Consider the following 72089-nt stretch of genomic DNA (forward strand, 5'->3'; position numbering starts at 1 on the left):
CCAAGAAGTAAAATAACAACAAAAATCTAAGCTGCACACTGGACCAGTCCAAAGGATCCCGACATGTATAATACAAAGATCCAGTAAATTCTTCATCATTGGGTTTAAACTTACTGCATATCATTTTGGGTCGAAAATTAGCTGACGTTGCTGAAAATATCAAATTTATTCACTCCCTAACAGGCCAGAGAAAAATATGTTCCATTTATTTTGACTTATAACATTTTCAGTCATACTTTTTCCCCTGTGCAGCTTACAGTGAATAGTAAAAACACGATCCAAATTTTAAAAAAGAAGAAAATGGAATAACCACAAGGACATGGTCAAATAAGACATAAAATACATAAGAGCGCACATCTGACAGCAAAAAGGTGTTCTCTGTCATCTGAACTCAACCGTGGCTTTTTTAATTCCTCCTGATGTTGTGTCGGCTTTGCGAACAATTTTTCTTATTAGTGCTTGTGCCTTGAGAATTGTGTGTTAATTGAGTTCAGGTAGCGGTGCTGTGAGGTAATTACAATGAATGCCAGCGTTTTCTAAATGAGCATCTGTTGCAACCTGCAAACTGAGCTTTCCACAAAAGGTCTCACAAAAATGCAGCACATGTAATAATAGGTAAAAAGGTGTTTTAAGCCAAGGGAAATAAGACTTGTTTGGCTGGATGGATTATTAGGAAGACAGCTTAATATTCAAACTGAAACAAAAATTAAGAAGTAAGGAAAAGAGACAGCAAAAGAGAGCAACGGAAGAATAAGAATATGAGTGTTTACATGCTAACACTGCAAACTAATGGTATAACCAGTGTGTGGCATCAGTGCCTGACTGTGTGTGTATGCGTGCCATTTTGTGTGAGAACGAGATAGAGAGATACAGACAGAGAGACAGCGTGTGTGCATGAGCTTTCAGAGCTCAAAATGTCAACATCATGGCATGAGGGCAGAGACACCCAAAGCTGTTTCTCTAATGCCAGCGAGATAATGCTAAGCCACAGGCTGTGTGTGCATGTGAAAGAGGTAAAACAGCTGTTTGAAAGGTCAGAATTTCTACAGAGAGACAGGCTACAAAGATGGGAGCAGATGGCCAGATGATGGAAGGAGTGAGGGAGTTAAAAAGGGAAGGACCAAGGCATAGTTGGATCAGTCTGTGCATGAAAGGGGAAGAGAAACGAAAATGTGGATCAAATGATGAGCAAGCTTTTATTTTCCCTAAATAGAAGCTTTCATTCTTTCATGTAACTTTCAGCACAAAACAGGTTCTTAAACTCTGTAAAACATTCATTGTTTTTTTTTTCTTCTTCTTCTTTTTTAACTAGAATCCAGTTTGAAGGAAAGTAAATCATTTCTATCTTATATCATACCCCACCCCTGGATTTGATGTTGCTTCTTGGTTTAGTGTGAATGAAATTTGAATCTGGCATTCAGCATAAGTATATACCCTTTTAATTAGCTGATGCATTAAAGTATCTTAAATGTCTTTATATTACCTGTATAGCTATTTTTATTTATTTATTTTTTAGAAAGAGGGGCAATACATATTAATGAACATTTTAACAAATGTAAATATCCCAGATTTTATAGCCTTGGGCTAATTTCAATCTGCAGACTCTCTGGCAGGTTGGTGTTAAACACAAGTTAGTAAAAACATACAGAGACACTATTTACAGGTCATGTGACAAGGACAAAAACAGTGATCACATTATACTAGAACAAACAATGACAAGGAGAGTGGACACAGAGGACAGTATAGATAACAATAACGGAAACACATCAATTATATTGCACAAACCCCAGTATTGTACATGCCCTGACCATCGTGATATTGCGTTCACCCATTGCACTAACAGTTGTTTCCCTTTTTGTAATACACTAACTCTTTTTCCCGTCCAATATAAAACATGATTATTAAACATGATTACATGTTTGTGTATCCCTCAGCCACCCTTTTAAGTGACTCTTAAAGATGGGTAGACTTGTACTTTCCCTCACTGACAGTGGAAGACTATTCCAGAAGCTCACTCCCTGATATGACAGAGCATTCTGTGAAAAGGTGGTCCGCCTGAGTGCCAGTTCACAATCACCTCTAACAGTGGCTCGAGTCAGTCGAGACCCGGCAACACTGCTAGACTTTTGTTTAATAAAATCACTCATTGGTGGAGGCGCCAGACCATGTATAACTTTGTATATTAGACAGGCAGATTTAAATAATTTGAAATTAGTAAAATTTAAAAAATTGTATTTTTCTAAAATTTGACAATGGTGATATGAAAAAGGTTTTTTATCTAATATTTTCAATGCTCTTTTCTTGCATACATCAATTGGCCCAATAGCAGCAGAGCTCGTATAGGACCAACTTGTAATACAATATTCAATATGAGCCAGTATCATAGAATGCAGGAATGTAATCGCTGCTGTGTCTGTTAATGATGTGAGGATATGTCTAAAGTTCTGTATATTAACATTTACAGTTTTCACTATTTTTTTTAATGTGTTTTTTAAAGGATAATTTAGAGTCTAGTAGCACTCCCAAATACTTAAATTCCTCAACATTAATTAATTCTTGTGCACCCAAGCAGACTTTTACTGCAGCCACGGTTGTTTTAGGTTTACTAAAAAACATTGATACGGTCTTTTTAAAATTAAGGCACAAGCATGAGTCATTCAGCCATTTTTGTAAATCATGTAATGCCAGTGAAAGCTGATGGGCTGCATCATCAGCAGTTTTGGCTTGCGTAAAAGTTACCGTATCATCCGCATGCATAATCGTGTCCACATTTTTGCACACATTAGGCAAGTCATTTACATAAAGTGAAAATAACAGGGGGCCTAGAATTGAACCCTGGGGGACACCTTGCGTACAGTAAAGATAGGGTGACTTGCTATTCTTTATTTGCACGCATTGTTTTCTATCTGATAGATAAGACTGTATCCATTTAATAGTGTGACTACTAAAGTTAAATGTCGACAGTCTAGACAAGAGCTTAAGATGATTCACAGTGTCAAACGCACGCTTGAAATCAAGAAAAACAGCCGCAACATAACTGCTCTTGTCTAAGTAAGATTTCACTCTCTCAACAAAAACACAAACAGCCATTTCAGTTGAATGAAGAGTGCGAAATCCGAATTGTATAGGGTGCAAACCCGGATTGGAGTCATTAAGATGTTTGATGATAGAGTTAGCAACCCACTTTTCTGCTATCTTTGAAAAGATAGGGAGTATGCTAATAGGTGGATAATTAGCAGGGTCTGTTTTATCACCCGATTTATAAATTGGTGTAACTTTTGCCACCTTCCAACTCAGAGGAACGATATTTCTTATATATTTCTTATATATTTTAAAAACTCATCTATTCAAAATAAGCAACACATGCATTCTTACTGTGCATGATTGTGATAGTCTAAAGTCTAAATTAAAAAACTTCCAAAACCAAATATGCTTTTATTTCGGATATTAGGAAAGAACTTATTTGCAGGAAAGGAATATCATTTTGCAACTCTCTGGGCTGCTTACTAAAACTCTTGATTTTCCTCAGTCACACCATATTGTGTGGCCGCCAAGACTCCACACCACCTCAGGTGTCGTCTGGCCTTTCATAATCCCACAGAGGGCAGAGCGACAATTTGGACGAAACTGTGTGACGGACAGCCAAAACCAGACACTCCCAAATGTGTGACTCCCACGAAAACTTTGAATGGATCAGCTTTGCTGTTTGCCTAACATGCGTGGGATATAAGGGTGGTAAAGTGTTTCCTCATGCTTCTGTTTAAAAAAAAAAAAAAAAGGATAGGGAGTAAAATCGGTACCTAGGAAGTTTCTAAGGTGGGTGCGAATCTGTGTTAAATGAAGCGAAGGGTAAAATAACTGAAATCTGTCCATGACCTTTTCAGGGGAGATAAACTCTTGACAAATGCCACCCTGAGTCCAGCATACTAGTGTGTCTGTTTACACGCTTGCATAACTTGTGTGTTCTTCTGTCCGTGCACAGCCAAACTCTAATCCCTAATGTCCTGGACATTGCATCATTAACAGCAGGTGCTCTTAATTATATTTTCATGATTGCCGGCCCATTTGTAAACCCCTGTCTTACTCTAATGTATTAGAAAAATGACCTCATAAACAATTAGTGAGAGTAATGAGATTACATAACCAGCTCCACTGAGGTCTCTGTGCTATATTCAGCACAATGCCACAGAAAGAGTGACTATTTGGCCACAGATTCTGGGAAATAATCCAATCAGTGTAGCTTTTTCACCTTGACACACACGTGCATGCTATGGGAATGAATGGAAAACAATTTTATTGAATCTGATATAGTGTCTCTTCATCTGTGATCAGAGATAATATAAAACTCATGACAATATTGCAACAAATTGCCAAACATCCCTGCAAGTTAATTATTAGTGTGTTGTAGCTGTATGTTTCTTGTAGGTTTAATCTCATGTTTTCATAACCTGTCTTTCTTATGATGCTTATTTCACCTTTTTATTCTAGGAGGCTTAAATGTTCTACTGCAGGGATCTTAGAGAGATAGAGGGGAGGCCACAGCAGCTACCTGGCCCTGCTTAAACACAATGTATGAGACGGTTAGTAGGATGCCTTCTATTGTGCCTCATGTGCTAATGGACTCACGCAGTGGAGAAAACCAGGCCCCGCTGGATGCTATGGCCTCTGAAGGCTGTGGTTCAACAGCCTCTACATCTACGGTAGCTACCTGCTGACCAGCAAGTGAGGAGGAGAATGAGGAAAAGTCAACAGCAGAGGTGGAGATAAGTGTGAAACAGGGGGGATGGTGAATCTGGATTTTAGCCTCTGCCTAACCTTCAAAAATATGGAAAACAGAGTTTTGCAGAAGCTACAGCAGGAGGCAGAAAAGGAAGGTAAGCACTTTGTGCAGCCCTACAGAGACTTTCTGCACCTTCTTCACAAGAGTTAACTTTAAATTAGATTCATTAATTAATCCTCCATTTTTCTTTCAGCAGATATCAGCTAAAGCTTCAATTTATTACACTGTATGAAGTCTCATAACAGGGCTGGTAATGAAGTTATTTGGGGTAATCCCTGTTAATATTTTCATCAGAAATAAATGCTGAACAAATTAATTAATGTCTGTGTTCCTATCTCTGAGTCTGTAAGATTGCAGTTTACAAACTGTCCCACTAGAAGCGATTTCCTTGAAGTGGCTTTTTGTGCCTAAAAAACAAAAACAAACATTCACAAACACCAGGCTCCACTAAAAACCATTCCACTGATAAATAAGCTTGATAAACACTATAAGAAGATTACACACATCAAATAAATACATCTGCACAAAAAAAGGAAAAAAACTAAAAAATGATGCATAAATACTGTAATACCGTACTACAAGTCAAACGTTTTGACACAGGAGTGGGCTTTGACACAGTGCTAATCAAATCTGCTTCAACCTCCTAAGACCCAAACTCTTTCATGGCATGCATTTTTCAATTTCTCTTTGCTATTTGGGCTCATTGGGACCTGATGAATGTAAAAACAAAGAACTATGTGATTTATTTTTTTGACCTGATTTTTGTTTCAGAGAAAAACGAGGTCCACATATGAGGACATTCGCTTTAAATTTTGATAGAACAGTGGCAGTATAATGTCCTCGTAAGTGGATATCAGGCCTTTGTAGAGAAAACTTAGTATTTTGGTCTAGACAACCCTAAAATGTGATGTCCACATATGTGGACACCAGGTCCTAGGAGGTTAATAAAAAAAACTACAGTCCAAACGGGCATTGGGGCAACAGGGGCAGATACCTGAATTAGGAAATATCTATGTAACAAAGCTTTAAGTTCATTAACGTCAATATGTGAGTGTCTAGAAGCAACAGAGGTAGGCAACAATATTTCTTTGTGTTACATGCATATTTAATCAGGCTGGCTGATTCCAATCAGCAATTCCAATATACTCACTACAGATCACAATGTTGTCTGCAATCATCGTAGTCCACAGAGCCTCCTGCCTAACTTCATCTGTCAACCTGTTCATTCACCGAAATGGGAGATGGGGTTCAGAGCCACTCCCTGATGTAATATCACCCCCACCTTGACCCCATCTGTCAGCCCTACTACACAATTCACCACTGTCTTGCTACCCTCATACGCGTCCTCCACCAACCTCACATACTTCTCTGCCACTCCTGTTTCCTCATGCACTACAACAGTTCCTCTCTTGGCATCCTGTAACACGCTATCCCTAGATCCAGCAAGGCATAGCCCAGCTCCTTCTGACATTCTCTATACTTCTCCATCAACACTCTCAAAGCAGGAAACGCAATTGTCTATAACTGTATGAAGCTGCTGTTCACCTGAATGGTGTATAAAATATTTTACCAATAGATATCTTGCAGATTGCAGTCACCTGAGGTCTGTTTTCTTACCAAGTGTGAAATCCTCGCTACGATGGCTGCTATAGGACAAGCATGTTTTAGTCAGCCAAAAAATTAAAAAAACAACAAAATTAGACTTTACCCCATAACACCCATGGCCAGACATCTCAGCTGTTAATGCCAGGTAAGAAGCATCCACCTTAGAAGAGGCTTTAAAATTTCGTAAAAGAAGTGTGATCCAGGTCAATGAGTCAGAGTTTTTGAGGAAATACACTCAGTGAATAAACTCTCATAATATGAGAATCTAATCAAACTGTTTGGCATGGCAGATTCCACAAACCAAAAATACATTAATTATTCATTTATGAGAATGCATAAATTTTATTCAATGTTTATTTATGAGTTTAGTATCTTTTTTTCTATCATTAACCTCACAAACTTACTGATTGTACCTTTAACGTAGCTTCAACAACTCTTTCCCATATTTTCATGGCATTTCTCTTTAACTTTATTCATCTATAGTTACTACAACTCTGCACATTACCCTTGTTCCTAAAAATTGGTATCAGTACACATCTTCTCCATTCCTCAGGCATTCTCCCACTCTCCAAGATTGTGTTTTACTTTCTGGTTAAAAGTTCACTGTCTTCTTAAACATCTCCATACCTCCACAGGTATGTCATCTTGGCAAACTGCCTTTCAGGGTTAAAGCTATGAATTTTAATATGTTACCAAGAACACATCAGCAGTATCATGTGGTGATAACAACAGAAAGGCTGTCAGTTGAGGATAAATAAAAACTTTGAGAGTACACAAGTGCAACAAGTGAATGATGATGAAAAACAGCAAAATAAACTTGAAATGTCAAGGTGTCCCTTTAGGGGAATACTGGTTTTTGATTATTTGAATGTCTCATTAATCATACAGCATATGGCTATCAGCACCTTTTGTTTTCATTGCAGAATCTTAACCAGTGCAACCAAGCCTGTGTAGAAACTTTTTATTCCCACACATGAAAAATGGCCAGAGACAAATTGTAAGCAGAGTGAAATGCAAAATGTCAATCGTCCCTCCCAGGAAAATACTGCACTGTATTCATTTGAAGGACTCATCACTCAAAATGAAGCATTCTGAGGAGCTGTACAGTTCCCTGTATGTCTTTTTTTGGCATTTACAGTCAATCTGGTGACATTTAGAATTTGAACTTTTAAAAAAAGTTTGCGACCATGTGATGCTTCTTTTGTTAAAATTTCTTTGACAATCAGTTCAGTGCTTTGCCAAACCCAGATGTTCATACGCTGCTCTTGCCTTGAGTCACAGGGCATAAAATACTATTAAAAGACAGACAGAGAGGAACCACAAAAATGGGCACCTGTTAAATGATGGTTGATCTAATACATTTTTGGTTCAATTGCATCATCATTAATAACTGCAACCCAGTATCATGGCAAAACATGCAATAGACCACTGTGACCATTTCACATTTCACTAAAGCAGAAATGGCAATACCAGTAGGAGGAGATAATATATTCCAAGTGACCAAGGAAGGTATGAAGTAGCTTCCAGGGTCCTTCGATGGTAGAAAGGATTTAGCCTGGTAGTTAAAATGCATTTACATGTAAATGTGTTATTAAACTCTTTCCCATGATTATTTTCATGTTGGCTTGAAATGAAATCTCTCTCTCTCTCTGCTGTTATTGCAGTTTCTGCATGCATGTTCATTTCACATTTTGCAGAGGCAAAGCTGCAGAAGAGGAGAGAATCACATGCCACAGTATGGTTGCAAATGTTTCAATAAATTCCTCCACCATTTTTGAGTTTTCCTGGCAAAAACTAAAAACTAAAAACTTAAGGAGTTTTTATTGTTTACTACAGTCAAGCGCCACAATTCTGGGCATCTTTGGGTCGCAGTAGCTTGAAGATGTTGCAGCTGAATCCACATCGTCACAGAGGCACAGATAATACTGGGCCAGTGTGAATAATCCCTTAGAGGACTGCTAGTCCCTGCAGTGTGCTTTCCCATCACATCAGAGATCTCTCGAATACTCAGATGGCATCGGAGTGACAAGTGTTAGCGGGGTGTTTGACGTTTGTCTCGATGTTTCATGTCAGCTTTGAGACAGAGCAGTTCAAGGGTGCCACGTCAAAACGCAACCGTCACTTCAGGTTAAAATGTTTAGCCATTTGCAGTTCTTCAAAATGCCCGTGAAATACCACCAAACACAGGATGCTCAACATACTTATTTGTGTGCGTAGGTGTGTGTGCGTGCGTGCGTGTGTGTTAACAGGTCTCTACTGAATCGTTTGTAGATTATCTGGTGCTAATCTGTATGTTGATTTGTTTCTTGACTGATCCATCAATAAAGTCTGACTGATTGCACTGTTAATCCACATCACACACACACACACACACACACACACACACACACACACACACACACACACACACCCTTCTCCAGACTGATATCGCTGATAAAAAAAAAAAAAAAACAGCTTAACACCTGATTAAACTCTACTACGCAAAGACCTGCACACACTGACACACATACACGATCATTTGCATCAGGGTGACACGCAGAGACAATAGGTGACTCCTGGTTACTATAGCAACAGGCAGGTGATAATTCCCTTGAAGGTTTGTTTTGGGTTTTTTTCCTCTTCTCATTAATTCTTACTGCTTTTCATCTTTCTTATCCTTTCACTCTCATTTCTTCTTCTGGTCACTTTCCTTTAGCTCCTCTTTCCCTTTCGTGTCCTCTCTTTCTTCTTCTCTTCTTTTGCTATTCATCTCTCATCTGAGATGTAGTCTTCTTTGCCTTCTCATCACATTATTTTACCTGTTTTCTTCAGCCCCTTACTCATCACTGCACCTCCCTTTTCTTTTCTTCCTCCATGCTTCTTCATTCTGTCCTTACCTTATTTTCTCCTCCTCTAATTCGCTCTCACCTGTTTTGCCCTTACCCCCCACCTTTCCTTTGCTTCTCCTCTCCTTCACCTTACCATTTTCTATTGCTATGATTATCATCTTCCTCTTATGCTATTATTTTTCTTCTCCTCTCCTCTCCTCAGCAATAACCTAGCATAGTTGTGTTTTCCCATTCCAAATACTGTCACCTTGCATTACCACAGAGGTTCTCCTCACCATCCCTGCGGATTATTTATGTGCACTGGCCCCTATATGTGTGTGCTCCTTCCTCCCTCCACCACCACATGCTCCATACAGCTGCAAAGAGCTCAGGCATTGATATTCAGGCCCTCCAGGCATTTGGTGCAGAAGATATTTGGTGGAATATTGTGTTTAACGTTTATTTTCTATCTGTATTTATTTATTCTTTAGGTGATGGGATTCAGCAGAAATTCATTCAGCGGTAATATTTACGCCCTGAGGCATTCTTAAGAGTTGTTCTCAGATACTGGAGCAATATTGTGGCCTTTTTTCTTTGTTTGGGACAGTGCTCATCTGGCATCCTGCCTTCAAGCCCTTGTATAATCAAATAACTGTAGCGAAAGTAAATATGGCCTGTCGTATACGCAGTGGCTGCTGCTTCACTTTCAAATAGCCTTTCTGGCCTTGTGTTTATGTACGCTTTATATTATACTCAACTAGTGTTTGTAGTTTTTATTTCACCAGAGTTATTGTCCCATTTTGTGTGGTCTTGTGAGGTTAGAAAGATTTATCTGACCTATACTGCCCTCCCACCCCCAGGCAACTATTGTCCAGTCAAAATCACCCACATCTGATGTGAATAAAATTCTTAATGAGTGTATCAGATGTAAAAGAAAGCAATCTGGGGCAGAGTGGGAGTAAATGAATCAGAAGGTCTGGGAAATCTACAATTAAAGCTGACTCAGAGTGCGATCACAAATGTTTCCATTTTTAGCTTTTTTGAAATTACTGTATTTTCACTGGGTGTATCTGGAGCTTGCTACACAGCTTCTGAAGCCACCCTGCCGAGGTTTCCTGTAGCAGCAATACCTCTGGGTTATTCAAATTCATTCCCAGGGCATCAAATACTAATGCACATACAGTGAGTTGAGATTGAGAATGCCTGAACACCTTCATGAACTGAAGCAAAGCTGTATTCTTGGATTTTACTCAATCAATGATCATTTTAAATAAGATAAGGCTGTGTGCTTTTTGTCAGCATTTTGTCTTTGTTCTCAAGGTCTTCAAGCACATTTTTGACTGCTATAAGTTCATAAGTCCAATAAACTGTTTTAGTGCCTCTGCTGTAACTGCAGATCGTACAGATCAGTATTTCTGTTTGATTTTTCTCCATGCTCTCACAAATGCATGCTCAGTTTTTTATATTAGTCATCTTAATCAGGTTTGAAATTATAATGATGTCAAATATATCACATTATCACTGAAATTAATTTTATTTACAAGCAAAATGCATCAAGAGCACTTTATACAGTGCAGCCACAGACTTTTTATAAAATATATACATAGCCACCTTGATATCATCATTGCTTAGTGGGCTGATTTTGTTTGTTTGTTTGTTTGTTCGTTCGTTCGTTCGTTCGTTCGTTCATTGGCTCCACATCAACTTTATTGATGACACACTGTTTTTTGCTAGATTTAGGTAAGTTAGCCAATTAGTGCTTTGCAGATTTTGGATCAATCCTATTACGCTAGTATTGATCCAATTCCAATACCAGGCTAGGTATCAATACTATTAATATTTAGATCAATCCGTCCACCTCTAGAGCCCGTATTTAGACCAAGTTGGTACAACAACAACAACAACAACAACAACAAGAAACTTTATTTATATAGCACATTTAAAAACCAGTGGTGTACCAAAGTGCTTAACATGCAAGAGGGTAAGATGAAGTAACAGGGAAGGGTGGGCTATGGCAAGGTACCAAAACGTGCTAGCAGGTTGAGTGGCGTTAAAACACACGAAGGCAAAAGAATTGCATATAAAAGCATAAAAGAAGGCGAAGTGTAGAGGATAAAAATTTTTAAAAAAAAATTAAAAATGAATTAAAAGCCATAGATAAGAATAAGCGTTAAGCTAACTATCAAGCAAGCGTTAACTGGTAGAAAAGGCGAGGCTAAATAAGTGAGTTTTTAACCGCGATTTGAAGGAATGGATGGAATCAGACTCGCATATAGCGATGGGGAGGTTATTCCATAAATCGGGTGCAGCCATGGCAAACGCGCGGTCACCTCTAGTCTTCAGCCGAGATCTCGGCAGTACCAAGAGTGACTGGGAAGATGATCTTAATGCTCTAGTAGGGGTATATGATCTAAGTAGCTCAATGAGGTAGCTTGACGCTATATTGTTAATAATTCGGAAGGTAAGCAGCAGGATTTTGAATTGAATGCGTACTTAACGGGAAGCCAATGCAGATCAGCAAGGACAGGGGTAATAGAGACACGCCGCCCACTACCAGTAAGGAGACGAGCAGCTGCGTTCTGAACAGCAGCTGCGTTCTGGTAAAGCGCTAAGGTATCGGACAAAAGCTTGGTCACTTTAAACCAGTGGAAAACTAACTGCAACTTTTGCACTTTACAAGCCGGGAAGTTCTCCCTTGGGTTTGAGGAGCAAATAAGGCTGTTAGAAATTTTACTATGTCTAGTTAAACCTGTTTGATGTGTTGCTTATGACTGCTCATGTGTCTGTTTTTCTCACTTAAATTGTTGTTGTTGTAAGAGGAAATAGTTTGTAATAATATGTAGAAATGGTTCTGCTTCTTTTGTTGTACTTCAGCATTTTTATATTTTGTTTTATTGATGAACATTAATCTTTTTCTTCTAAAAATCATGGGGTTGTAAAAGTGTTTTCTTGGATGTTAAAACCTTATTCTAATATTGGTCTTGACTTTGCCCACAAGGAGAACAGTGAATATTTCAGAAGTGATAACATTCATCGATTGCAGGGCTCCTACTGTGACCTCAATATTGATCATTTTAATATGAGAGAAAATGATGTTTCTAGCCTTGTACGGAGGTCTATGTCTTATGTTTTGCTTTGTTTGGAAACGTGTAATATTTTATGGCATGGTATGGATGCAGCTGTCATGTTTTATAGAGGTGTTTTACAACCAGTGTCAAATATGAAATATAGCCGCATGCAGAATTAGTCTAGGGAATACAAAGGCAGTGAAGATGGAGGAATGATGTTATGTAAGTGGAAGAAGAAAAATTCTATTTACAGTTCTATCTTTCCCCAGATGAACATCCAACGTTACCCTTTTCAACAAATTTGATCAGAATCAATCATTTGTTTCCTTACCCCAATTTGACGACTCAGAGCAAGCAAGAGTGCAGTACGTATTATTCATCTGCCTGTAGTCACATTACACATCAATATGCAATCGTCGTCTGGTGCCCGAGGAGGCTGACTTTTGCATCTTGTGGTTATTTTACCATTTCTTTCAGCTTTGGTGCTTCTTTGGATATGGCCCGGATGTTATCTAAGAAGCTGCTGACAAAAGTCAGCAAGGACAAACCCGACATTAAACTTTCAGCAGAGGAGAGAAAACACTTCGGCAGTGATTCAGTTTAATGTTGTTCTGTTCGAGCTCTCCTCCAGACATATTTCAGTTAAATTATTCTGTAATAATGTCACACACACACACACACTGATTCATTGATTATATCATGTCTCCTGCAGTCATGTTTCAGTCAAATGTTCACTCTCTAATAGTGTAGCTGGCCTACTTATGGTCTGATTGAAACCTAATGAAATCTTTTAATGAGCAGTCTCTGTGTGACAGCCTCTGGAGGGCGAGGCTGAATCCACACACCACTTTGGTTGTGTGTCTGTGCATGTAACTCGAGCATACTGCCAGAAGTGAAGTTATTTGTGCAGTGATATGCTGTGCATATATGAGCCCCTGAGTGTATGTACGAGTCTGCGTGTGTGTGTGCGTGTGTGTGTGTGTGTCTAGTTGTATGAGCATCTAGTTTCTTTAAAAGGCCTGTTTTCTGTCACTGAAGCCTGGTAGGGATTCGGAGCAGAGCCAAGAGCCCCACAACACCCAAGACAGGATTAGTTCAACTTGAAGAGAATAATTAAAATATATATTTTTTGTCAATTTTAATCTGTTTCTCTCCATCAGCCCTGTTCTCTGCTTTGCATGCGACTCGAGTTTAAGATGTTTCTTCCCTGCCCCCATCCACCTCCCCGCCTTTCCTCCTCCCCGCTTCCCTGCATGTAATTTTAGTTTTTTAAAATGTTTTCTCTGTCTCCACTTTCCCGTGGAGAGCAGGAGCACATAAGTAAAGAAGCTCTTATCCTCGCGCCGACGAGTAGATAAGAATAGGAATTACAGAGGCATTCACCAGAGAGAGAGAGAGAAATGGAGGAGGGAGGTAGTAGAAAGAGAGGGATTGAGTGATCCAGACAGGAGGTAGGGAGGGTAAGAGAAGGTGAGATGGAAAGAGAAGGAGAGGTGGAGAGGGGGGGACAACAGAGGAGAATACACAGAGCTGCACACAAAGACAGCGACACACGAGCTATGGCGCTTTGGGCTCGCTTGTGAATTTACTGAATTTCTTGTGTCTTTTTTTTTTTTTTACCCTGTTCTGTCTCTCTGCTGGAAGTTTATAGAAGCATGACTGATAACAGGGAACTTCTTAGATGGTTCATTCAAGGACAGGGCCAAGTTTTCATATAGGCACTGAATACACAGGATGTGATGAAACTTTCCCTCATGCAATAACAAGCAAATGTCAGAGACAGAAATAAAAACAAAGCCAATCATCTCTGAGGTCCCTGCAGACTCTAATGATGAAACTGGGTAATGTAACAACTTCGGCATCATAAAATGTGGCTGCAGATGGGGGGAAAATGCTAATTAATTGAATTTGTTTCAATTTAATTCAATAATCTTATTGTCCCGGAAGGGAAATTTGATGGTTCCTGCCAGTGAATGTGTTTTAGATGTAGCCTCTAGACTCTGCATCTGATTGTAGTTGCTACACATGAACTACCACCCTTTGCAATATGTAATGCTTTTGCTAACCTTAAGGACAAGGAAAGCTCCCTGTGTAACAGAATTCATTATTGTGCTTAGAGTGAAACAAAAGAACGAATGCAACAAATGAAAGCTGCCATTTATTTTCTTTATAGTCAAGCCATACTAGCAATGGTGTCACGGCTCAACGGCACGAGGGAACAGGGATGGACACAGGCGCAGAAACCAACCCGGAAGCGAGGTGACAGAAAACAAATGATTTATTTCCGCCCACAGGGAAAACAAAGGTGAAACACAAAGCGACGCCACCACACTAGTGGCGCGTAGGATTCGTCTGTGAAAATGAGGGCGACCTAGACACCTCTAGGAGACGGCTGAACAGCGGGGACAGCGGGGAGGTAGAAACAGGGCTAGGTAGGGGCCGGGGCACTGGAACAAGAGGAGATCACGATCAGAGGGATCCAGCAGACAACCAATAATCCTCCGCAGTTGAATTGAATTGCCTTACTTGGTTTCAGATGGAGGGGACAGGTGGAGCGGAAAACCCGGAAGCGGTCGAGGCGTGGGGAGGCAGGCAGGTGAGCAGTGGGTCGGCAGGCCACGTTGTGTGAGCAGCTGGCGGCCCAGGTCCAGGAGGACGGGAGCGAGGGGAACAAGATCTCCAGTCCGGGTGCTATCGCTGAGGACAAGAAAAGACAGGTCAGTCATCACACGGCGTTAAGACAAGGTTTTAGGATGCTCCACTGAACTAACATGGGAATAGCAGATACTCAGGCGATGAGTGGTTGAGAGCGCAGGTCTGATATACCGCTGGCACGATTGCTCACAGGTGGTCAGCCAGGGAGGGGCAACCGGACTCCGCCTAAAGGAGGAGGAGCCGCTGTCTGAGACCTGCAGGTGCCCAACCAGACCATGACAAATGGTGTGAAGAGTACTCAAATGCAAAGCACGGAAGCAGCATGAAAAGTCAACATGATTTACTGGCTCCTGCAAGTCCAAACATTAAGTCAAAAAAGAAACATGAGAGAAATTCAGAAACACCATAACGTGTGGAGAAGAGGGGCTTAAACAGAAGGCTGTACACTCAGTGATTAACAGCAGGTGAAATTAAATCAGACAGACAAAACAGAAATAAAAGACAGTTCTAGAATCTTTTTTCCTAATCACTTTTCCTTAACCTCTATGGAAAACATGAGGTCAAGGAAAGATGTAAAGGGGACTTAGGAAGAGAGAGGTGCGCTGTAAAGAGAATCCGGCAGCACTGAGTCTAGGGACTGCAGATGTCTGCCATATTTAAACTACAATGTCCACAAAATGAAGTACAAAATGCAGTTCTTAATCACTGCATGCATGTTTTTATAGTCTATGATCTTTCTTAATCCCAAAAGTACATAGGTTGGCATTTTAAAGAAAAGGGACTATTTTATTTTTTATCTATATGTTTCAGTTGAGTCAGGTCATTTGTATATAGACTATTAAATTGTCCTGGTATACAGACAATGCACAAATATATATGTGTGTCACACTGACTATAATCTCCAATATTATAGCTTGTGTCTCTGATATGAAATGCTGAGTGTCAAAAATTTCCTTTGGCTCGTTTAACTCAAATCTGAGCTCCTGTTATTCAATTTGACTATTTGATTTGTTTATTGATATACACATAATGTAATATAGTCAGAAGTTTTCAAGATAAGCATTGCAGTTAAAATCAACAAACAACAATTGTGGTAATAATGTAAATTTTTTGTTTTGATTTTTTTAGCTGGATAAAAAAGCAAAACGCCAAAAAAGGTGACTGAGAGAGACAGATCACAATCGTAATATTTAGAAAGCACATCACTGACAACAACAATGTTTGTTAAACTATTATAATTGTGAGTTTTAATTAAGTCACTAGTCTCTATTGCCAACTCCTAAAAAGCTCATGTTACAGGAAGCAGTTTTTGTTACTAAAGGCAGCCATATATATGGCAAAGACAGCACATTAAAGATGGATGTAGCCAACGTGGCATCACCTCCTGGTTTTTCAAAGTTCAGGATTTGTTGCAGTCTTAGTTTTTTGAGTGACAGTACAGGTGAGGATCCAACTAGGAAATCGAGGATACTGCACTGGAGCTACTCGTCTCTCACGCGGTAGCTATACTGTAAAAGCATAACCTTCCTTATTTTTTTTTTCCTTCTCTGCCATACTACACACTCAAAATCATTGTATATGTAAATCTGGCTCCTTGCTGGTCATTAGATGCAGGTTTAATGCACTTCATTTCACATGTTTCATATAAACTCACAAAAGTAATTTTAGGATGTGCTTCAGATCCAGTTAAGAGTCGTGTGGGCCTGCAGACTATCATACCGCAAAATGCAGGGAACACCTCAGACTGTTGCAGGTAATAGGGTCTTTATGCTTGCTGTTTGCCAAATGGAAAAAATGAGGTCACATTCACTGGCACAAGCCACCCATTTCCTGTTGTTTCAGCATATCATGCACCTCTCACCTTTCAAGTGTGCAATGATATATCAGTGAAGAAGCTTGGAGATTCACAGATTATACAGAGGGAGATGTTGCAACAGTATGAGAGATGAGATTTTAATGGAAAAAACACAATTTATTTGCGTCTTTTTTAACTTCTCCTCCTATACGAGCACTGATGTGGAGGTCTTGTCTGAATGGTGACATCTATCATTTAGGAGAAAACTGCTGCAGGTACTGATGACCAATGAGCTTGAATAAATGGTACAAAACTGTAATGATGTCACTGTCGGCACACGAAATGATCAGTGTGGCACCCAACCATTTAAGAAAGTTTTTTACTACACTCCTGTTGATTTTCGTGAGTGGTTCAGTCCTTGGGTTTCATAGAGGTGGCACAACAATGCAACTAAACTGAGTTATCATGGCAACATACCTGGAAGTTTTATCTGTAATTGCAACAACAATGCTCCACGGCAGTCGACCCGACATTGCATCATTATGTACATCTATAAATAGGAATGTTTTTACATACTTTAATTAAAATTCGTTAAGAAAATAACATCTGTGACTGTAACAACAAATTTGCACCTACTTCTTAATGTGACATCAGTGCCTGTAAATGGAATTTCAATCTGATGATCATATGCAAAAGCAGACACACGGCATGAAGAATCAACCTCCGAACCTGGATATTAATAGGACTATCACCACATGTTCCGCTTGTTATCTCCAAGGCACCAGAGAAGCCAGATAAGCCACACAGGTGCATCCGTATTGTTCATAATTTCAGCAGATTTGTAGATTAGACCATTTGTATGCTGCTTGGTAGTCCTATAATTTCTATCCTGTTCCCATCGGAGCATTTTATCTCTAAATCAGACAATCCTAGGACATACATGGGTTAGACATCATAACTGATACCATGTCTATCATGACCTGGGGCAGTTTGCATGCTAGATAAGCCCATAAGTCTGATCTGCCTCTGAAAAAAGAATTTGTTATCCGCGCCTGGAGTCCCTTCAATTACTATAGAAGCAGATACAGGATAGTGGTTCTTGCACAATATAATGCCACGTGAGTACTGTGAATACTGCTTGTGTGTGTGCGCGCGCGTGTGTGTGTTACTATGATCCATGCTAGCTTTAGTATTATTTTCTAGCAATAAAAAAAAAATAGCATTTGCCAACTGCTTCAATATTGCATCAGGTATACTATCATCTCTCTCCATTTCTCTGTTCATCTCTTCACTGCTATATTGATGGGAGGACAATATTAGAGGCACTTCACTAAAGAAGACAAATCTCGCTGTTTAATCTCGAAGCAGCCCGGATAGCACAACAACAGCACAATGAAATAGATGAAGCACATGAAGTATGTGATTTGGGGGAGATTGTTTTCGTGTCCTTCCCACCATCTCACACTGTAAAACCACATGTTTACATGGTTTGATCGGGTGTGGATCACAACACTTAGCGTATGTCCCCATAGCACTGGGATGAATAATGACCTGCTAAAGCCATTCACCTACAGAGCTATGTGTGTATTCATAAAGCTCAGGACTATGGCATCTGTACATGATAATACATAATGACACACACATTACCTCCTAAAATGTAGGATAATTGTGTTTACCACCTGATAGGTTTCTGTTTGTGAATAAATATAATGCATATAATGAACTGATCTGATGGCTCAAGGAAAACAGGCATAAATAATACGCATTAACACATGCTGTACACACACCAAATGTTTAAAGATGTCCTTATAACCATGTACTGTATATACCTGAATATGCACACACACAATCCCGTTCAAACATTAGTCTTCTTATGTTTGCATTTCTGTATGCACATTAATCTTGTGCCTGGGTCCAGGCAATATCTTTGGTATGCATGAACTGTGAAAAGGCTGCTTATCAGCCTGTTCTTTCTTTTTCATGCAGAGACTCAAGCTACAAAGTGATTAAAAATACATTTTAAGTATATTTGGGGTGTATTTCTAAATGGACTACAGCAATGTTCATACAGAACACACCATGCAGTGTGTCATCTCAACAATCATGTATATGCATTATTAAGTAAAATTTCCACTTAAAATTACAATAATTCCCCAAAAAATGGCTCTTCAATAATATAAATTCTTATCTCACAAATATTGTGCATAGCTCTTTGTTTTCTGAGTCTTTCTTCTTTCTTGTTCAAGAACTATTTACACTTCATTCTTAATTGATAATCAAATATTTGACAGAGTTTTGAAAAACTCAGATCACAAAGGATGACGACAAACAAATTGTATGTAAGTAAGCGAATAAAATCAGAATGTGGGTCTATAATTGACAACTAGGTGTAAAATATGAAGTATAGTATCAGGTCAGTCCTGCACACATTGGTTAATATTTCAGTCTTGGGCTGATCTTCTAAATTACTTTGCAAAGTACCTTCCATATTTTAACAAACACACCTGTGATTCTACATCTTTACTTTAAAAGGTCTGGACAACTCTGAGTACTCTTAGCAAGTTAGTCCAGCACTACTTCTGTTCCTTGAATACATCTGATACAGCTAAGTTTGAATAAGATAATGGTCTAGTATATCATTATTATTATAAATGAGAATGTTAATGGCAGATGAAATGTGGGTTAAATGTGTCTGTTGAGCAGTTTCATACAAAGATTAAATTGTTAACCTGACAGCGGATACTTAAAAAGCAGAGCATTAATTTGACTGTCCAGGTTTTGTCTCCTCTATGCAGCCTGCCACATACACGAAGCTTTAATTATGATTCACAAAAACAGTGAAAAGACAAGAAGTGACATTTTTGTTTGGAACATGTACTATTCCTCGTTCAGTGTGTATCACTCATTTAAACCCGTAGAGACAGACTGCACAGCGTTGGATGGTCACGAACAAAGACTTCTGATTAATTCAAGACTTCTACCAAGTGATGGCAGTTACGCAACAAAACACTGATGTAGGGGGGGTTAAAGGCTTCTCAGAGCTTTTCTGGATTTTATGAGGTGTACTCCACAAAGGAGAAGGAAACACTGCTAGTCTAGCGAGCAAATTCTTTAAAACAATACAATTGACACTTGAGGAACAAAGCAATTACTGGTTTGCCTGGGATTTGAAATTCCACTGCTGACAGTGAATTGTATTTTAAGACATTATTCTTTTGTTTTCCAACAAGTATTGGTGGCAATCTTTTGAAACCAATAAGTATGAAAAGGGAAAAAATAAAAAGTTAAGGAAGGTTTCAAAGTGATAAGTTATGCAGATAAGTCCCGAATGTGACAATCTGCAAGCAGCCAAATAATCGCAAGAGGATTTCACCCAACATGCCAGGTTGCACATTTTTCCCTGACAAGCAGAGGTTGCCAGAGGGTTGGAGGGGGGTTTGGGGTTTTGTTTGTTTGTTTTGCCATTTTCAGATATTTCCATGCTATATGCTATATTCTGTATCTCATTGTACAACTGTATAGTGACAATAAAGTGACAATTCTATTCTATTCTATATTCTATATTTAAAAATATGTATGTATACCCATATGGAAAAGAAATAGAAAAAACTTATAAAAGACTTGCATAAGATGTGGCCTACTTCATATAGTGAATCATATAAGGCTTATACAATTTACTCATGAAAGTGGCCACTTTCTCATTACTTTCATATATTGTTTTAGTAAGTTTCCAAAACATACAAGTTTCATTTATATAATTTTCCAAGGGATCTTATACCTGTTTTCACTCTAGTATGCTTTTCATACAAGTTTCACACAAGACAGATACAAACTTTATAAGATTTATATATATATTTTCCATATGGGTATATATTGTGACTGTTATAAAAATGTTAATAAACATCACACTGTGGTGCCTGAACTGCCCGAATTAAACTAGTTTTTGATATTGTCCTGCTTAAATTTGTAGATTTTCGCTTTTGTACCCTACAAATCGTACTTATGCATCTCCCCTAAGACTCGTTTAGTGCCTGAGTGTATTGCCCAATTATCCATAGATGAGGACAAAAGCATATCTGGAAAAGATTCGAATGGTCTCTTTTTGCAGCTACAGCTCAATATGCTTTAATAACTATTTATACTTTTCCACCTAAATGTTAACTTAGGATATGCAGTAATTGAGAAACTACACCTGTTTTTATAAACAGTGTCGGTAACCATCTGATGTAGCTGTATGGCCCAGGTTGTACATGTGGTTGTATAATACAATGGGGAAAAATTCAAAGGAAAAATTTATATTTACTTGTAAAAAATGATTGTTTAGTCCTCGGATAGTAAATGGAGCTGTTGGTTGATCGTGAGGTGAAAATCAATAATGTGTACTTGGTCAGAGTTTTATTGCTGTCACTTGGAAAATGGAGAGTCAGAGGAGTTGAGAAAGGCATAAACCAACACAGAGAAGCCTGAGGCGAGGTTTCAGTTCATGTCTCTGGAGTCTGTTTCCCGTCTCCCTCCTGCCCACTTCTTACCTGCCCATCACTGTTGAGCTGGGACTGCGTATGACACATGGCCTCCATGTAGACACCCATGATCACATTTACTGAGACTTTTGCACTTTGTTTCAGATATATTCTGTGCCTGAAGGCATTGCTGATCAAACAGGAGATTAAGTCTGCAACAGCACACTGCTCAAGGGCACAGGATTAGGTGGAGAAAATAGGGATATGCCCCTATCGATGCCCAGTCGCTAATGAATTAACCTTAGTGAAAATTTTGTTTGAGAAAAAGGCGACCACTGTTTTCCATTAGTGTCTAGCCCAGAAGTGTCAAACTCATTGCAGTTCATGGACTACATTCAGTCCAACTTGATCTCAAGTGGAATGGACTGGTTGGACCACTGAATAATAACCTGCATGAGGTGAAAACACCCCCAACATTTCCCTTTCATATTTGATCAACCACTGATTTTAACAGTCTGTATTTCCTCAGCCAGCCAGCCTACTGTGTTTGCAACAGTTCCTTAGTGTAACCATCATGCTTGAGTTGGGAATGGCAACCCATGTGTTAAGTATTTGTCAGCAAGTAGGCTGTAAAACTGACAATGGCTCAGACCTCTGCTCCTGGCCCTTTTGACAGCCATTCATGATGTCTTTTGTTGAGCAAAATACAGTGAAAAATCCAAAAACTATTCTCAGAAATTTTCACACTGTGCAAAGCCACAGGTGATCTTTTGTAAGCATCTTTTCTGCAGCACCTACAGCAGTATTCACAAATTGCAACCATTGTCTTACAGAAGTTTTTTCTGTGAATTTTTCTCCAAATGTTTTGCAGTTTCATTCACAAATATCGTTTACCCATTCCACCATTAGTGCAATGACTAGATCTTTTATTCAAACAGAGCTAGACACTATTTTTTAGTTACCTTTCTTACCTCAGCACATAAAATTCAATTCAGTTCAATTCAATTTTATTTATATAGCGCCAAATCACAACAAAAGTCGCCTCAAGGCGCTTCATAGATGCAGAGAAAAACCCAACAATTATATGACAGCAACAAGCACTTTGGCGACAGTGGGAAGGAAAAACTCCCTTTTAACAGGAAGAAACCTCCGGCAGAACCAGGCTCAGGGAGGGGCGGGGCCATCTGCTGCGATCGGTTGGGGTGAGAGAAGACAGGATAAACGCCCGATGTTAATGTGACTAAATTATGTGTAGTGTATTATTTGCTGTGAAAAATCAGGTAAACTGTCTGTTGACAGTTTTAGGCTAGGTTCCATAGCATCAGGTTGCTTACGGATGCTTTTGCTGGAGCTCTTCAGTTCTCACTCTTGCCTGGTGAGTTTATTGAATTTTATTCCATCAGTATTTCAGCAGTCCAAGGCTGTTCATTTGGTTCCTACAGAGCTTGGAAACGGAAATTGAGTACTTTCAGGTGGAAATTTAAAAAGAAAAAAAAGACTAGGACTTTAAATCTATACTAGATGTTCTTTAAATATTTATGTGAATCTTTATGTAAATACTTTATCTTTGATCACATAACCAGAGTAGTTAAGGTTCTGGCATCTTCCTCACAAGACCTGTCTCAGCCTTGCTGTGATCATCCACCTGTTGTGATGCTCTGGGTTATTTCATTTCCTCAAACTCAAACTCCTTAAGCCCTTAAACCATGGCTATATTCCTTTACATTTTCAGCTGTATAAAACATTCCCATAGTCAGTAGCTTAGTCAGTAGCAGCTCCTCACTTGTGAGGCAAAAATAAGCAACCTTGGATTCTATGAACGAGAGGTAGCAGTGGAAATTCAAAATTCAATAAAGCTCCCTTCGTCAGGCCATAGTGCAACTTAGAAAACAGGTGGAATAAGTAACTTTACTTCTGTCTGATCAAAACTTTATTGCCTGTCAATGAGTAAATAAACATATGATAATGTGTCAAAGTTGTTACTGAACTGGTCTCAGCTGTGCCACGCCTGGTGACAACCTAAAAATTGCCTCAGGCTGTGAGGTGTCTTTATAATAGACCCTGCTGTTGATTTATGAAGCCTCGAATTCAGTATTTCGGCTGTTTCCCTCTTCGTATTTTGAAACCAGACAACCAGAGGCCACAGTGCATTGCCATTCAGTAGCCTAATAGCAGAAACAGAAATAAAAACTGAAATACGTTTTTTTAAAAATTGAAGTTAGAAATACCATTGTTTTCCACAGAATGCATGCCTACAATATTCAAGTTATTAAAACATGTTCAGGGTGAAAATGCCTAAATAATGTGTAATAGTAATGAGAGAATAATGCTGTTTATGAGAGTATCCTCAGCTATCCCTTAGCAATAAATTAAACAAATGCATTCCAGATATGTGTAAAACGATAATAATGACTCAACTGAATAGAAATGGTAAAGAAAAATAACAAAAAACAAGATACATTTTTCATTCCACTTAAGGTGACCTGAGCCAGGATATACACTTATATTGTAAGTTTGTTCTCATTTTGTGCTTAGATACTGGCAATTTCCTCAACAAGTGTGGAAATTATTAGTTAAAGGATCTATTTGTATCATATACTCTTTAACCCTATAAGACCCAACCCATCAAAAAATAGCCAGAAAATGTATTTTTTTATTCTGATTTGTTGGAAATGTGATGTCTAATAAACCTTATAACAAAATCCACAAAAAAAATGCTATATCGTATGTGTATCATATGTGTATCATTATATATTTTTTGTATTGCATTTGATACATTGGAGTTTTTGGCAACTTTTTGTTCACAACAATGTTTTGTCCATAACATTTTGAAATTATGGCAAGTATTGATCATGTTGATGAGATAGAGGTCTCAGAAACTCATGTATCAAATATGATACAAAGGGCATATAGGGTGAAATCTGTAGTTTTTAGGATGGATGTCAATTCATTACCTTGTGCAGTAAAGCCATGTGTCATAAAAAGTCTGCTGTTTTAGTAAAGCACAACAGCACGGTGGCATTGGCAATGGACTTTAACTAAAAAGCTAACAAGCCATATATGTCATGGTTTCCTTTTGTTCCACCCCTCTTGTCTCTGTGTCACATTCATACAGTATGTGTTAGTCTGTCTTAGAGCTAGAGCTTAAGTATAGCCAGGACTGAGGCTATACTGAGTTATTCAAAACATTCATGAATAACTGAAAATCGAAAGTTAACAAAGAAAACTAAGAACAAAGGAACCCTAAAGCAACCAATCCGAGAGTGCCTAAAAATTAAATAATTTTAAAAATTTTAAAAACCACGATCACTCACATCACACTGTTAAACTCTGATCGTCCCCTTCTTGGTGAAGCTATTGCATTTATTTGATGTAACAAAAAGGAAAGGCAACAGTTTCAAATGTTCTCTAACAACAAATCCAACTGGCTTGAAGTCAGACTTAGAGAAATATTTGTAAATAATATAGTTGAATATTAAGAGGTGCTGGTTTGAAGGTAAATGCAAAGAAAAACAGTAATTTGTGCCTCAGCTTGTCAGCACTTAATAATGCTCCTGTCAGCTCTTGAAGTTCGAGTTTTGTCAGATTCAAAGAATGTTGAGCCTAAGCACGAAACACTGTAATTAACAAATAAAAAAATGTCCTTGGGAAGAAAACACTTTATCTAACAAGAAATAAGAAAAGAAGATGCAAAACTAACCACTTGAACTACAAGATTGCAAGATTGCATGGCGGTTTACGTTTTTGGTTCCTCTTGTGAACCTTTATAATTTAGCCCTTCTTTAACCATGCTCTTCAAAGGTTACGTCTATCCCTGGAATGGTTTTAAAGTGCTATCAGCTGCTGTGAGGACTTTTTCGACTTCAGCCATGATTGTAGTCTCACTCCACAAAAAGTAATTTGTAAGTTATTGCTCTATCTGGCAGCACTGATTCATCTCACAGTGCATTACATTTTTCCATTTCACCACCAAAATGGACAAGGATTGGCTCTTCTACAGCAGATTTTCTGCCCTGACTTGAGCTTCCAGACAACCTTCTCTAGGTGGATACAAATCCCACCTCCTCCTCCTGGAATATAAATCTGAACTGTCTTTATGTGTTATGAAGAGTCTTTTAGTTTTATATTTAATGTACTTTCAGAATGACAGTGGAAGGTCCATACTAAATAAAGGGATGGGGGGACTAATAATAAGTCAACACTGTGACTGAGGATCAGTTTCAAGTTGAAGCCTTAAAAGCCTTGTCACTATAGGATTGGTACTTTGGCCTAATTTCCTAACAGTTCTACAAAGAAAGGAAGATAATTTTCTTGTGAAGATATCTGACTGGACATACATGGAGTGGCAAGATTTAAACTCCTGTTCATTCGGATTAGATTTTTGTCTTTGTAAAATATATTTTACCTGTTTGTCTGACATTAAAAGTGGAATGGCGTTAATCTTCTCAATAACGTGTGAAAGAGGTAGGTTCACAGCGTTCTGTGGCTTTTTAAAGTATCTTTCTGAGTACAGCAGACATAATAAACACGTTACATAACTGCTCTAAGAAAGAGAATAACATTCTGGCTTATTTTAAAAACAACTCAAACTTCAAATGTTAGCAGAAATATTATTAGGTTCAACTTAAGAGATGGGCATACTCTATCGGCTTTAAATGGAAAGCTTCAGAAACCCTCACTCTCCAACACCGTTCTTTTGAGGGCTAGGATGGATTAGGGAGATCCGTGTCTGAGCATTTCTGTAACTTTCCAAAGACGACAGTGTGACATTCACACTCACTTCACACTGTGACTGCCTTACTATGTGTCGGCAAGAAGGTGGTTTAAAACTTCTCTCCCTCTGGCTCTTTTAAGGCATTTCTGTAACACCAATTTGTGGCTTTTCATGTGCACCGCTGTCATTTCGTCCAAGGGGAAAATTTCTCTTAATGTGCACAATTATTGTTCAATTACATACCCTGCCTCTCTTTGAAAGTTAGCTTTTTGTTACATTTTGAAGTGTGTACTTTCAGAAGTGACTTTACAGACATTTCTGGCATGGTTTCACAGCACATTTGTACCACCTGTGTCAATCTGTATTAATCAAACACAACCAAATATACTTTTGTGTGCCGGTCATTATTAGTTGCCCATGGTTGTTACTTTTTGTCTAAAAGTCTTGAGATACCCCTCATTTCTTATTATTTTAAAGTTTTTTTAGCAATTGTTTTTCAGGATTTCTGAAGGTCACAAACACTAATCCAGATCAATTTGAAAACGGTGTTTTCGTCTAAAAACGCTCCGCGTCCACACTATCGTTTTCAAGCATTTGTTCATCCACACTGAAACAATCGAAAATGCTACGTTACTGGATTGCTCATGGGTGACACGTAAGACAATTCAACCTGCATCATTTCTGTCTGCCGTTTATTTGAAACATCGCGGCAAAATGTCGAGGAAAAGCACCGAGTTTTTTAAATGGACTGACAATGAGGTGGAGTTGTTGCTACGATTAACACAAAAGTACAAAGTTGCAAAAGCGAATGAGAATTACAGAGTTTGAAGAAAAGCTATCTGGAGCAAGTACAAACTGATATTAATCTTTAGTAGGGCTGTCAAAATTGAGAGCAAACAAAACGACTGCTCTATAATGCCCTGCGTAATCTTAGTTTAATTGGTCACATGACTAAAATACGTCATCGTTTTCGAAAAGGCCCAAGGTTCTCGGTCCACACTGAGACGCGAAAACAGCGTTTTCAAATGTATCCGCTTTGGAGAGCGTTTTCAAAAAGCTCAGTTTTCCTTGACCAAAGACGCTGTCTCAGTTTGGACGGAAGGTCAAAACAGAGAGAAAAAGATGCATTTTCAATTATTATTATTGTGGACATGGCCAGAGATGCGTCTGGTCTCATCAGAAATGGTCTCAGTTCAAGGGTGTCAAAACGCCATACTTAAGGTAGGGAAACAGGGAGAATAGGCAGAGGTATGCCAAATTGCAAAAGAACTGGACTGACAATCAGTGGTGTTATTAATCCAAATGTGTTATTTTTGGTTCAATTCATTGTCAATATATAGAGTTGGGCAGGAGAGAGATACAACAATGGATGTCTAAAGCTCTGACATGGTTTGGGGTTTTATTTTAACCACAGGTGCTGGAGATCTTGGTAAAATTGATGGACTTTTGAACACTGAAAAGCACATTAAGATTTGATCCACCATACAATAACTTCTGGAAAGCATGTGATTGGAAACTGCTTAATTTTTCAGCATGATAATGATCTCAAACACTAAGAACACGAGCCTAAGAGAGCCAACAACTTCCAATACTACACACCAGGCTGTGTTGCAGCATAAAGGTGGACATAGAAAATACTCATTTCAAAGTCATTAGAATTGTACAAGCTCTGGTTATGCCTTATACAGGGAGTGCAGAATTATTAGGCAAATGAGTATTTTGTCCACATCATCCTCTTCATGCATGTTGTCTTACTCCAAGCTGTATAGGCTCGAAAGCCTACTACCAACTAAGCATATTAGGTGATGTGCATCTCTGTAATGAGAAGGGGTGTGGTCTAATGACATCAACACCCTATATCAGCTGTGCATAATTATTAGGCAACGTCCTTTCCTTTGGCAAAATGGGTCAAAAGAAGGACTTGACAGGCTCAGAAAAGTCAAAAACAGTGAGCTATCTTGCAGAGGGATGCAGCAGTCTCAAATCTGCAAAGCTTCTGAAGCGTGATCATCGAACAATCAAGCGTTTCATCCAAAATAGTCAACAGGGTCGCAAGAAGCGTGTGGAAAAACCAAGGCGCAAAATAACTGCCCATGAACTGAGAAAAGTCAAGCGTGCAGCTGCCAAGATGCCACATGCCACCAGTTTGGCCATATTTCAGAGCTGCAACATCACTGGAGTGCCCAAAAGCACAAGGTGTGCAATACTCAGAGACATGGCCAAGGTAAGAAAGGCTGAAAGACGACCACCACTGAACAAGACACACAAGCTGAAACGTCAAGACTGGGCCAAGAAATATCTCAAGACTGGTTTTTCTACGGTTTTATGGACTGATGAAATGAGAGTGAGTCTTGATGGGTCAGATGGATGGGCCCGTGGCTGGATTGGTAAAGGGCAGAGAGCTCCAGTCCGACTCAGACGCCAGCAAGGTGGAGGTGGAGTACTGGTTTGGGCTGGTATCATCAAAGATGAGCTTGTGGGGCCTTTTCGGGTTGAGGATGGAGTCAAGCTCTACTCCCAGTCCTACTGCCAGTTTCTGGAAGACACCTTCTTCAAGCAGTGGTACAGGAAGAAGTCTGCATCCTTCAAGAAAAACATGATTTCCATGCAGGACAATGCTCCATCACACACGTCCAAGTACTCCACAGCGTGGCTGGCAAGAAAGGGCATAAAAGAAGAAAAACTAATGACATGGCCTCCTTGTTCACCTGATCTGAACCCCATTGAGAACCTGTGGTCCATCATCAAATGTGAGATTTACAAGGAGGGAAAACAGTACACCTCTCTGAACAGTGTCTGGGAGGCTGTGGTTGCTGCTGCACGCAATGTTGATGGTGAACAGATCAAAACACTGACAGAATCCATGGATGGCAGGCTTTTGAGTGTCCTTGCAAAGAAAGGTGGCTATATTGGTCGCTGATTTGTTTTTGTTTTGTTTTTGAATGTCAGAAATGTATATTTGTGAATGTGGAGATGTTATATTGGTTTCACTGGTAAAAATAAATAATTGAAATGGGTATATATTTGTTTTTTGTTAAGTTGCCTAATAATTATGCACAGTAATAGTCACCTGCACACACAGATATCCCCCTAAAATAGCTAAAACTAAAAACAAACTAAAAACTACTTCCAAAAACATTTAGCTTTGATATTAATGAGTTTTTTGGGTTCATTGAGAACATGGTTGTTGTTCAATAATAAAATTATCCCTCCCATTCTCCTATTAGAATATAATGAAATGAGGAGGAGGTCAAGATTTTGCATAGTACTGTGGCCATCTGAGTAGCGACTTGTCAACTGGCCCTGTCATCTGGCCTGGGCCATCTTGGTGCAGTTCAAGTGCAAATTTACTAATCTCCAAACAGAAACATGCACGATCCGGCTCTCAGGTTTGGGCATTTTTGACAAAAAGCAATTCTTTAGATAGATAGATAGATAGATAGATAGATAGATAGATAGATAGATAGATAGATAGATAGATAGATAGATAGATAGATAGATAGATAGATAGATAGATAGATAGATAGATAGATAGATAGATAGATAGATAGATAGATAGATAGATAGATTGATTCAGGGTAAAAAAAAACTAGTCCCTTATGCCAAACTCCCCTCTTTCATGACCAACCAGGTCCCACTTGACTTTGATATTTATAAGGATGCAGGACTGAGACACAATGCAGGTTTGAAAAGCTGATTTTTATGGAAGTAAGAACTCAACTGATGTCACAAGACACAACACACAGGGGGAAAGACATTGTCTTCATTGAATGAATTTAGAATGAGATTCCGTGTGTGTTTGCGTGTGCGCGTGTCTATACAAAAAAGTAAGTATCTGTGTGCACATGTGTGTGTCCAAGAATGAGACAGAGAAAAGCAAAGGTAGAGTATGTTTATGTGTGTGAGAAGGAGGATAGTAGAGAGGGTGAAATCATTAATTCCTGGCATTGAGGACGGGAAGCTAAGCCACTGAGGAGACACACACACACACACACACACACACACACACACACAGTTTTTTGCAGATCAACAGTGCCACCTAGGTCTAAAGTATAGAATTGTATCTGTTGAGTCATATCTGCAAGAAATATTCCAACTACACCTCCATCCAGATCTCTACACTCTTAGAAAGGATGTGTTAAAAAATGACACAAAAAATGTGTTGTTACACTATTAACACATTTTGTGTAAATTTTAATATAACATGTGTAAGAAAATGTGTAAACATTGAAAAAATGTGTAAAACGCTTAACACACTTGATGTGTTGCACAGTTTAACACATTTTGTGTGTTATTTTCAGAATCTAACAACAGGACCTAAAATTAGCAGCTCAGTAATTTGATGCTAGCCCTGTGTTTAGTGAAATAAATTGTAGATTAACAATGTATTATAACTATATTAACTGAATAAATAAAATGTTTAGTTATTGTTTGTTTTCCTTAATCCTTTCCTCATTACTTTCAACAAATAAAACATTTTATAATGTAATGTGGACCAAGGTGTGTATGGTGTACTAAAATTCTGAAAGAGGATTAATTTTTTATTTCTCAATATGTATGGCATACCAATTAATGGCCATGGCTATACTATAAGCATAAGTATCCACAAAGAACAGGCTTAATTTTGACCATAACATGTGAATATAATTGAAGCAAAAGTAGAAAATGAAATGAGTAAGAACACACATGCTTAAAATTGAAACAAATTCTGCCCAGCAACATGACATACCGGCGGCGGGAAGGGGGCGCTATCTTTCGCGCCACTGAGACAAAGGAGACAAAGATGGAGGTTACGTCGCCTGGTATGTTGTCAGACCTTACAGTAAGTATCATTTACCAGTTTATCTTAATGTACTGAAAATATGCCGGGTTTCTGGAAGAATGTGAATTTATATAAAATATAGGAGTTTAGAGTTTAAGTTAATTACTGCTTAACTATACCTAACTAACCTTAATGTAACAGTCTTGCTAACATATCCTACTCTTAATTTTATTATTAGTTCTTGGATTTCATGCCATACTCCATTAGAGTTAATGTGTTTTGGTAGTATTTTTATGTATTACTTTATTCATGTATTTATCTATTTACTTTATTTATGTATTAGAGTATTCAGAAATTGCTCTTAGAACCAGTGTGGTAGTTGGCTAGCGGCTCCGACAGGCATTATGTTGTCTATGAGCAACGCCAGAGTCAGCACCTGACCGTAGCAGTGTTGAGTAAAATGACAATATTGTCGTTAGCTCTGAATATAGCAAATGTAGTTATCACCGCGACCATTCGTTTACTAGCAGAGAATAGGAATAAAGACTGAGTAACTTTAACATGAAATATACCTCATATTGACAGAGATAATTATTTTTTCAAGCAGTTAAAGCAGTTTTTGCATCTAGTATGATTAACTAAAGTATGTGCACATTCTTTTTTAAGGCTTATTGCTGGAAACATGCTCTGATATAGTTTCTTTTTTATGCAGAACTTCTGAGGAAGTAATAGTCAGTGTTATTTAAAAAACCAAACAACAGCAACTTGACCATGCAAATTATCTTACTTATTTAGCCATGTGTTTCATTTTTTCAGCACACATATGACAACTTAGAATCTGTCAAAGTCCTTGTAACCACTTTTATAGATGAGAAAGAAATTTGTAAAAAAAAAAATTCTTATTGTCAGCAGTGCCACAGACATCAGACATCACTATTAGTCAGGATCAGATTTATTCACCAAGTAGCAACTAGAAGATAAAATCAATTTATTTATTATTCAGAATTTCTTTTAGTCATTGCGTTATAATCACGTAGTTAAGAAACCGCCTTCTTCTGCTGCAGCTTTTTGAGTAAACTCGTGCTTTTATGCTCTGTGGAAATTTGCTGTCATGACTTTGAAGATTATTGCAGAGAGGTAAAGTGTCTGGTGTTGCCTTTACACAGTCTACCATTACCACAGAAGAACAAAGTCAACCCCTGAAGTCACTCAGGAAAGCCCCACAGATTCTTAAGGAGTATGAAACCTGTCGGTGCCATCGAGGAGGCTCCTTGTGAAGACGTGCATTGGGGATTTGGTGGAGAGGTGTGGTTAGTAAGTATAGCACTTTACTGTACTTTGTTAAAATTTTGCAATGAATGTTTTCCTTTAAAAATGTTGAAGTGCACAGAAGTAAAAAAGTTTGTTTTCCAGTTACCCTCTTAGTGCAGAGAAGCTAACTGTAGCAAAAAGCATCCTCACCACTTTTCCACCCTTAAGTGGCAGGACAGGGGGAAGGATTTGTAAGTAAATTTAGCATTTTAATAATGTAAATTCCACTACATACTGTAAATTGCACTTGTTCCCACTTACTGTGTATCGTTTAACCTTTATCTAATTATTTATTAGAGCTTTTTTTCTCAGTTAAAATTGCTCAGCTGTTACCCATATACCTCTGTCCTTTCTTCCTCAGGAGCATTATTATGATCCAGTCTCTCATTGTGGATTCCTAGAGACTAAACTGCGCAACCTTAGACGGAATCTCGACCAGGGGCAGAGACGTTATAAGAAGCGAAGAGTGACAGATGACTGTGGTGAAGACAAGAAGCTCAGGCGAGAGGATGGGAATACCAGCAGCACAGATGAGTGGGTCACCCAAGTTATTGCGGCCCTCAGCTGAGAACCTTCCAATTATCATGTCAGGCATGGAGGAAACATACACCAGTCTCAGAGCCTGGAATATTCGGAGAGTACCCACGGTTTTTGGACATGCCAAGTCTGGTAAGTTGCTTGGTTCTCTGGTAATGGTTTATGTACTCCTTCTCCACTCAGTTGTGTTTTGCATACAAAGTATGTAACAGGAGTCGATACATTTGGAGGTATGTTTATGAGCTCCTAGTGAATATTTTGAAAGTTTTATAACTTCAGAGTTTGATCATTACTCCCTGCGCACTGATTACAATGAGCATCACTTTTCACATGGTCCAAAATCTTAGTCGTACCACCAAATGACTATCTAATAGTAGGGACATCAAATGACAATGCAGAAAGTGCTGCTCGTGGAAGTGAAAACCCTACAAAAAATCACCTAAATCTGTATGAAACTGCTTTCAGCAGCACTATTTTCAACAAAAAAGCTCTACAGGACAAACCGCAGACAGACAACATAAGAAATTGTCTGCTAGAAAGTTGAACATCAGCTAAAAAGTCCTAATTTTTTCTCAGGGTCTGATGGGACCCAAATCATAGCTAAAATTAAGGAATAATGGACTTGTATTCAAATACCACTCCAAGTAAATTGTTGTTTCACTGTGTAGGTAAGCTTGATGTGGAATGGGTAACAGAAATGTGATACTGTAAAGTTTGATTTTAGCCATACAGCTACCAAATGGACAGAATGTACTTTTGATTTAATGTATTTAATGCTTCATTTTAAACGTAAACACTTCTTTTATTTCCGTAGGCTGGACTTGGAGTTTGGCAATCTTACAGGAGGAAAGGTGGACCTCTTTTTGCGAAAATGGGAAGCTCTCGCACCATTCGCGCTGTCTTCTCTGCATCTTTCCCCTTTTCCTCTGGTAGAGTCGGACTCATCCAGAGGAAATATTCCTGTTTACCCTCAACTTTCTCAAGATGTTTGCCACAAACGATTATTTTGATAGTCGACTAGTCACCGATTATTTATGCGATTAGTCGACTAATCAGATCATCATCCACTGGACGTAAAACTACAGCTTATTGCACCAGCAGCATCTGCTCTTATATAACTATCATTAGCTTACAGCTTTAAGCTTTTAAGGTGCTAACTAAAAATAAAGACAAGATGATAGTTTATTCAATTTTAATGAAATTTGCAGATTGTTTCGGTGAAGTTTAATAAACTCCTTGCTATCTAAAATATAACAGGACACTGGAGTATATTCTCCAGCATCTCACACTTCTGATGATCAGCTGTCTGCTTGACGTTTATTCAGCTGTGTAAAAACTATAACTTTAATCTCAGCCAAACCGATTTACTCAGGAACAAATAAAATACTAAAAAAAAAAAAAAAAAAAAAAGCCAAACAACAACATTTTTAATTTATCTAAGTGACTCATATATATTTAACCTGAGTCGCGAAAGACGGCGGTGGGTTTGAAAACAATTTGCCGGGAGTCCGGTGTTCTCACGGCGCTAGTGACCTAGCCCCCGGCTAGCTATCGAGCTAGTGGGTAACAGACGTCTCCGAAAACGTCGGAGCGCTTTTGAAAATATGTGGTGTCCTGATAAACTGAGCCGATATTTGAGGTTTACACAGCTACATTCTCGCCTGAAAATATGTTAAACGTTTATTTTGTGACCCAGAAAGAATAATAAGAGTAATATTAAAACTAACTAGCTACCGCCATTGTTGGAAACTAAGCTGGGCCGCGCTATGAATTCTGGGACACAGCTGCTTCTTCTTCTTCTTCGGGGTTTAACGGCAGCTGGCATCCTTGTACATGCTGTGCTGCCATCTTCTGTTTCAGTCCGTTATTACACTCTTAAATCCTGCTATTATTCCTGCGTCTTTTGCGATCTTACAAAGCTTCAAACGACACGTCGACTATTAAATCAGTCGTCGACGATTTTGATAGTCGACGTAATCGTGACTAGTCGACAAATCGTGGCAGCCCTAGAAGCCAGTATCATTCCGAAGCTCAAATCAGTAGCTGCCCTGGAAACAAGAACCCCCCCGCCATGTGTTAACACACCTACTCCCACCAGTTGGTGCCAGTCGTTGCAGCCTTTTTTGCACTGGTATGTATTCAGTAAAGTTCTCACGGTATTTACCTGAGGAAAGCATTTGTCTACACCTCACTGAATACTATCTTTATCTTCCCCATCTCCAAGCCTGGAACAAGTATTGCATCGCTTTGCAGTGATCCTGAAGCATCATCCACAACACACCAACCCCAGCTGATATGCATCGGTGATCTAAAGAGGGCAACCAGGCAGTACATCATTGTTGCTAAGAATGACAGAGTAACCATTTCTCTGAATGATGGCCTGACGTGTGCTGTGGATAAGCTTTTCAAACTGTACTGGGTATGTAACTTGTCCTATCCAGCACCACTTGGCTCCGTCTTCACCTTCTTTGAGTTTGTCTATGACCTGCCGCTGTCCACCCAAAGGAAAACCAAAGTACTGGAGCTGATTGCACAGATTAAAGGATGCAAGTAAAATGTTCACCTGTCCAAAATGTAGAGAGTCTCTGTTCACAGAGGTGAGAAACCTCATTTGGCATCTTTGTCAAATACACTGCTTATCAGGACTGACCATTTTTATGCCTATGCAGTGGAAAGGTCAGACAATATGAACTGATTGGCTGAAATTTTTGATTTTCGTATTTAAACCCAAGGTACAAAATTGTATAACCTGGATGCTATATTCGCCAAAATGTATGTTTTTCTGTTTGCATGCAACTGCACATTTGTTAAATGTTGACAATTTGTTGAAGATGACAATTGTTACCTTTAAAAATTTTAATTCATGTATTGTCTGGATTATATCAGAACATTATATATATATTGAAAAAATTGAAAATTTTTTGACATTTTTATGATCTAGAGAGATAGAAAGCTAGTCAGATATGAATTTTGTTTGATTTTGTAAAGTAAAAATTGTGATATAGCTTTGGCTAAAATTGAATTTAAAACATTTTAATTGAAAAGATTCTGACAGCTGTTGTTCATTCAGTTTGTAATGATTTATAATATGCCAAATAAAAAATGGAATTCAATAAATGTATAATATATACCCATCTTTTTTCTCCTTTTTTAAAAAAAATTGAAATGTACACATTTTAACACATCTTTGTGTCAAAATAACACATCTTTGTGTTTACATTTTTTAACACAGAAGATGTGTTAAAGGAGCAGACACATTAATTGTGTTAAAACTGACACATCATGTGTTGTCCCTAATCTGATGCAGCACATGTGTTAAAATTTAACACATGATGTGTCAATTTTAACACATCCCTTCTAAGAGTGTACATATATGGTAAATGGCCTGCATTTGTATAGCGCTTTTCTAGTCCATAGGACCCCAAAGCGCTTTACACTACATTCAGTCATTCACCCATTCACACACACATTCACACACTGGCGATAGCAAGCTACATTGTAGCCACAGCTGCCCTGGGGCGCACTGACAGAGGCGAGGCTGCCGGACACAGGCGCCACCGGGCCCTCTGACCACCACCAGTAGGCAAACACGGGGTTAGTATCTTGCCCAAGGATATTTGGCATGCAGCCAGGATGCAGCCTGGGATCGAACCACCGACCTTCTGATTAGTGGCTGACCTGCTCTGCCACCTGAGCTACAGCCACCCATATTAGGTTTCTTTTCTAGTTGATATCCTTGCATGCTAATGAAGCTATCATCGTTTTTATAATAACATCCAGCAAGGCCCTAAAGGCACACAGGAAGTGAAGAGAAAGACCACAGTTCCATCACCTAATTGATGAAGACATCAGTCTGTCCTCTGAGGGGAGTTTGACATTACATTCGAAACTCAACTGCAGCAACCAGGGCAGATAGGCAGCATTGATGAGTATACATCACGTTTGAGGGGACCGGTTTTGATCAGATACTATGCTTTCAATTCCTATCACATTTCTCTTTTTGGAGAAATAATCTTCCAAACTATGGCTATTATGTTAATGGATTTCAAACTACACTTTGTCTGGATAGTACTTTGTCTGCAATGCCCTGCCAGCAGTCTTTTCTCTGGATAACTCAGGTCCCTGGGTTAAATGGACGCACAAAACTTCCACTACAATAAGGTGATTATTCCAGCAGGGCAGCAGGGATTCCAGCTGAGTTTAAGCATCTTTAAGCTTCCCTGTTGAGCCATTCTGAGACTTGCATTGAATCCCAAGCTGTGACTTCAAAAGCCACTAGAACTTCTACTGCAGTGATTATGCTGGGTGGCAAGCAGTCGTCAGATATCTGAGTATTTATGATCACTGACATGTGTGTGTATGTATATATATATATATATATATATATATATATTGTAACGACCGTGGGTTAGTGGAGCTAAACTGGCTAAACTGCTCACTAGCTAAAACGGCTAGCGGGGCGCTAGCAGCTATCGCTAAACTTCACAGCGAATGGAGAGCGCTCGTGCCTCATACACCGCACGACCCCGAGCGTCTCAGCAGCAGACTGATAATCCCCAAATGATCCAGCAGGAGGCAGTAGTGGTTCACACCAGTCATTTATTTACCATCTTTTTCCACCCAACGTAACGCTGCTGACACCGAACCCCTTTCACGCTACCACCACATAGAGTCACGGTGTCAGCCAACCATGCCAATTCAACCCACTCCACAGAATACACATCAACTTCACTGTGGCTTACATTAACATAACACTAACACAACATGCGAATCAAACACATAGGAACTAGCAGAACGATAGAAAACACAGACAACACAATACCCAGAATGCACCTGGCTAACAACCCCAGCCAGGTCATTACAATATATTAGGGGTGCAACGATATTCGTATCGATATTGAACCGTTCGATACAGTGCTTTCGGTTCGGTACGCATATGTATCGAACAATACAATTTTTTTCAAATTTTTTTTTTTTCAAATTTTTTTTTTTTTTTTTTTTTTGTGTCCCGTTTGGATCTATAGCCATCAGAATTGTTGTCTTGAGGCCAAGAAAGATGCCAAGAGGATTTATTTTAAGTGGATCATCATATTGGTCCATTTGATTGACCTTTATTATAATTATGAATTTATTTTATTTTCAGTTGCAAACGGGACAGACATGACTGTGGGATAGGACAGGGGGAAAGAATGAAAGAAAGAGGGGGAGAGAAAGAAAGAAAACCAAAGGGGAGAAAAAAAAAGAACAATACAAAATTTGTAATTTATTTTATCAACTTTCCTTCTGACGATGCTGTCTGTGTTGAGCGCTCAGTGAATCTGCATTTGACTACTCCGCCTAGGCTCGAGAGTGCAGCCTAGGCGGAGTAGTCGAACGCAGATTCACTGAGCACTCAACACAGACAGGATGGTCAGAAGGAAGAGCGCAGGGCAAGCTAGCGAGACAGAAGTGGACCTCCCCACCCTCATTCAGATCTGGCGTTTGTAATTATTTTGGTTTTCATGTGACGTATGACCCTGAAGGTAAGCGAGTCATGGACTAAAGTAAAACAGTATGTTGGATGTGCCATGCAATGCTCAATTACATGGGTGGGAGCTAGTGTGTTAGCGCAGTTAGCTCGTTAACGTGTTGGCCGTCTAACCCCTCTGTATAGGGTAGCTCGTTAACGGAGATTTGCCGTGTTGTGGCGTTAAGGTTATTTCAACGAGATTAACCTGAAAGCACTAGCGGGAACACAACGAATATGACTGCACATTTACACCGACATCATCCTAGTGCAAAGACAAAAACAAGCATGCATGCTACAAACTTTAGCCGAGTCATTTAGACAGCTGTTAGCACAGGATTCTCCTTATGGAGACCTGATATGTTTAATATGCTGCTGAGAATATAGCCCAGAAGAAACGGATAGTATAGCTTTTATTTTGGAAAGAGACATTTCTCTGTAATAAACTCTCTTTTCCAAAGATGAGTGATTCCTCAATCAGATACAGGGCTCGCAATATCGCTAGCCCGACGTCCCGGGGCTATCTCTCCCCTGCCTGTCGGGCTATTGTAGGAAGGAAAAATATATGTCAATGCTTTTGCATTCTTTCAGAAATGTAGCTGGGTAATTATGTCATTGGGTGAGCCACTGTCAATATGTGACATATTGAAATCGTGTTTGAATTTGCGCTTGTTTTTTTGCTTTCACTTTGCAATCGCGCGAACTGTGTATAGAGAGCGACAGCACTGATCTGTGAGTGATGATAATTTGTGCACCAATTCCTCTGACATCGTCTTATTAATTGTTAGCTTACTATGCAAACATGACAAGTGAAATCTCCCGCAGCTTAAACATGTGAGAGGTTGATCGCGCAGAGAATCGCTGAGCTTATGTGAGTGCGGCAGGATATATATTTCACTACGATGACCTGGATGATTGAGAACCTTCACAGACAGATATATATTTTAGTTCTGCTGAGCCAAATAAGACAGGTCAGGGTGAAGAAGTGACAGCCAAAGAAAAGCTTACCACAAAACGGAGAAGTTATGACAAATCAGACTATAAGGCAAAAAGAAAGTGCAGCTTTATGGTTTCATGGACAAAAGAATTTCTGTGGCTGCAATATGACGAGCTAAAAAACAACACGCACAAGGGTTAGGGTTAAATTTAAAAACTGTACTTTTGTGTTAAAATATATATTTATAATTTTAATAAATGACAAATTAAAAAGGCATGAACATTTTTTTTTGTATCGAAAAAATATCGAACCGTGACACCAAAGTATCGAACCGAACCGAACCGTGAATTTTGTGTATCGTTGCACCCCTAATATATATATATATATATATATATATATATATATATATATACATATATAAAAACACCCAGCACGCCCCTGCGGGCGGTTTATCCTTCAAGCTCGGGTCCTCTACCAGAGGCCTGGGAGCTTGAGGGTCCTGCGCAGTATCTTAGCTGTTCCCAGGACTGCGCTCTTCTGGACAGAGATTTCCGATGTTGTTCCCGGGATCTGCTGGAGCCACTCGCCTAGCTTGGGAGTCACCGCACCTAGTGCTCCGATTACCACGGGGACCACCGTTACCTTCACCCTCCACATCCTCTCGAGCTCTTCTCTGAGCCCTTGGTATTTCTCCAGCTTCTCGTGTTCCTTCTTCCTGATATTGCTGTCATTCGGAACCGCTACATCGATCACTACAGCCGCCTTCTTCTGTTTGTCTACCACCACTATGTCCGGTTGGTTAGCCACCACCATTTTGTCCGTCTGTATCTGGAAGTCCCACAGGATCTTAGCTCGGTCATTCTCCACCACCCTTGGGGGCATCTCCCATTTTGACCTCGGGATTTCCAGGTTGTACTCGGCACAGATGTTCCTGTACACTATGCCGGCCACTTGGTTATGGCGTTCCATGTATGCCTTGCCTGCTAGCATCTTGCACCCTGCTGTTATGTGCTGGATTGTCTCTGGGGCATCTTTACACAGCCTGCACCTGGGGTCTTGCCTGGTGTGATAGACCCCAGCCTCTATGGATCTTGTGCTCAGAGCTTGTTCTTGTGCTGCCATGATTAGTGCCTCTGTGCTGTCTTTCAGTCCAGCTTTGTCCAGCCACTGGTAGGATTTCTGGATATCAGCCACCTCCTCTATCTGCCGGTGGTACATACCGTGCAGGGGCCTGTCCTTCCATGATGGTTCCTCGTCTCCCTCCTCTTTCTTGGGTTTCTGCTGCCTGAGGTATTCACTGAGCACTCGGTCAGTTGGGGCCATCTTCCCAATGTATTCTTGGATGTTCCTTGTCTCATCCTGGACTGTGGTGCTGACACTCACCAGTCCCCGGCCCCCTTCCTTCCGCTTATCGTACAGCCTCAGGGTGCTGGACTTGGGGTGAAACCCTCCATGCATGGTAAGGAGCTTTCTTGTCTTTATGTCAGTGGTTTCTATCTCCTCCTTTGGCCAGCTTATTACCCCAGCAGGGTATCTGATCACGGGCAGGGCGTACGTGTTGATGGCCCGGATCTTGTTCTTACCATTCAGCTGACTCCTCAGGACTTGCCTGACCCTCTGCAGGTACTTGGTGGTTGCAGCCTTTCTAGCGGCCTCTTCATGGTTCCCATTTGCCTGCGGGATCCCCAGGTACTTGTAACTGTCCTCTATGTCTGCAATGTTGCCTTCTGGTAGTTCAATCCCCTCAGTTCTGACTACCTTCCCTCTCTTTGTTACCATCCAACTACACTTCTCCAGTCCGAACGACATTCCAATGTCATTGCTGTATAGCCTGGTAGTGTGGATCAGTGAATCGATGTCTCGTTCACTCTTGGCATACAGCTTGATGTCATCCATGTACAGGAGGTGGCTGACAACTGCTCCGTTCCGTAGTCGGTATCCGTAGCCAGTCTTGTTAATGATCTCACTGAGGGGGTTCAGGCCTATGCAGAACAGCAGTGGGGACAGAGCATCTCCTTGGTAGATCCCGCACTTGATGGTAACTTGTGCTATGGGCTTGGAGTTGGCCTCTAGTGTTGTACGCCACATCCCCATTGAGTTCCTGATGAAGGCTCTTAGGGTCCCATTGATCTTGTACAATTCTAGGCATTCCAGTATCCAGCTGTGGGGCATAGAGTCATAGGCCTTCTTGTAATCAATCCAGGCAGTGCACAGGTTGGTCAGTCTGGTCTTGCAGTCTCGGCTGATTGTTCTGTCTACCAGTAGCTGGTGTTTTGCACCTCTGGTATTCTTGCCAATTCCTTTCTGTGTCCCGCTCATGTATTGACCCATGTGCCTGTTCATCTTAGCCGATATGATGCCTGACAGGAGCTTCCATGTAGTACTGAGGCAGGTTATTGGTCGGTAGTTGGAGGGGACCGGTCCCTTCTTGGGGTCCTTGGGGATCAGGACCGTCCGGCCTTCAGTTAGCCATTCCGGGTGTCTTTCGTTAACTAGCAGCTGGTTCATTTGTGCTGCCAGACGCTCGTGGAGTGCAGTCAGCTTCTTCAGCCAGTAGGCGTGAACCATGTCGGGCCCTGGTGCTGTCCAACTCTTCATACTGGAGACCCTTTCTTGGATATCTGCCACTGTGATGGTTACTGGACCCTGTTCAGGGAGGTCGCTGTGGTCTGCCCTCAGATCCTCTAGCCACTGAGCATTGCCGTTATATATATATATATATATATATATATATATATATATATATATATATATATATATATATATATATATATATATATACACACATATACATATATATATATATATATATATATATATATATATATATATATATATATATATATATATATATATATATTAGTACAAATGAGATATTTAGTGTTTCTGTCATTCAGACATGTTTAACTTTATTCAGCCATTCCAAAAGCTTTAGGCCAATTTAATTCATATTTTTTTTCCATTTTACCTTCTTTCGAGTTTAGGGAATTGCATGGATCTGGCTTTAAACTGGGCACCATCACTGCACCAGTTGATAAGGGTTTTAAGTCAGTCTGTGGAGTCTAAATCTAACAAGGGATGGAAATTTCAAGTTGTGGGTGGAACTCAGGCTGAAAAAATAAATCAAAAAAGTAAATTTAAAAATATGAAGTCAAGTCGTTAGGAAGGTGTTGAAAGATTCCAGGTAGAGTGGGTTTGTTGCAGCGTTTTGAATTTAGATGGATAATTTTCCTAAAAATGTGTAGTTGTCACAACGGGGTTTGCCAGTGTATTAGGTACAGGACCCAAAACCAGATGCAGAGAGGTACAGCTGGTTTCAACACAAAGCGAGCCTTTACTTGGGTTGAAGGCAGTTGCAAACTATGAACACCTATGAAGAAACTATGACTGACTTTAACCACCGTGGAGCATAAAACAGATAACCTGACAATGTGAACAGAAACACACAGACTAAATACACACAAGGTGTGATTAGAGGAAGTGAAAACACATGAGGAAACAGCTGATACACATGAACCTAATGACGCTACTGGGAAGAGAAAATAAAAACAATAACAACGGCACAGTAGGCCCCGCCAAAATAAAACAGGAAATATGAGACGTAGAAATGACAACAGAAGCTTGACAATAGGGAACACACAGAGCTAAATCACATAACAAACTAGACAAGAAACAAAACACAAAAACTCATGAGACAGATGATAATAATGGCAAACCAAAACTCAACTAAACCTTAAATAAGAATAACAAAGGAACTTATCATCACAACTTTAACATAAGTGACTCAAAAATACAAAATAAACCACAAAACACTGAGTCAGTGACCCATCCCGTGACAATAGTCTGTAAATAAGTTCTTCCATTGTTTGAGCTCCAGCTCATGGTGACAGTTTTGGGGTGGAAGTTAGAGACACAGGAAATAATCTATTGTTTCCTTTGTTCAGATGGGTTGTTGATGTGTCTCCTGGTAGACAGTGGGGTGTTGCAGCCGAGGAAGCATGCCTCCCACTATTCCCGTCTACTTTCTTCATCTTCCTGACTGTCCTCCCGTTGTCTTTGCTAACCTCTTTGAATACTTTGCTGTATTTCCTCAATTCACCAGCAACACCAGATACCTTCTTGGTAGTTTTCTTTCTCCACTTCAGTCCTCTGGTATCTCTTCACCACCACTCAGAATTTCTACCCGATGTCTGTTCTTCCTTCTTCGATTTCAACTTTAATCTTTGCCTCTTTCACTGACTTCCTCTGCTTGATTTCTAAAACCACCCTACCAGCTGATGCTGCCTAGCTACATGCAGGCTCCTGCGTGCACCTTCCTTTACTCTTACACATCAACATCACTCTATGTTCCTACCTCTTCTTGACATACTTGTTAACCACAGTCATTTCATTTTTTTTCCACAAAATTCACTAATCCATCCTTCCACATTCATCTCTTTAACATATCTACCCAACACCTTTCTTTTACCTCTATTCCCTTCACCTGTGTGTCCATTGAAGTCTTCTCCAGTCACTTCTGCGGATACTCTCTAGCTTCCTCTAGAATTCTTCCTTCTCTTCTAACTTACATCAGAATTTGTCCAGCTTCAAACTCATGATCCTGCACATTCCCAACATTCACATACTCTTCCCTTAAGATTAACCCTACTCAGTTTCTCTCCCTATCTACACCATAGGCAAACAGTTTGAATCAGTCTCCGGACCTGTACATACAAAATACCTACTTTCCTTCTCACCATCATAGCAGCCAGCTCTCTTCTTTTATCAGTCATATTTCATACAGGACTGGACATTTAAGCATGAAGATATGCTGGTTCAAATAATATCTTCAAAAAAAATTGATTGTTTGAATTGATTTGCTACTGTAACTGCTATCGGTGAAATATACTTTAACAATACCTACACAGTGAAGACGAAGAAGAAAGTTTTGGTTGTTTTATTCTAATATCAAATTATAAAAATATGTATTTAAACCACTTACTGGGAGAATCTCAATGTCAAAAACATGGTGCTATGCTCCATGCATTTGTCTTGAGGTGTACTACAGCATGCAGCTACTTATTTGTAAACAGTGTGAAAATGCATGCTAATTGGTTGGGAAACGGATGATGCTGTTTTGTAGTATACACACACACACACACACACACACACACACACACACACACACACACACACACACACACACACAGAGAGAGAGAGAGAGAGAGAGAGAGAGAGAGAGAGAGAGAGAGAGAGAGAGAGAGAGAGATGCTGCCTGTTAGAGAAATCAGACCATTAAATATGATTGACCTCACTCTGATGAATATAAATTTAATAGTACACTGACCTTCTTCAAACGTATGTGTCTGAAGCGCTAAAGCGACTTTAGCTTATTTAGCAGTTAATCCAGTACAGACTCTACTATAAATCCTCTTTCTGCATATGTAGCTGTCTCACACACACACATTAAATTAATTACCATGCCCAAATCCCAAACTCAATCCATGCTCTGCATTTCTTCCTAATCCCCAAACCTACAGCTTTGTTGAATGCAGGGGTCAGCCTATACTTAAATCCATCAATGGAGTGAATATTGAATGGGTTCTCTTCTATGGATAACTGCCTGAGTCACTTTTTACACATTCAGTGAACGTATGCGTGTAGTTTATGGTAGCTAATTCAGGGGACTTTGGCCCAAACAGCCCAAGCGACTACTTAATATGAGCCTGTTGAGCGGAGGCAGACACTGTGGTGACCTTTACAAGTGTAAAAGTAGGAGGAGACAGTGGAGAGACCAATTAATGTGCGAAATAAATTTTCATGTGGCGAAATAAATCGCCCAGGTTAACAGTAAAATAAATCAGACTCAGTGGGCTGAAAGAAGCTTTATAAACTTCAAAAAAAAAAAAAAAAGTCTGAATGAGATTTTTGGAAGTGGAAACTCATTTAGATTTTTTTGGGGGGTGGGGGTTGTGTGGGAGTTTTTTTTCATACAGTTGCCTTGGGAGCTATTCAGACCTCTCACCTTTTTGCACTTTATTGTGTAGTATATTTAATGTTATCCAACTTGGGGCTTGCAGAGGTCTCAGCTGGACAGGGTGTCAGTCTCTCACAGGGGTATGGCAATGAAAAGCAGAGCAGCTGACTGCTAACCCTACTGCCTTTAACATTTGCATTCTCACATGCGCCTCGATTGGGAAGTACATTTTTAAGCCCATCAGTCCAGTTTTATTTGCAAAACAGCAAAGTTAATACATATGTGGTAAACCTTTGCCAGGTGTGAGTTTAAAAACTACAAAGTTAATATCTTCAGGGAAAAGAAGATATTATTGTGGGGGTTTATTATTTGGCTGGTCCTTAATATTTATTCATGAGATTTCACGCATTGATGCAAGTTACAAGAGCCTGGAAAAACAGCATACCCGCTGATTTAATAAAAAATATCGAGTAACTGACTCACGAAATAGGAAATATCAAAGCTGCATTTGAGAAAAGGAGAACTTTCTATGATGTAAAATGTTAAGGTTAATTACTACATTGTCCCTTCTCTTGATGGAAATTAGTAATTATGTTTCTGAATAACTACTTTGGATAATTCCCATGCACAGATACAAAAACTATTGTGGCCTTTTAAAAGAAATCCCTCCTCCGCACTTTTAATCCATATTTTTTCTCTCCTGTAGGATGTTTTAAGTTAAGGATGCTGCTGTTAATTATTTAACATTCCTCTATGAATTTTAAATTTCAGACAGCAGTGGTACACACGTGGAAAAAATATAAAGTATAAAAGAAAAAAGAAATAGCTGGTTGTTGAAGGGCTTTCACAAAGCTGTGTATTGAGTTTTTTTCCTCATAAATGTCTGGAGTCTTGTTCATCACACTGCTTACAGATCAAACCAAGTAATTATTATTATGATCCATCTCACATTGAAGTGGTCAGCCGTAATGACAAAAAGGCTGGTTTGATTAAATGGCAGAGTATTTATCGAAGCAGAACAAAGATGAGAAAATCTGTCATGTAATTGATTTTTTAAAAAATATTTTCTAATGAAAATGTTGGAAATCACTTTAATACAAGTGATGAAAGCTATTGAAGTACTTGGCAGCAGGAAAAAAAATCAATAAACCACATGAAGAGTCGTTATACAATATCGCAATAAGCTTTTATACTAATGCAGGATAATTAACACGTTTAAAGGTTTTCCTCAGGCAGCATTGGAGCCTTGAAAGTAGTTGTTTTTCTTGAATGTTGTGCACAGTTGTATCATGCTGTTCCATTTATTTGCATCCTATTGATTTGCACCCACAAAGCAATTAATCCATTTTCACCCCTTGTACCGACATGGCTTTCAACCTTTTTAATTTTATTTTCCAGTCAATTCTCTGGTCGATATTCTGATTTATTTAAGAGCAATAAATTACTTGTTTATGCAGCTTATTTGCCTAAAAAGTACCAGCCAGAAATTAGTAAATTTCTCAATCAAATTTAATGGAAATCCATTTCAATTAACATATTACCGTCTGTATTAGTGTCTGGACCAACAGGCCAAAACTGCTGCCATCACCAAAACCAAAGGTGGTTTCAGACAGAACACATGAATATATAAACTTGATGACAAAGCCTTTTTCAAACTCAAGAGAAACACACTTTCTGTGAGGCATCAGTGCTGACCACCATTGTCGGGGTTGTTACTCAAAGTAATGTATTATGCTTTAGATTAGTCAATTAATCCCTGGAGAGTCATTTGTTACATTATTAATTTCATTACTTTTGTATTAATCTGTAACATGTCTTGAAATGCATTGTGACATAATTACCAGTTAACAAGATAAACCTTCGACTTCAGCCCCTCACAAATAAACCTCTAACACAGTGTATGTACACAAAGCCTACATCAAAGTTAAAGTCCAGCTCAGATAAACACTACAACTACAAAGAAGGTTAATAAAAAAGGATACAATGTTCCAAGCCTTTCTTTATATTTTATGGGTAACATTCAAACATGGAAATGCAGCATATAAGGCAAAAACTGAGTTTCTACAATTCTAACAAGCATAAATGTCAATATTTGGTACGTTCATCCGTATTCTTCAACACAACCTGAAGTCTCTAAAGTAGCTTTTTTGTTATTTCTTTCTGTAGTCTTCAGGAATAGTTCTCCGGGCTTCTTGGAGGGCATCAAGGATATTCAAAACTCTTCTGTGGATGTTAGCTGCTTTTAGATTATCCCACACTGCTTCAGTAATGTTGAGGTCCAAGCTCTGGGGAGGCCAATCTATGACTGATAATGTTCCAGATATGCTTTTACTGCACTGGCAGAGTGTTTGGGATCGTTGTTGTGCTGAAAAAGCTGTTGCTAATCAGATGCTTTTGAGATAGTATTGCTTTGATTCCCTTCTCTCTTTTAAGTAAGATACTGCACACATTTTCCAGGTAACTTTTGAATAAAAGGACACTCTTCTGTTGAAAAGCTTGTATAAAAGTCCAATAACAGACAGCAAACAACACATCATCGCTAAATTAAATCTTAGACATGTTGAATGTTAAGTTCTATTATAGAGCTTTCTTGTATTGCGTTAATGTTTAGAGGGAAATGGCCAGCACAGATACTTCTGTATGAACCACTCTGGCTGTAAGCCTCTGAAGCAGGGATGTCAAACTCATTTTACATCATGAGCCAAATATAGCCCACTTTGTTTTTTATCTGGACCAATGAAACTACCCTTTCTGTCGGTATGCAGAAATTAAACTACATACTTAATCAATGAGGTATTTTCAAATAAAAGAAGCATGATTTCAACAATACATTTTGCTTTTTGTACTTGATAAAGAAATGGTGCTGTAGTAAATAAAAGAAACCTGTCAGTATGACTCTTTGGGTTATTGTGTAAAACATAAAAATCAATAACTTTGTTACTTTGTTGTAATGTAAATGGCACCGGGGGAGGGGGGGATCTTATCAGTAGGAAAGCAGTAAAAATATGAAGTCAAAACACAGTTAAAATTCCAAAATTTTTGTCCTCTTTACAACTTCAAAACCATTCAGTGGACTAGATTGGAGGCTCGCCGGGCTGATTTTGGCCTCTGAGCCTTATGTTTGACACCCCTGCTCTACAGAATGATTTGCTATCTGAGGCTAGAGGTAGATTGATGACTGAATCCAGAAGTAACCTAGAATCTCTACACTGTCCATTGATTGCAGACCTAATCAATCATATGACAAGACATTGTTTACTCTTTGTGAGATGATACCTGTAATTAGAGAAAAACAGCTAAAAACACAGTGATCACTACAAAACTGATTTAAAACAAAAGAACATTCCACTAGTTACCAACATTAAGTAGAAATTTCAGTCAGTCTTACATCAGCTTACAGCTGCAAAGTAATTAGAACTGTGATAGATCTCATCTAAACAATTTCCTTCCAGTATTCCCCTGTGTTTTTGTCAGAGATGATGACAGTAAAGTCAGGAAGAAATCTGACATAAGGGAAATGTAATGGAAAGCACCTAAAAAGAAAAAATCCTCAGATCAAAGAGATGCATTATGTTCTTCACGGCCATCTTGCAGGATTTTATTTGAACGTGGATTCCCACCACATGCTGCACACTGAAAGAGTATAAGTGCTGACATCCCTCGAGGGATTCCTAGTTCTGGACAATTTACTTCAACAAAAATTTGCTCAAGTGCTTTATGGATTCCTCTGTAGAGAAACATAAAAGAATAAAAACACGTCATTCTGATGTTGCTTTTAAGAAAGAATACTTTTCAATGACAGTCTGTAAATTCTCCGAATTTTGAATTCAAATCCTGCCTCACAAAGCTTGGGCTCTCTCTCTCTCTTGTAGAAATATCATCTGATGTACAGGATTTCCATACGGCTCACTGCTTTGAGGGAAATACTGAACACATGTTCTGTGACTCCAGCTGCTCCAAAAAACTGCTTAGACTTTGTCAGACAGATTAAGCACCATGGGTTCTGTAATAGTTTTCAGAGAAGACTGGATTTAATTTCAGTAAATAGTACACCTCCTGGAACTATTGATTTTTACCGCTGCTTTAACAAGCAAGTCTTTCCACCTGAGAAATATCTCTAGAATCAGTTGTTTATCTTTAGAAACTGATTTAGTGATCCACAAATCCTGCAAACTGTGTTACACATGATCTTAAGAGTGTCAAATTCAAATCTGTACTTTCCCGATTAAAGGTTTTGGTGGCACAACTATAAATTACCTGTGCAAGGAAAAAAATATGAGGGATTGATGGAGTGAGTGTCTGTGTATGTGTTTCTTCAGGAAAGGGGGAGCAGGCGGCAGTTGCAGCTACTTCTAATAGGTTTCTACAGTTTGTCTCTGGAGAAAAAGAAAACACAGAGACTCACCAGGTCATTATTGCTCTCCTACCATTCTCCAGGTATTTTGTAACCTTTGCTCCACCTTGGTGGTCTCACAAGGAAAATAGCAGAGTAGAAGACCGAAGAAAAAAGAGACAAGAAAGGAGAAAAGAAAAGAACAAAAAGAAAGCTCTAGAGACGGACGCTTGGCTCTGTCAGTTTCCAGCTGAAACACTCCACCGGGGGTGGCAGCTGCAGGGAAGCCAATTTTTACAATATTCAGTGTAACAATGGTGATGGATGATGGAGGAGAGGGAGGGATGGATGTTACCTTCAGAAAGAATTAAACTGAGACTCTCCATCCTTGCCAGCAAAATCTCTGTGAAGTGTGGTGGGCGATCGTGGCTCAAGAGATGGGAGTTCGCCTTGTAATCAGAAGGTTGCCGGTTAGAGCCCCGGCTTGGACAGTCGCGATCATTGTGTTCTTGGGCAAGACACTTCACCCGTTGCCTACTGGTGGTAGTCAGTGGTGCCAGTGTCCGGCAGCCTCGCCTCTGTCAGTGCGCCCCAGGTTGGCTGTGGTTACAATGTAGCTTGCCATCACCAGTGTGTGAATGTGTGTGTGAATGGGTGGATGACTGGTTGTGTAAAGCGCTTTGGGGTCCTTAGGGACTAGTAAAAAGCGCTATACAAATACAGGCCATTTAGCATGTGGTACATTTACTGTATGTTAAATACTGTAGGATCTAAAAAAAAAAATGACAACGGCAATATAATCAGCTCAGAAGGAAATTTTGTACATTTTACTTTTGAATTTATTGGTTAAACTTTTACCCAGAAACTTAGTTTTTTAGTATTTCAGTGGGGGGAGGGGTTCTGACTGTGAGCGCTTTCCTCTGCTGTCAGTGTAATGCTGTTATCAAATGCCCAATGCAATTGTCTCCTTTTGGAGATTTGTCTCCCTCTGTCTCACTCAATCAGCAGCCCTGGCACATGTTTCTCTTTTCGAGATTTAAGTGCAGTGATGTGTAAGTTTACAATTTATGTTTTTGTTGTGAGTTAAGAAGCGCATACCCAGGATATCTTCACATGTGTGGGGGATAGAAATTTGTTTTTCCCTTAGATCACAGAGGTTTTTACAAAGTCCAGTGTTCGGAAATCTAATCAAAGCTGACATTCTTAACCTTTTTTTTCCTTAAATAAAACACAGACAACGAGTTCAATGTGCTTCTTCAGTCTGCAGGGAGTGAAGTACATCCAACCTTGAATCAAGAAGACCTCAGAAAAATAGAGCCAATCAAATTCTGTTCAATTCATTAAAGATCACCATGATGACAAACACAAATGTGTCATGGTCCTGGGCCATGTTGGCCCAGTATTCTTAGTTTTTGTGTGTTTTTGTATTTTGTTCCCTATTTATGCCTTGGTTCCTACACTGTTAGACATTTTATTGTATTTTTACAGCAACTTACTGGCAACACTATTGCCAGTAAGTTACTGTAATTACTAATCTACAGTATCTTTACTGTTGTGATGTTTTACAGTTCAACCACTTTACTGTAAACATATATTACAGTATAACAGCTTTACTGCAAACGTGGTTTACAGTTAGAAAGACTTACCGTGATTAAGTTTTATAGTATCACTGTACTGCAAATGTGGTTTATGGTATAACACTGTAATTGTGTACAGTATAATTTGTTTAGACTGTAATTGTGTTTTACAGCAAATAAAAATAATGTTAACATTCATATTCAATATAAGAACATTTACAAAAAACAATATAATTCAATAAAGTAGTCTCAGAATAGTGAATTAAACCAACATTTATTGTTGATATTTTTTTTAACAAGAAAAACATTTTTCAACTGAATAAAAACAATGTCAATAACCAAAATAAATAGAAGCGTACATGAAAACTACACAGTCCTTCACCTTTCTGTGTCTGATTTTTTTAAGGAAAACAGTTTTTCATTCCACTAAAAACAGGACAAACCCACCAGCATGAACATTAAATAAACTATTACAATTGTAAAACAAAAATCATTTACAAAATGTAATAATTATCAGTGGGTCCCAGGAAATAGAATGTGACATGGGATTTAGATTTCCGTTACCAGGATGGTCGGGTTCAGTGTAGTCTTTATCACCACCTGTCAAAGACACATCATCAATATTCATGTTTGCTCAGGTTATTCACTTGTTCACATCTGTCTGAGATCATTCATACTGTTGTATGGATGTGTGTACAGTATGTATATAATTATCAGCTATGTAAAAGATATTATCATCTCTGTATTCTTACCTAGTTGGAAGTCCTCCATTCAAACTCAGAGAGCCGCTGGAGGAAGGTGGTGATCCGAGGGCTGATGCTTGTAACCTTCCTCTTTATGACACGACCTGTCTTGCAGCTTGTACCAAGTTTTGCAGGGCATTTTGTTCCCATGTCTGGATTGATCCTCACAAAGAACCTTTTAACGGAAAAAAGGCTGCTTTAATTTCAAAATTAAAACATACATTACAGCAATCACCTATATGTTTCTGCAAATGTAGTCAAGCTATCACATATATTTCATTCTTAAATGGTGTAAGCTTTAATGGTGTAAAGTATTTACCTCTGTATCATCTCCTGTGTGATGGACGCTGACTCCTGATACTCAAGGTTGAAAACGTAGTATGACGCAAAGAAGACAGCAAGGGTGCTGGCAAAGTCATGCATCTGCTCAGGCTCATAAAATGCCTTGCCCTCCAAACTGATCATCCAGCGGCTTGCAGACATGAAATTATTCCCTAAAAACAGACAAGAGTCCAATAAGACAATGTGCTCACCGTTACAAATAAGGTTTCCACAAGAATGCTGGATAACAGGCCTCACACTGTACAAAAATAGAATCCACACAGTTTGCTGCTATTTCTCTTATTATTTATTATGTAATGAAAATTATGATCAATTACAGGAAAAAACTGCCTAATGTTTTGGCATTTTGGCCTGTGCTGAAATGTTAGGCTGTTTTTTCCTGTTGGTCATTGTGTATAATAAATAATAAGAGAAACAGCAGCAAACTGTGTGTATTCTATTTTTATACAATATAAAACAGACAAACCCCTGTTAAGTAAGTTGTTGTGGGTACAAATACCACAATAATTACATAGATTTTTTACAAAACTATTACAAGAGGATTGAAAGTATTTACTTACCAAGCGCTATTACCCTTGGTGTGATAGGTAAGGTCATCTCTCTCTCAACAGACATCTTGGTGGAAAAAGCATTTAAAACACAAACACTGAGGCTACATCACACTGTCAGCGCAGCCAGCAAGGGCAGAAGAACAGCAATGCACCACACTGGGCGAGAAAAGACAGAGAGACAATTGTTAATTTAATGTTGCATTTATTTAACCCTTGAAAAATATATTTACATAAGTAAATAAAAGAAAAAAAAACACACAACCCATCTTTTCCAGAATAATTCAACTAATTGCTCTTTTGACCAACCTAACACAGACGTTACACGGTTTTCCTATGAAAAAGACCCTGGAAGACGTCGTATTAAAGGGAAAAAAACATGCTCCCCTTCCCACTTAAAAAAATAATAAATATTAAACTTAGGTTGGAGTTCCTCACGCCACCAACCTAATGTTATATTAACTTTTTAGTGTTGTGTACTGCAGCTCACACAAAATTAAATAAAGCAGGCTAACCTACATGAGCAAGCTCAAAACTGGATAAGATTGTTTTAGCAGTCTCTAAATTTCCAAAAAAAAGTTGTCTTTCTTTATTCTCATTAAATGTGTATTTTTACCTGCTGCTTTAGCTGAAGCTAAATGTCCCACTGTTAGCATGGCCAGCTTCTCAATAGTCATAGAACAGAAGCGCAGGAGAACAATGCACCACACTCGGCGGGAAAAAGACAAAGACTGTCGTTGCGCCTGTGTTCTTCGCCCCTCCCCGTGGAAAATATATATCTAAATATATATTTAAATAAGAAAAGAAAAAAACACACACAACCTATTTTTTCCAGAATAATTCAGCTAATGTGCTATTTCGACCAAGCTAACACCGATTTTAAGCCCCCCCCCCACACAAAAAATATAATATAAGAATTAATAAACGAGTATGTTAGGTAGGAGAGTCCTTTGCATTACCTTATGACGTCCCGTTTGCAGTTTCCACACAGAGGTCCAACAATAACGAGGTGCAAAATCTTTTGTCCTCTCGAGCATATCGTAATGAAGAGTTAACAAAGTTGGACTGTCTTTCCTCTCCTGTCAATCACTGGATCACAGGTCATGTCAGTCAGGATATGGAGTGGTGGTTGGTAGAGGTAGGTGGGTGGGCGGGGCCAGCATGCATTCAGTGTGTGTTTCACTAAGTTGGGTTGACTAGTTCCCAGAAGAGTTCTGTACATGTTACACGTTCAGTAAATGAGCAATTCAGTTACTGCTCGACTGAGAAGCCTCCGCCAAATTATTACAATATTCTCCACTGACTGAAGTTCGCCTTTGGCAACGCAGTGGCAAGCACACATTTGCAGCAGCTGTGCATGTGCATACAACTGCATGCAGCAGATTAGATGATCAGAATTCTTGAACCTTACACACAGGCAAGTCCCCTAAAAAATCAAAACCATAATACTTTCACTGGTATCCATACTGACAAATGGCATAGGTTGGAGGAAAATCTGGAAATGGTTGGCAGTGAAAGAGTTAAAATGTAATGCACTATTGCAACCAACCACTGAAAGAGTAAAAATACACAAACAGTATGATGAACCATTCAAATCACATAATACAGTAGCACTACTGCTAATGTGTTAACGGTAGGTATAACTACTACCGCAATTTTAAAAAATACAGTAAGTAAATGTAAATAACCTTAATATACCCATAATGCAAAGCAAATTACAGTAATTAACTGTAGAAATGTTTTCAGGTAAGTTACTGGGCATTTTGTGGTATTTTACTGTGAAAAATACAGCAAAGGTTAACAGTGTAGGTTATTTAGTTAAGATGTTCCTTATTTGGTTACCTCCTGTGTGCCCCTGTGTATCTGTGAGCCCTCGTCTCTCCTTGTGTTTCATTCCATGTTTTCCCCAGCCTGTTATGTCTGTGTTCTCCCCGTGCTCTCTCTCCTCCTGTCTGAACCTCTGTGTACTTCCTGTTTTACTTTGACAGTCTCTCGTCAGTATGCGTTATGTTGTGTTCACTCCTGCCCTGTCTCTTATGATTATCTGTGTCAGCTGTGTTCCCCGTGTGCTCCCACTTCCCTCGTTAACCCTCTGTGTATTTATGTGCATGTCTCCATCAGGTCAGTGTCGCGTCGTCAATGTCTCCTCCCCGAACCTGTGTGTGTCTTTCTGTGTTCCTCGGTCCTCTGTTAGTATTCCCAGTTTAGTTCTGTTTCGTTGTGAAACCTGCAATAAAGCAGTGATTTTGAGTTCAGTTCCTGCCTCCGTGAGTTTTGCGTTTGGGTCCTCATCTGCCTCCACACAGCCAGTTCATGACAAAATGTGTCTGTTACTTTTCAGTGACATGCCTAAAGATAACAAGGCTCTTAATATATAAATGAATTACTAAAGATTTAAAAACTGACCTGAACCGAACAAGGAAGGAATAACCCAACGTTAATTCTCTTTTTATTATCTAATTCATTTATAAAACTTTTATTAAAAAGTCAATTTACCAGTCCGCTGCAATGTGCTTTAGGGAAATAACACCAAACCAGTTCACTGAGTTATGGGCAATGAAGGGAAAAGGTAGTATTTGCTTATCTGCCATCAAATAATGCAGAATGCTTCTTAAGGCATTTTGCTGAGCCCTGGGAACATTGTCCCCTGCACTGTTGTGAACAGATGTGATGCATTTAACGTCAGTTTTACACTTGGTGTCACATGATGTGCTTTAAATATGGAGATCATTCACACTCAGGTGGGGTATGCATCAGAGGTGAGATCTAGCTGTGACAAAAATTAGGAAGCGCGCTTTTTTTTTTTTTAGCATACAATGTCACTCTGTTTGCCACATTTTCCAAAATACAAAGCAGTTCTCTGCACCATCTCTTCCAAAATCTGCATATGCTTGCAGATCTCAACTCTTGCACCTGCCTTCGTGCATGACAGAAGATGGTTGAAACGCGGCCGGTATGTTAAGTGACTTCCTTGTGAGCTGTGCTCTCAGAACCAAAGCAGAAATAACATGGGAACATAGCCACTCCGTTGCAAAATTAGTTGAAACAACTGCATGTGGCACAGTTTTTTGGAGTTTTTTTTTGGGGGGGGGGGGTTTGTTGTTTTTTTTACTCAATGATTAAAATGTATAGGGGCACAATAAAATTTCTTTTTCACATAGGGTAGAAGATGGAAAAGAGTTTTTTTTTTTTATTTCGAACATGCAAATATAACTGAAATAACAAGAAAAAAAAGAAAACTTAAAAATCATGTTTTCATGTAGATATCAGAGCGTTCTCACTCCCGAGGCGTAACATGTAGACGTTTTGTCACGTCCCGCGGCGTTCCCGAGGAACGCGAAAGGAGACCTTCAGCGTTCTTATGGTACGCGGCGGGTTATGGCTGGAATCCAGTGCAATGACGCTCCCGCGGTAACAGACATTCCAGCCCTAAACCTAACCTTATCCCTAGCCCTGACCAGAACCTTATTCCTGACTTTAACCAGGACTTTAATGATGTTAAATAGCGTGTTTCTAAGCGATTTGAAGAAAAAGAGCGAACATGTGTAGATTCAGTCCAGACGGTTCTCATATTTCCTCTTTTTTCCGAGGTCGTCATTTAGGAACGTGGTGGGTAGCCGAAAACGTAATATGGTGACGATTTGTCACCTAGCGTAAAATGTTACGCTTTGGGAGTGAGAACGGGTCGTAGATATCTATGTCTACAGAATGTGTGTGCTTGAAGAGGAGTAGGATGAAGTTTACACTTTTCCTGTTCCTCCCCCTTCTTTCAGATTTCATTGCTTAAAAATCCATATCCAAAATTTGAAGTTATTTGATTCATACATGTTTAACCAGTGTTGGTCAAGTTACTTGAAAAAAGTAATCAGTAACTAATTACTGATTACTTCCCCAAAAAAGTAATCCCGTTACTTTACTGATTACTTATTTTCAAAAGTAATTAATTACTTAGTTACTTAGTTACTTAGTTACTTTTTAAAAACACGATTTACAACCTGAAGAGGTGATAAAGTGATAGATCTTTCAGCCCAATTCTACTTTTTCTACATAATCCATCATACAAAATGTAATCAAATGGAAAAGTCTCTTTTTTTAAGTTGTTTTATCAGTTTTAATCTTTTAACTTTATGCATCAAGCAAAAATTTAATTATATGCAACATTCTCTGAGTTGAATAAATGAGTTTAACATTTAAACCTATTTTCTGCACATTCCAGCACATAAAATAAAATAATTTTTTGTGTTTACACTCACTCTTTCAAATAGATGCAAGTAAAACACAGCAGAACATAAATAAAGTCAAAGACTCAGCGGTCCTGTTGCTCTATTTTCACCTGTAAAGCAGGACTGCAGTAGGCGGAGGTTTACCCTGGTGCAGGTGTGCAGCGGTCAGTGGAAGGATACGGCAGTTTCTCTGTGAGTTTCCCATCACGTCGTAGCTACTCGGTGCTTGCTCGGAAGTTTAGCGGTTTTTTTCGCTGTAAAAAGAAGTTTTCTTCCCACGCACGATGGACGCTAATGTTTTTGTCACTTTTTATGGAATCAAACTCAAAGTAAGGTCAGTACTTCCACGCTTTAAACGCTGCACGCTCATACTCTCTCCCGCACTCGATATGTGATCCATTGTTGATCTGCACACAGCTGTTGTCACTAACGGCGCACTCGCTTACGTCACTGTCGTGAGACATTCTCGCAAAAAATCACGGTTTTAGTAACGCAGTAACGCAGCGTTCCTACGGGAAAGTAACGGTAATCTAATTACCGATTTTGCAATAGTAATCCCTTACTTTACTCGTTACTTGAAAAAAGTAATCAGATTACAGTAACGCGTTACAAGTAACGCGTTACTGCCCATCTCTGTGTTTAACTATGTACAAGTCTAACACATTAACATATACAAATAAAACCATTTTCAGCATGTAAACCAAAACAACAACATACTACATTCCTACATACAGGGAGCGCAGAATTATTAGGCAAGTTGTATTTTTGAGGAATAATTTTATTATTGAACAACAACCATGTTCTCAATGAACCCAAAAAACTCATTAATATCAAAGCTGAATGTTTTTTGGAAGTAGTTTTTAGTTTGTTTTTAGTTTTAGCTATTTTAGGGGGATGTCTGTGTGTGCAGGTGACTATTACTGTGCATAATTATTAGGCAACTTAACAAAAAACAAATATATACCCATTTCAATCATTTATTTTTACCAGTGAAACCAATATAACATCTCCACATTCACAAATATACATTTCTGACATTCAAAAACAAAACAAAAACAAATCAGCGACCAATATAGCCACCTTTCTTTGCAAGGACACTCAAAAGCCTGCCATCCATGGATTCTGTCAGTGTTTTGATCTGTTCACCATCAACATTGCGTGCAGCAGCAACCACAGCCTCCCAGACACTGTTCAGAGAGGTGTACTGTTTTCCCTCCTTGTAAATCTCACATTTGATGATGGACCACAGGTTCTCAATGGGGTTCAGATCAGGTGAACGAGGAGGCCATGTCATTAGTTTTTCTTCTTTTATACCCTTTCTTGCCAGCCACGCTGTGGAGTACTTGGACGCGTGTGATGGAGCATTGTCCTGCATGGAAATCATGTTTTTCTTGAAGGATGCAGACTTCTTCCTGTACCACTGCTTGAAGAAGGTGTCTTCCAGAAACTGGCAGTAGGACTGGGAGTAGAGCTTGACTCCATCCTCAACCCGAAAAGGCCCCACAAGCTCATCTTTGATGATACCAGCCCAAACCAGTACTCCACCTCCACCTTGCTGGCGTCTGAGTCGGACTGGAGCTCTCTGCCCTTTACCAATCCAGCCACGGGCCCATCCATCTGGCCCATCAAGACTCACTCTCATTTCATCAGTCCATAAAACCTTAGAAAAACCAGTCTTGAGATATTTCTTGGCCCAGTCTTGACGTTTCAGCTTGTGTGTCTTGTTCAGTGGTGGTCGTCTTTCAGCCTTTCTTACCTTGGCCATGTCTCTGAGTATTGCACACCTTATGCTTTTGGGCACTCCAGTGATGTTGCAGCTCTGAAATATGGCCAAACTGGTGGCAAGTGGCATCTTGGCAGCTGCACGCTTGACTTTTCTCAACGCTTGATTGTTCGATGATCACGCTTCAGAAGCTTTGCAATTTTGAGACTGCTGCATCCCTCTGCACGATATCTCACTATTTTTGACCCATTTTGCCAAAGGAATGGACGTTGCCTAATAATTATGCACAGCTGATATAGGGTGTTGATGTCATTAGACCACAGCCCTTCTCATTACAGAGATGCACATCACCTAATATGCTTAATTGGTAGTAGGCTTTCGAGCCTATACAGCTTGGAGTAAGACAACATGCATGAAGAGGATGATGTGGACAAAATACTCATTTGCCTAATAATTCTGCACTCCCTGTAGACTAAGCACCCTGTGCTTAACCTGTGTTTAATGAACAGTTAAGCTTGGTGGCCTTGATCTATAAAAGTGAGGACACAATGAGACAACTCAGTCACTGAAAGGAAGTTTTCCTATATTCATGCAATTTATTATTTTTAAACAATCGTGTGAATTTTTGTATTGATGTACTTTTCTTGATTTAATCTGTACAGGTGTTCCACACACTCACTCCTCTGACTGTAATGCTGTGATATTTTACATGAGTTGGGAGTTCGCCTTGTAATCGGAAGGTTGCCAGTTTGAGCCCCAGCTTGAACAGTCTCGGTCGTTGTGTCCTTGGGCAAGACACTTCACCCGGTGGCGCCAGTGTCCGGCAGCCTCGCCTTTGCAGAATGTATATTGGATGGTTGTGTGTTTTATACATCTTTCCCCACATTTCCAATTTTATTTCAGGTTTCAGATACTCTGTCTAATTCAATGTTATTTATTGTCAGTTTACTATTGATAGAATAAGTGCGATTCCCAAAGGTGTGGGTGAAAAGTTCTGTCAATGTACAGGTTTGAAAATTTGCATGACTCATACTGGACATATCCACCCTACAGTACTGTTTGGTCTGTCACTTTGGTCCATTGTTTGCTCATTGTTAGGCACCGTAATGATCCTGATACATATTTACATTCATAAGAACCTTCAGGGGCCTAAAATGTATCTGTGTGCCAATGTCGTTTTTTCAGCTCCTGATTGGGACGAGTTTATGGGCAAATAAAGAGTTCTTGTTGATTATAGTAAAATGTAGACACCAAAAATATAAACTAATCTAATACATTACAAAAAAAGAAATCTGTGTACATGTATACAAACAAATTTACAATTTACAGGCAACACTGCCGAGCAGAGATTTGCTTGTGGGAATCAATCATGTACTCTGGCGTGGTTTTGATTAATCACACAGTCTGCTAGTGCCATGATCATATTTTGTGTTTTCATGCATGCTATGAATGATTATAGATGGGAAAACCAACCCTGCAATGTCCCTTCAGGAGGATTTGATTTAGTTTGTTTTTTTTAAAAAGGTTTCCTGCCTGTTTTGTGACAGTTCTCTGACTCATCCTGATTTTCCTGGATTTCAACAGGGCCTCCAACTGTGAAAATTAAGGTAAAAATTCATCTGTTTGCCTCAAGCTATAAACAAGGGAAACCAAATAGATTAGATGGGGTGCCAACAATGTCGGTGACAGACGATCAACACGGCAGAAGCACAACTGCGTTTCATATTAGAATGACGCAGCAACCGACTGCTGTAATAAATCTCATTAGACATGAGCGACATGTGCCCAATATTTAAAGTAAAGGAACATTAGTGAGTTTGGTTAAACAAAGTAGTGTCATACATTAGAGACATAATTAGAGACATAATGATGATGTGATAAAGATGTGATAGGACACCGCCACAGTGAAGACACCCATTGTTCAGTAGTTCTGATGTAAAGCCTTAATTTGAGCATTTCAGCTGCTTTAAAAAGTGAAGTGGTGAAGAAGGAGCAGATGCAACTGAGTTCGTCACACAGAAACCTGATGCTGTAATTTTTTGGCTGAATATATTCCAAGAGACTTGAAACTAGCAAGTTAGATCATAAACTCATCAGTAAAAAGCTTTCTAGGACACAGAGTAAATGAGCAGTAAGATCATTTTCTCACAGCCTTCTTTACTATCAGATTTCAGAAGCATCACCCGCTTCAGCCTTCCTTTTTCACACAGTTTTCCTGTCCACGAGATACAATCACAAAACTTTGCAGGTGTGTAGTTGAAAAGCTGAGTTCAAAGGTGGGTTGCTTACAGCTGCTCACAACAAAGAGCCTTCACTGAAGCACGGTGCAACATGTTCGACAGCTGGCATTTCCAGACAGACATCTAGATTTTTAGCTGATCCATATGCGTCAATTCCTGGATTTGTTTGGTTCAGGTCATTAATTATGATTTTGCACTCATGCTTGTCAAATTTTGTGCAACTGCTGCATGAGTGCTGTCACAAAGCATCATCTATATAATCACCTAACTCATCCTGTGCATTAGAGCCATGAGTATGGCCGACGGGCTTGAAAAAACCTCTTTGTTCTTACAGATATAAGATAAAACGCAAAGTTCAGAAGCTGATCTCTTCAGTAATAACAAAGAGGTGTGTAAAGGAGAAAGCTGGTCCTTTTTGCTGACAGCCGACAAAGTGGAAATTATTAACCTGATTATGTCAATTCCCAGCTGGTGTAAAAATCTGCATCCGTCCCACTGCTGTGATTGAAATCTTCATGTGTCAATGCGACTGTGGGTTTTGATAATAAGGAACTGACTGTAAAACTGGATGTTTTCATCTGTCTCATAGCTGCAGTGTCAATATTTCCATGTGACAGCAAACTTGGTGTCAATGTGCCTAAAGGCAAAAAAGTGCATGTCTGCCGAAGAAAAAAAAACATGGGGAGAGAAAGAAAAAGTAATTCTTAAGATGTCAGGAAACAGGGAGCGAGTGTATTTGAATATCACAGATTGGCGAGATCAGAGTACAGCTCTCTACAATCTGTGGAGTTTTTGTTTAACTTCCTGTTCTGAGACGCAGGTTAGGATGTTTTGTCTGGATATATGTCAAACTTAAATAAACTTGAAAGGCGACATTGAAGCTTTATTGATTTATGTCATAAAGATACCTTTGGCAGCAGTGTTTTTTTTTCTCAGCTTACTTCTTAAAAACTACTTCCTGGCACTGAGGCTTCATGCAGCTCTGCAGATACTTCACTTCAAAGGCGTGACAGACATTTTGTTTGTTGAGTTTGACGTCATTTCTGTTTGTCTGGAGCGATCTTCTGTCTTTCATTCCTACACTGTTCACCCAGCTCTATCCAACTTCTCACAAGTTCCCCTTCCTTTTTCTTCCTCCCTGTCCACCATCCATTTGTTTATCCATAGCTGTATTTCATCAGCAGGAACTGTCTCCAGGTGAACAGGAACTTTTTTGAGTAACTTCAGCAGAAGACAAGTTCTAAATTAAACTACCCCCAAACAATTCCCTATTTAGAACTTTCTGAAGTTTCAGCAACTTTCAGGGTAAGGCTTGCAGGTTCTGATTGGTCAGGTTTTCTCCCGCATTGTCAGACAAAAGATTTTTATACAACAAAAATAAGACACAAACATGTTTTGGTTGAGGTTCTTGGTTGACAGCAACCCGAAGGAAACGGTCCAAATAAAAAAAACATACAGTGAAGTCCAAGCTTTCCAAATACTGTAGTTTTTTTTTTTTTATTATTATTATTTTTATTTTTTGCAGAGGATGATATTTGTTCTGTCTGTGGAAATAAAAATCATCCTGACATTTTCAGCATGTTGTCCAGCTGAGTAATCGGTAGTTACTGTTGTTTGCAACAATCGATGTAATCATCTCTGAAAAAACATATGAGGGTTTCCAGTTTGGAAAACAAAAAAATCCACATTAGGAGATAGGTAGTGTATTTGTGACTCCACTTATACTGTTTTATAATTTATATTTTAAGTTTCACTTCCACTTGCTATTTGGTTAAAAGTTTCCAAAAAATTACAATAAAATTAGAAAGATCACAGTTTTGGGTTAAATACATCCTAAACATGTAAGTCTCACTTCCCAAGTTACTCGATCACCTCATCCCATGCCCATGGAAGGCCACAATGAGCAAGCCGTAAGTGGGTTTGCCCACACAGAGCTCACAACAGTTTTGACCTTTGGCTTTTCAGTGCTCAAGCCCACAGTTGGCTTGCACAGAAAAGCAAAGTGGTTCCAATGTAGGGATTCAGTGGGCAGCTCACTGTTGGGCCCAGTACAGGTGTGAAATGTGGGGCACATATGGGCCCTGCACTGAGGCCCAGGTGGGGCAGCCGTGTATCTTCTTCAAATTGTCCAATTCTGGAGCAAAGTCTGGGAAACGTTATTGGACTTCAGTTCATGGGAATTTAAACAACCTTTTGGTGGAAAAACAACCAATTTCTGAATTGTTTGTTTCTCACCTTCATTTGTCAGTCTAACCCATGAAACTTTTGCGGAATCCTCCATCATCTCCGTTTCTCACTGTCCGCCTTAAAGACCTGAGCTTCATTTCATCTTTCTGGTGTTGCTTTACAGCCACATAAAACAAACACACACACACACACACACACACACACACACACACACACACACACACACTACATCTGTCTCATGGGCAGTCATAAAGCCAACCAATCAAAGCGGTTATGTCACTCAACAGTGTGTGCATGTGCGTATGTGCATGTGTGTGTTAGGAGGGGGGACTTCACTATTGGCAGAGGACACCAGCAAAGCTTTCAGTATATTTGGTGTTCTCTCTCCAAGTTTATAGCACAAAGCACAGGATTCTCTCAGCTCTACTGATTTATTAGTTTTCAGAAAGACTGTAATTTACCCCAAGTGTCTTCATATTGTGTTTTATTTTTAGATTTCTGCTACCTAAAAGTGGCAAATAACCCAGCACACAAACCTCTTAATCTCAAACTTGTTGAGGGACGTTTGTTCTGTGTTAATATGATTTCTGCCTTACCAGGTACAATGAGCATGTCTTCAAGCTGACTTTGACAGTTATATTGATTGATGTTGTGTAACTGTTGTATACACTGTAGTTCCAAGCTTCATGTGCAGACTTGCTAGCTTGAAATTATGTTAAAGGAAGCATATCTTCTTCTGGATTACATTTATCGTTTGTGTAGTGTTTCCATCCTCTTCCTGTGCATGCTTGGGTTCTCTCTATAGACTCCATCCTCCTACAATCTAAAAACATGCATTTAGTTTAGTGATTTAAAAAGCAGCATTTTTGCATTATCCCCTTCTAGTCTCCTTTTCCCCAAACATACAGACAAAGAAGGCAGGAAATCAAACTTTCACTTTTAAAATGTTCCCAGTATCCTTTAAAGCTATGCAAAGGATGAAACCAAACTGTGTCTGAGACATCACCTGCTGTATCCCTAGAGTTTGCTCTATGAAGGACCAGTGACCAGACCTGGATGTTGTCTGCCTCTCTCCCAATGTCAGCTATGATGCCTATCATTGCATGGGGACTGATGCTATGATAGTCTGCTTAGTTAACTAAGAAGATAGAAAACTGGATTGTAACTTTGTTAACCAAGAAAATATGATAAACACTGAAAAAGAGTCACAGGAGCAAGAAATTTGCTTATGTTTGAAGATTAACTTTTCAATGTCATGCTAGGACAGCCCTAAAATAACAAAAGAGGTAAAAATGATACAGTCACTACCTGTAGATATTATACCGCAAGACTTATGGAGAGAAAAAAAAAAGAAAACTCATTTTATTCATACATTCAGGTTCAATATATTCCTGCCTTACCAAAACAGGTAAATCAGCAGAATTTCTTCATATCCACAAAAATACACTTACTGTCCATTCATTGTCTTCCACTTATCCAATTCAGAGTCAAGGCAGAGAGCTGGAGCGTATCTCAGCCGTCATGGGGCAAAAGGACGGGTACACCACGGGCAGGTTGCCAGTCTTTTGCATGGCTAACAGAGAGCCAAAGAACCATTCGAACAGACCATCAGTTTAGAATTACCAATTAACGTAAACCCATGCAGGCATTCAGTCTGTTGGTGAAATCCAGAGTATCCACAGAGAACGAACACAGTCACACTGAGAACATGCAAACTGCACACAGAGTAGCTGTGAAAGATATAGAATGGTTTCAGTTGCAAGATGGGCCATTATTAAACTAATATCTAAAATTTCACATAGACAGGAGGGAAACACATCAATGTGGCGCACAGATGTGTTGATATATTGTTCTAAACATCTCTAATGCCATGAAATCTAAATCATTGATCTATTAAGCATGTAAAAACCCAACTTCCCCCTTTCAAGACAGAAAAATTCATGCGCTTGTCCAGTTCCAAACTGAACAATTTAAAATATGACGGACGATAGCAATTTGATTGAATACCACAACTCACGAGTAGATGAGTCACCTACACCACCTCAGCTACAGAGAATTGTGAGACTGTAATCGCTCAAGTAGAAGAGCAGTTTTCACACAATAAACTAGTTGACAGTTCATTTTTCCTCACTTTGTGTTCAGCCGATTTCTTCCCTAGAGCCTGACTGATGTCAAACCTCAGCCATTTAAAGCAGTGGGGGGAAAAGTTGAAGTCTAAGTTGGAAACTATGTACCAACACTTAAGTGTGTGTCTGTTATCATCCATCCACAAGAGCCTCTCGGACAGTAGGTTTTGCTGACATTTCCTCCTGTCTGCTTAAAATCACCACAAATCCTATAACCAAGGCTCAGGGAAACTTTTCCACTCTGAAGAGGATAAACTCAAACCTGAAAAACACCACGTTAGAATGCACTGGATCTACTTTTGACTAAAAAAAAAAAAACAAAAAAAAACAGCTTATTCAGCAGCTACAGGACTTCTAAAAGTGAAGATGGTGAAAGATTTGCCCACGGGAGCAGCTGCTACGCTTCATCATGCCCCCTTTTATGACATCATAGAACCAAAAGTAGAAAAAATTATCTAAAGTCAAGTATTTACAGAAGGATATTCATAAGGATTTGTCATGATTAATACAAGCAGCTACTGCTGGTGTATATACACAACAGAATATAAGGGAAATTGTAATAGTTCTCCTTTTTGAAAAAATCAATATTCTATTTAGAGGTGCAGAACTGTTTTCTTCGCCCGTGGACCCACTGGGTTATTTGTTTTGCATTTTCTTATTTAAGCTAGCAAAAAAATAAAATTAAAATTAAATTGAACACTGCTTCTGTGTACTTTTTTCCTCTCTCTCTTATGCCTCATTTCCTGTATTATACATCATTATATAACTTATAGTGAACCACCTACCCCAAGAAATATTGTACACAATAAAATTGTGTTCTGGTATTTGCTACGTTACAGCACACTGAGAGAAAGCAGCGCCAACAACATGTGAAACAAACCAGTGAAATTAAGCATGGGATTCATTTTATGGAGCTCGACTGTATTTGTGTGTTTTGCCAACACTCGAGTAATTAACAACAAAATCATACTACATTTGGACTTTCCAGTAGTCTAATCTAACATTGTGTTTACATGCTGTTACAGCCAATGTGCTAATTATCCACAGTGTCTTCAGAAAGGCTGATATCTAATTAGAAACATGACAAAGTTTTATTCATGTGGCAGAAATTGTTAAATAACTTGTTTATGCTATCATAAACCATTAACGGAGAACAGCACATGGCGAATGTGGCTCTGAAATGTGTCCATTTAAGTGTCCACTAACAGAAAGGATGGTGAGATCTGCGTAATATTGTGTGTATATTACACTCAGTAAGACTTCCAAACTACAACTGCCTCACAAAACATGTGTTTGAATATTTAGGTGATAATACATATGACACGTGACCATTCCTGCCATCACTGTGTTGAAGGTTTGGATTACGTAATCTCAAAAAACAGGTTTCTAAATATGAGTATTTAAATCTGTAGGTAGGTGAGTTTCCTGGATTCTGTTTTTAGTTTGTTTGTAGCTCAAGTTAAAGAGTTGAAAAAGTGGAAATGAGGGTGAAAAAATGGACTGAAATCACCAGAATGGGATCTTGAAAAGGTCGACTGTCATTTAACTAACATTTTTTGGTTTTATTAACTTTTTTATTTATTTGAATTTATTAATAATGATAGGTGGCTGTAACAGGAAGTCTTTGCCTATCATTCATATATATAAATAAAATCTGCTAGCTAAGATGAAGTCCTTAAAAACTGTCCCAAGAGGCTGTGGCAGGGCTGCAGATAGTGCTGGAAGGAAAACTGAGGAATTAGCCGGGCTGGGAAAGGGGTTGGAGAGGAGGCTAACACCAGGTATACTAAGGATAAAACTTCAGCTGGTCCTGAAACCAAGGAGCAGGAAAAGGACATGAGGAGAAACCGGGCAGAACAGCGACAGTATAGTAAGCAAATTTCTGGAATCGCGACTTGCATAACTGAATTTCTGGCAGCATGGTGGCAGCACAGCTAAGGAGGCCTGATTGGAGAAGTGGTTACAACTGGTGATGCTCTGCTCAGGTTCCAGAGCACCTGTCTCCACTTATGCAATCAAACACACAGCAAGACACCAAGAGAGAGAGTAATGCTACAGGAAAGGCAGCACTGGAGACAAAAGCAGAGAATGTGACATATCCAGGCATTTGAGTACAGCTGCACTTTAATTTAAGGGATGCCCACACCTTTAAAATAAAAACAGATGTACCTTCTTTGCGGATCTGCTCTTTATTTGCCCCAAAATAAGTAGTCCTAATATATTAGATATGTTACATCTAAACTATGGTCTAAATATAAGCATAGCGCAGACTTATTGTGGGTCATGCTGAATTATTTCCTTTCTTGTCAGGCATTTGATCTTCTTCATCATCTTCTTTCACCTGCTCATTTTAGAGGTCAGCACAGCACCTGATCTACCTCCATCTGACACTAGGTGTATCTCACATTCGTTGGTGTTGTCCCTCCATCCTCATAATTATGTTGGTCCAGGATCAAGATTACAACTGGACAATCGTCTTGTTGTGATGTCATACCTTTCCAATGTGGGGGGGGGGAAGAAAAAGATATCCTTGTTTATATATAACTCTCTTGTGGATCAAGAGAGGCATTTAATATTTTTTAATAAATCATGCAATATAATAAAAATATCATCAAGTTATGTTTCCTGTTAGCCAAAATTGGGTTACTCGTGTTGGTTTGCTTGTGATATTTAGCTGACTTCTTGGCTAATGCTAAAGCTAACTGAATGCTCAGACAACATCAGTGGTCAGTGGCAATGTTGACCCTGCACCAATATTATCCTGATATCCTGGTGTTGCTGTTCCTATATCATTATTATGATGATGTAGGAACACTAACGTGGGATCAGTTCATACCACTTTGTCCCTATCCTCCTCTGTTCCAACAGCCCTCTGCACAATTTTAAATTACATTTTTGTGAAAGTAAAACAGTCAATATATAAGTGGAGACAAAAATGCAATATTTTATAAAAGCACCCTGCTCTTCTGGAGGAACATGTCCAAAAGATCTGATTTGCTTGACAAAAATGTACCGCTTGAACAAGGTCTGCAGGTTCCTTTGGAGACACCTGCACAAAGGTGTCTTGGTATTGAAGGTATTGAAGCACAACATGGGATTGCCCGACATGGCATTCTCAGAGCACAGCTGTCATAAGCAGCAAGTCTTTGACAGCAGTACACGTTCAGAGGGCTTTTTGCACTTGTACATTAAGCAGAACTCCCTGCAGACTTAAAGGCAGCTTAGAATTTTTGGTCAGACTGTTGAATGATCAGGTTAGAAACTGATTTTCTTGTAGATATGGCCATTAATTTATTTACAATTAGACTTTCGGAATTTACAGAAGAGTCACTGAATGATATTTGGTTTGAACATCCAAAGCATATAATTATTGTGGCAAACACTTGTCTTAGCTCTCTTTTTTTTTTCTATTTAATTCATAATGTGAGGCAGTATGCTTTTTGATATCCTGCCTATATTAATCTTCCATATCCCATTCCAACAGTCCACACTTAAACTATTCCACATAATCTTCGTGCTCTCATCTGAGTGTTCCAGCCTTGTTTTTGATTGCCAGTTCTGACATTTTCCTGTTTGCATGGACTTTAAACTCCGCTCAGTCCTTGGATTTTATTGCAATCCCGTCCCACCATCTATCATATTACTGTCTATCCTCAATAATTTCTACATTCAGTCCTTTTCCTAGCATGTTAGTCCTATCTGAGGTGCTCTTTGATGAAACAAGAAACAGACACAAAAGAGCAGATGATGCACCGCGGCATCATCTGTTCATGAGAATAATGGTCTTAAAAGACTACAAAGAATACACATGTGCTTCTGTGCAGCTCTGTCCTCTCTACTTGAATTTCATTTTAAGAATTAATATAATCTTCAAGAGGGTTCATTAAAATAGACAGAAGAGGCATAAGAGAAGCTGCAGGAAGATTACTGCTGTGATACAGCAACCTGTTTTTTCACTGTTAGCTGAAACTACATGACAGCGACTCGTTTAAATTTTTTTACTTTGGTCAGTAAAGTAAAAAGGAGTACAAAGAGACTGCAAGTAGTATTTGTGTTCCTCTTTACAAAAAATGGAAGTCACCCTCCTTCATGGACATTCATTTCCAGCACATGCTGACAGTGATCGGCTGCAGGTCTACTCATGCTGAGTGTCGTCAGTAAAATTAAATATTTTTTGTAAGGCCATGTCCTGGACGTTTCTGGCTATTCATAAAAAAATACCAACATCTTCTTGCCTAAATAACTGGATTCAGTCTCCTAGCATACACACATATATGACACCCAGCAATTGGCATGTTGAATGGGTGAGATCCTTAGCACCTCCACATCAGTGTGCTTGATCTTTCAGCAGTGAGAACAAGTGTGACTCACAGATTCCTGACACTGTGAAGATTCAAAGCATTGGTGAGAGGGTGAAAAAACAAGGAGAGATGGTTGCTTTAGCAAGGTGAAACAACGCATTCAAAGCAGTTTGTGAGCTGCATATTAGGAAGCCAACTCACTGACAATGAGTCACAGGAGTGCAGGGAGGAGAGGAACTTTTGTGGGGAATTCCTAAAAATTGTGTGTTTTGAACATAACATGTGTAATGTATCCCATATGTTTGAAAAGTTGTCTGTCATTAGGAGATTCAAGGTTTAACTTTCGATATTTGGAACTAATTTTTAGCTGTTTCTTGATCCACTCCTACATCTCAGCCACTACATGATGGTTTGGCTCTCATGTCCCCAAGAAGATTAAATTATCTACACACTTTGAACCCCAATGAGATGTTTTGGGAACTGTTTTCTGTACTGCAAGTAGAAAATTAACTTCTCCCCCTTAAAGCCAGGACAATATTTCAATATTATAAGCCTGATTAGACCATAATTACATTTTATAGTCAAAAAAAAGAATCTAAGCAGCTTCCAGCAGAGAGAGCCCAGGCAGGTGAGTATTACCACAGGTAAATGTACTTTCAGAGCCAGCTGGAGTTCCAGAGGGGTTCAGAAAGAAACAAATCCCACACTGGTGAACATAGCTTTCACCATCAATATTGCTACCCGATATTAACCCACCCATATAAAGCCTCACTGAGCTGCTATCATTAGGTAGGCAGGCCAGGTAATAGGCAGCATATTGTGTTACATATTTCAATACTTTCATTGATATCTATGGTTATATCTGAATCAGATGGGAATAGTTTAACAGATCAGTGTAGATTGGAAAATGTATTATGTTTTGCATTCTGAGCATTATGAGTGTATCACAGTGTGCCTATTGTGCAGGCCTGCCAGTAACAGCACATTTACAGCTAATGCTGTGTGATGAGATGCTGAAATCAATCATGTCACATCCACATGAAACATGAATCCCCCAACCACACAAACTCACTCCCCTGTTTATTGACCTGGTAAATTTAAGACCCCTATAAACTACCAGTGTGTGCTTAATAGCCTCTATATTTGATAATAACAGGGTACTGAGCACGCATGTCACATAAATATGGTGTTTTATGTATGTGGGTTCACATTCCACTTTTCATATCCTTCGTATGTCCTCTTGTCTTATATTCTTTGGCTGCCTTCCTTCGCTTTTCCCCCCATCAATTAGATTACTTATCCACCACAGGGAGAAAATGCTGTGATATTGCTTTACATTGCTCATAAATAATCATACTCATGCTATCATCTCTCTGTCTTCCTTCGTATAACAGAGATAATCTAAGTACTCATTAAAGGGCCTCACCTCCTAAACATTACCAGAACAAGAGTAGAGCAAGACTACACCCTTTACCCAGGTCTTTAAAAAACAAGTTTACTTGGACACCCAGAGCTTTGAACCTAGCGAAAAAAATATCTTTTAAATCTTTCCCGGTTTTCAGCTCGGTGGAGTGAGACGAAGACGCAGCACGTGGATTGCATCCTGGTGCTTTCATAATATCTTACTGTTACTCTCTTTATATCTTCTTCCCGCTGTTTTGTGGATCTGCAGCTCCCTTGTCATTTGTTTCAGGATGCCTTTTTGAAAGAAGTAATTGTGTGTTTGCACTGTGTCACTGTCTAACCCGCCCAGCCCAACTTTGCGTTCAGTCATTCTTTATATAAGCTGTTTGCTCAGGCATCTCTTTAGGGTGGAAGCTGAGCTTCTAGTCAGAGCTGTCACCAGCTGCTTGTGGATTCGTATTTTCTTAGCTGGCTTTCTGCTCTGCTGCTGTGCTTGTTGGCATGAGCTTGAGACATTCTGATTCAATTTAGGTATTAAAGCCTTTTTTAATACAGCCAGAAAGTTTTAGTCTGAATTGGGTAGCAATAAAATACCTACTGGATCCCACTGACACTTAAATATATAAAGCAAAAATAAATCCTTGAAGTGTAGCACGCACGCACACACACACCACAATCATGTCAGTGAGTGAAACATGTGATTTATACCATACCATTACAAATACGATATGTGGGCTGTATATAACAGATAGTTCACCTTTGCTCTTTAATTATACAGCACAGCAAGAAATAGGCTGCTGAACCTGTCTAGGTACCTGAGGAGTATTTCTTTAGTGTTTCATTGGTACAGTATATTTACACTATAAGCTCCAAGCTGTATTGCAATGTATTGCTGCTTTTTCTTTCACGTATGCTTGTGAAGGATATAGATGTAGATTCTCCTATTTTGAGCATAATTTGCAATGGAAATAACATACAAAAACTTACTATTCATACCCAATTGAATGACAACCCAAAAGATTAACAGATTTGTAATATTAGTTATTTTTATATGTTTAATGGTTAATCACAAGGTCTAATCAAAAAGTCGCAGCAATCAGCCAATAATGATCATTTAGGGTGTTTTATTCTGTCCTGAATCCCCTTTGTTTGGTTTTCTTTCACACAGAAAGCTCCAAACAAACCAAAAGATCTTCCACTCAAACTTGCAATGAGCTTGTCTGCTGCTTGTTTTGTTTTGTTTTTTAAACAGGCTTGACTACTTACCTGAGATTACCTTGCTTTGATTATTGAGCATGCATCAGTAGATTAAGACTCTTAAGGATAATCATCAGTGTGAAAATAGTGGTAAACATGTGCTTAAATCTAAAAAACTGCAGTTCATCTAATGGTCACTTGCTGCTGGCTCTGAAAGTGAAGCAATCGACAATCCAGTCCACCATGTCCATT

At 39.1% G+C, this 72089-nt stretch overlaps 2 long non-coding RNA genes across 2 annotated transcripts; one reads left to right on the forward strand and one right to left on the reverse strand.

The window, feature by feature from the left end:
- Nucleotides 1-31102: 31102 nt before the first annotated feature.
- On the forward strand, nt 31103-33374 carry LOC113012240 (uncharacterized). The gene is made up of 4 exons (XR_003270668.2): nt 31103-31960; nt 32060-32148; nt 32319-32626; nt 33309-33374. It is a non-coding gene; the product is annotated as an uncharacterized LOC113012240 (long non-coding RNA).
- A 17684-nt stretch (nt 33375-51058) lies between these two features.
- Nucleotides 51059-52002, reverse strand: LOC145422521 (uncharacterized). Its single transcript, XR_013903833.1, has 3 exons — nt 51866-52002; nt 51556-51721; nt 51059-51403 (listed from the first exon to the last, which is right to left on the reverse strand). It is a non-coding gene; the product is annotated as an uncharacterized LOC145422521 (long non-coding RNA).
- Between the last annotated feature and the right edge of the window lie 20087 nt (nt 52003-72089).

Source organism: Astatotilapia calliptera, chromosome 19 (genome assembly GCF_964374335.1).
Source record: "Astatotilapia calliptera chromosome 19, fAstCal68.1, whole genome shotgun sequence".
Lineage (NCBI taxonomy): Eukaryota > Metazoa > Chordata > Actinopteri > Cichliformes > Cichlidae > Astatotilapia > Astatotilapia calliptera.